The following is a 60,948-nucleotide window of genomic DNA, read 5'->3' on the forward strand; positions in this document are numbered from 1 at the left end:
AACAATGGCGGAATTTGCTCATCTTCGTCCCAGGTCACATCATCATCCCAAGCACTTCCGGTGGCCAAGTGATTTCATTGGCCGTTATATAGACTCTACTAGAGTTGCCAATCTCTTGTATTATATGTCTCTGATCATACTTATGTTAGTTTTGGCATCGTGTTTTTACAAGTTTTAACTTTTCGTAGACATCTTTATACTAAAATCAGTTGAATGTGTTCTGAATGATATATTTAAGTGTTGAAAACAACAGTATTTGTTTAGTGGTTGTCATTGACTTTAGACTAGCATAGCACTTAGATAATACTTTGTATCTTTTGTCTTTTTGTCCTTTTGTTATAGTTGTCACGTGTGTGTGCTTTGTGTCGATCCGAAGAGTCATGCCTTTCCTGCCTTCATTTATACGCCTCTGTTCAATGTGTGCACGATGGATTAATGCTCTTACAAACATGTTAACCACTACCACATTCGTTATCTAAATGACCGGCATGGATTTGTATTCAGTATTGAAGGCCGCGTATGCATGGTAACCTTTAGTTGCTTCCATCAACGTCCTATGTTTTCTGATAAATATAGTTGACCCAATGGCAATATCTAATCATGCTCTTATTTTTATAACAAGTTCAGGATAGCTATATTATAAAATGCAATTCTAAACAAATCAACTATATACATGATTAAACGTTTGCATTTTTATAGTATAAAAAATGCAAACGTTTAATCATGATTACCACACCAAATCAAGCAAAAAGATTAATATTTTGTATTTACAACCCTCCCCCCCCCCAAAAAAAAAAAATCCCAACAACATTGGCAATCATACCACATCTTCTTTTTTATATAAACTAAACTGAAACTAAAATCAAAATTACAACAAAAAAATAGCCAACAAAAAAAAACAAAAAAAAAACAAAACTAAAGAACCAAACAAAACAAAACAAGCGAATGGAAATACTAAAAGAGAACCTGCAAAGTGTGTGACTGATATCAACCAGAAATTATGGATTTGTATAACTTAAAGATCAGACTGAGTAAATTAACTAGTAGGATGTGAACATTCCTAATTTAGCCTTCCACGGCCGTGGAAATACACATCGGATCACGTTTGCCGAATACACATGCAAAACATATGTAGCATAAAAGCATACGAAATTTCTTGTCCATAATAAAGCGATGATGAAAGGGTTAACAATATTATTCTATGTATATATGTTCTTTGCCACTCGCCAATATTGTAGAATAGAATATGATTCAAGACTTACATTCCTTATTATTAATTTTGTTTTGTTCATCATTTTTATGTTAACACTTTCTCTATATTTACTATTATAGTTTTTTTGCCAAAAAAAAATATAAAAAAGAAAATGGGTAAAGCCCCAGTCCCACTAGACTACGATCGCACCACGCTCACCGCGATCTAAAATAAATTTAGATCGTGGTGAGGTCGCGGTATGAGCGGCATGAAAATATTAATTTTCGTTGTTTCACGATGTTACTACGTCCTAATTACGCTTCTACAACGATCCCGCTACGATTAAACCACGTTCTCACCGCGCTTATTCTGCGACCTCACTACGCTTATAAAGATTTTTCTACGCTCTTCACGTTCTCACTACGACCATACCACGAGTTATCCGATTGCAACACGATCTTACTGCGATTATAGCATGTTCTTACCACGATTATATATATACTACGTTCATACCGCGATCTTACTACGTTCTCAGCAATACCGTCAATATCGTGTTTCATATCAATATAGTTCCATTCCTTCTATTTCTGATTAAAACGGAGATTTCTCGGAAACAAAACAGTCATGCCACCAAAATCTACTAGAACACGTGGGCGTGGTGGTAGGGGTTGATGTAGAGGCAGAGGGAGCAAAGTATGAACGCCATACTAAACACCAAATAGTACACAAGAAACCAAAATTAAAAATAGTACAAGACTAACGAAGGTTAGAGGCTCCTGACTTGGGACAGGCGCAAAAATAGTGGGGTTAAACATGTTTGTGAGATCTCAACCCTCCCCCTATACCTCTAGCCAATGAAGAAAAGTAAACGCAGAACAATACGCACATTAAAATTCAGTTCAAGAAAAGTCCGAGTCTGATGTCAGGAGATGTGACCAAAGAAAATAAACAAAAGGACAATAATACATAAATAACAACAGACTATTATCAGTTAACTGACATGCCAGCTCCAGACTTCAATTAAACTGATACTATACACATAAGTAGTATAATACTTGTCATCAAGAGATATCGGAACGACAAATCAAACCTAAATTACAACCCATTGCTGGTCCGTAAAGCTCAAATGACGATATTTTAGTGAACGATAGCAGAGATGACACAGATGTGTCAATATATAAAGGAAGATGTGGTATGAGTGCCAATGAGACAACTCTCCATCAACGTAAAAATCTATAAAAGTTAACCGTTATAGGCCAAGGTACGGCCTTCAATACGGAGCATTGGCTCACACCGAACAGCACGCTATAAAGGGCCCAAAAAATACTAATGTTAGACCATTTAAACGGGGAAAAAACAACGGTCTATTCTATATAAAAACGAGAAGCATGGTTGAGCCGTTAGAGCAAATGGATAAATACATTCAGACAAACAAAATCTAGGGAGTTTTTTTATATATTTTATGTGAAAATGACAATAAAAATGATGGTCGTAGTGTGAACGTAGTAAGGTCGTGAGAAGAGCGTGCTAGAATCGTACTATGGTCGTGAACAGCGTGGTAAAGTCGTAGTGGAAGCGTAGTTGGGTCGCGGTGAGAACGTGATGGTCGTAGTAAGGTCGTGATAACGTCGCTGTGAGATCGTAGCGCAATCTCTCCGAATAGAACGACACTTTTGCTACGCTCTCGCTACGATTGTACAGCGACCTTTGCGATCTTACTACGATCTTAGTGCGCTCTCACTACGCTTCTACTACGACCTTATTTCGCCACGACCGCACCACGATTGTTTTGAACATGTTCAAAGTTGGCCACGCTCTTCACGATCTTGAAGACCTCACCACGACCGTGGTACGACCTTGCTGCGACCTACACGATCGTACCACGATCATCAAAATTTGCATTTTTTTCACAGATCGTAGTGCGATCGTGGCCTAGTGGGACTAGGGTATAAAACATTATCATTCAAGGGGAAACACTAGTATTAGAAGATAACTGACAATTTTGGTCATTTGACTTATTAAAAGATCTTTTCTTACCGACCACCCTTTTTCTGTTTAAATCTTTTCTTTATCTATAATATTTTAAGATAATAGGCAAAGATGAGAAAAGTGTAAAAAAAATTGTCATTTAAAGCCAACAACTCTTAGAAGGGGTATTTGACATTTTTTGTCAAAGTTGACAAAACATGTACCTTTAGAGGTGTCACTAAGGCAACGTTAGGTGTGGGACTTGTAAAATATCTTTGCATTACCATATATATTACAGATTTTTTAAGAGCGTTGGGCGTCCACCCACTAAATCCACCTTAGCAGTCCAAACGCTACAATAGCCAGAGAAATAAAATGAGAAACACCACAAAGTGAATTCGTTTAAATTTAACATTATAGACTTTTTAATACATTTTTTTTACTATACATCTTTTAATTAACACTAACACATCTGGCTATATGATCTCATTTCATTAATAGTGAATAATGTCACAACTTTCTTTGTTAATTTAATAAAGCTTAAGGCGCCTGTCTGGTAAACATAAACGAGAGTCCTTTTTGTCTATAAAATAAACAATAAGATGGAAAATAAATAACAGGAGTATTTCTTTTTAGGGAAATTCCAGGGAAAAATGGCGGGGGAGGGTTACAACTATTTTATCTACTACCACCAGACATATTACTTATCTTTTTTTACTACAGAAGTGTATATGATTTCCTTTCTACAGCTCAAATGAAAAATATAAATCATGTGGTGACCAACAATCCAATGCATTTTCCTGGAAAATCCCTGGTTAAAACTGAATGACTTCTTATTATAAATAGATGATTATTTCCTGAAAAATGTGTATATATTTACAAACCGAATTTTACATTTATTTTAATAAATCCACTTTTAATAAGGAAATATTTTTATTAAAGATACATTTATTTATGAATAGGAACACCTTTCTGTTTATTTTTGAAGACTGCATGTGAATACATTTTGTGCTAACACTTAAGGACTTAATATGAACATTACCGATACCACACATAACATCACAGTGTCAGAATGGAACGATGAAATAGTAACAAGCTTAATACCAAACATTATCGTAACTTTTGTTTATCTGGTTCTTGGAATATGTGGAAACATCCTTGTTTTGTTGGTTTATACGTTTCAGATTAAGAAGCGATCAGATGAAAGATATTTCATTCCTATTCTAGCTGTATTTGACCTAATAGCAACATTCTATATCGGATCATATGATGTATTTCAGTGTTTACACCAAGTTAACTTTTCAAACGATATAATATGTAAGGCAGCACAATACTTTGTAGGACTAAATACTTTCATGCCAATCACAATTTTGATTATTATTGCATTTCAACGGTATGTCAAAATATGTATGCCTCTGAAACAAACAATGACACCTTCGATGAAAAAAGCTTTATTGTCATTTGCAATATTGCTTTCTATATTGTTTGCGTTACCATTGCCTTTTGTATACGGCGTGATTCCTTTCAAGAGTACAGACAAGGCAATCACAGGAACGCGATGTGGAAGGATTAAAAAGGGGCGTGTTCTAATAAGAATTGTATATGCCGCTGTACTTGGCATTTTTGCGATCGTTATAGTAACAACACTTATCGTGTTGTATTCTAGAATTGGATATGTTGTGTTCCGAATTTTCAAAACTAATAAACAAACTAGTACTAGAAGTCAGAACGAGGACACAGAACAAGAAAAACAAGATGGTAGCAGTAATCAAGAGGAAAACACAATGGAAACCACCGCTGACGAACAAATTCTAGAAGTTAAGCAGAATAGTGAGGAGCAATGCTATGTTAAAAGTCCTGCTATGCCGATTTCTGGATCTCAAAAAAGAACAATAAATAATCGTCGGATTTCATATAAACTGACATTCATGTTTTTCGTTATTACTGTAGTATTTATACTCAGTTATATACCGAAAATAATACTAATGATTATCGAAGGGATATACAAAGACTTTTGGGAAACGTTACCAACCAGCACAAGATCTGGTGCCATGTTTGTTAATCATATATTCATTGTAAATAACATTGCAAACCCTTACATCTATGCTTTTATGGACAAGAAGTTTCGCGATGAAACAAAAACGTTTTTAAAACGTGCATTTAGCAAGATACAATGTATGTAATTTATAACTTTCAAGAACTAAATTGATACAGAATTTTAAAAAGAAGTTTGGTTAAGTATGTGATATGAATATAAGAAGACATGTATGTAAATTCACATGTCAACAATGACCTAAAGTATGAATACAAACGATTTCCCTGTTAGGGTATGTTATATACAATTAAACTATGGATTTAGCTTCATTAGGAACATGTAAAGCCATTTTTTTTAAAAGCTAATGATGTACATGCATTAGAACAGAAACATTTACAGCGCTATATAAAACTAAAGAACTAGCCAGTAGACATATCCATTATCCATTTTGCATGAGAGAGTTGAAACCTTAGTTTCTAATTATTTCTATATACCATGATAAACGAACACTTTTCGAAGTTAAGTCAGAGACAGTTTATTCACAAAACAATTGTTTTATTGTCATCTAACATTTACTATTTTCCCAGTGATTTAGTCACTATATGGTTAACCCGTTATCACTAATTCCATTTTTACCTAAACTAGTACATCATGTCATGTACATGGTAGACAATTTTAAATTTAAATCAAATACGTTTTAGTTATCTTAAAAGCTTTTAAGTGCGTCGCTGTATCATACTCACGACTAAGATGTGGTTATTTAAGTGACGTGTGTTATTTATTTCATTTTTACAGAGACATATAAGCGCGGTATAATAAGCCTGTCTTTAAATAGTCTTTTCGACTCAATAAAAGAAGGGCGAAAGATACCCGGGGGATATTCAAACTCATAGATCGAAAATTAGCTAGCAACACCATGACTAAAAAAGAATAAGACAAGCAAATAATTGTACACAAGAAACAACATAGAAAACTAAAGACTAATGAAACATGAACCCCAACAAAAACTAGAGGTGATCTGAGGTGGTCCGGAAGGGTAAGTAGATCCTGTGCTTATGTTATTACAAACCCGTGAAATAGTCTAGTTCGGTAGGTTACATTCGTGAAAAGGAACGGGATTATAGTTACAACATTAGGAACATATCCGATATCATCTGTGAAACGGATATTCCATAACGGTTAACCAACTTGATTATTAAGGCATCTCGGTGTTGACATTATTGTCATAAATATCAATTAATATATGGTCATTTTTTATAAATTTTCTGTTACAAAGCTTTGAATTTTTTTTAAAGACTAAGGATTTTTTATCCCAGGAAAAGATTACCTTAGCCGTATTTGGCACAATTTTTAGTAATTTGGGTATGCTTTTCCAGTTTGTACTTGTTTGATCTGAGCGTCACTGATGAGTCTTACGCGCGTCTGGTGTATTACATTATAATCCTGGTACCTTTGATAACTATCAATTTACAAAGGGAGGATTGCAACTTCACCATTTGGAACTCTTGGTATAACAGCTTCCTTGTGAGCAGCAACTCTCTATTAAGAAAATCATGATAGGAAATAGGAGCCCGGGAATATCGTATCAATTGGGATATACTCCTGCATTTATTCCTTCACAATTGTTGTCCTTACTTTTTTATCAGATGCCTCCTTAATTTTAGATCGTTGTCACAAAAATTCAAATGAGAAATTCGGGAGTACCATCTGGTGTAGGCGTACAAAATGTTTCCGGTTTTATTTTTAATCCACTATTCATTTGGTTTCATAAGATATAGATGTATGCTGACAAAATTCATGAAGATCATTTGCATTTATAATCATTCTAGTGTTGGTGTATATGCACACATAGCCAGATGAACACTTACGAACTTTATCATTTTAGTCCCTCCTTTTATTCACTTATTTGATGCAACATTGTAAACCAAGGTAAAGCATTACAGACCAGATTGCTTATTGACCGATGGTCGGATCTGATCTTGAATACCCAAACTGTATTTGTTGTCTGCTTTTAATATTTTCTCCATTTCCCGGACATTTACCTAGTTCTGTATCGCATTCTGGCAAAGGTAATTTTGGCCATGGTGAATCTTTTAAATATGGAAGTTTTTGTACAATAGAATTGATTTTTGGATAGCTGAAGAAAAATATAGCCCTCCAAGTGCAAGAAGTGGGTTTATATGAACATCAAGATTTTTTTAGCATGTTTTATTGGCCATTTTCTGTTCTACAGTCCGTATTGTCACATCCGTACCACTCATAAACTATAGCAGGTGATCTGAGGTGGTCCGGAAGGGTAAGCAGATCCTGTTCCATATGTGATACCTGTCGTGATGCTTATGTTATTACAAAACCGTTAAATAGTCTAGTTCGGTAGGTTACATTCGTGAAAAGGGAACGGGATTATAGTTACAACATTAGGAACATATCCGATATCATCTGTGAAACGAATATTCCATAACGGTTAACCAACTTGATTATTAAGACAACTCGGTGTTGACATGAATATCAATTATATGGTCATTTTTATAAATTTCCTGTTACAAAGCTTTGAATTTTTTGAAAGACTAAGGACTTTTTTTTTTATCCCAGGAAAAGATTACCGTAGCTGTATTTGGCACAGTTTTTAGGAATTTGGGTCATTAATGCTCTTCCGGTTTGTACTTGTTTGGCTTTATAACTTTTTTGATCTGAGCGTCACTGATGAGTCTTACGCGCGTCTGGTGTATTACATTATAATCCTGGTACCTTTGATAACTATCAACCAACTCGTGATGGCGTCCGTAAAATTTACAAAGGGAGGATTTCAACTTCACCCATTGGAACTCTTGGTATAACAGCTTCCTTGTGAGCAGCAACTCTCTATTAAAGAAATCATGATAGGAAATACGAGCCCGGGAATATCGTATCAATTGGGAGATACTCCTGCATTTATTCCTTCACAATCGTTTTACTTACTTTTTATCAGATGCCTCCTTAATTTTAGATCATTGTCACAAAAATTCAAAGGACAAATTCGGGAGTACCATCTGGTGTAGGCGTACAAAATGTTTCCGGTTTTATTTTTAATCCACTATTCATTTGGTTTCATAAGATATAGATGTATGCTGACAAAATTCATGAAGATCATTTGCATTTATAATCATTCTAGTGTTGGTGTATATGCACACATAGCCAGATGAACACTTACGAACTTTATCATTTTAGTCCCTCCTTTTATTCACTTATTTGATGCAACATTGTAAACCAAGGTAAAGCATTACAGACCAGATTGCTTATTGACCGATGGTCGGATCTGATCTTGAATACCCAAACTGTATTTGTTGTCTGCTTTTAATATTTTCTCCATTTCCCGGACATTTACCTAGTTCTGTATCGCATTCTGGCAAAGGTAATTTTGGCCATGGTGAATCTTTTAAATATGGAAGTTTTTGTACAATAGAATTGATTTTTGGATAGCTGAAGAAAAATATAGCCCTCCAAGTGCAAGAAGTGGGTTTATATGAACATCAAGATTTTTTTAGCATGTTTTATTGGCCATTTTCTGTTCTACAGTCCGTATTGTCACATCCGTACCACTCATAAACTATAGCAGGTGATCTGAGGTGGTCCGGAAGGGTAAGCAGATCCTGTTCCATATGTGATACCTGTCGTGATGCTTATGTTATTACAAAACCGTTAAATAGTCTAGTTCGGTAGGTTACATTCGTGAAAAGGGAACGGGATTATAGTTACAACATTAGGAACATATCCGATATCATCTGTGAAACGAATATTCCATAACGGTTAACCAACTTGATTATTAAGACAACTCGGTGTTGACATGAATATCAATTATATGGTCATTTTTATAAATTTCCTGTTACAAAGCTTTGAATTTTTTGAAAGACTAAGGACTTTTTTTTTTATCCCAGGAAAAGATTACCTTAGCTGTATTTGGCACAGTTTTTAGGAATTTGGGTCATTAATGCTCTTCCGGTTTGTACTTGTTTGGCTTTATAACTTTTTTGATCTGAGCGTCACTGATGAGTCTTACGCGCGTCTGGTGTATTACATTATAATCCTGGTACCTTTGATAACTATCAACCAACTCGTGATGGCGTCCGTAAAATTTACAAAGGGAGGATTTCAACTTCACCCATTGGAACTCTTGGTATAACAGCTTCCTTGTGAGCAGCAACTCTCTATTAAAGAAATCATGATAGGAAATACGAGCCCGGGAATATCGTATCAATTGGGATATACTCCTGCATTTATTCCTTCACAATCGTTTTACTTACTTTTTATCAGATGCCTCCTTAATTTTAGATCATTGTCACAAAAATTCAAAGGACAAATTCGGGAGTACCATCTGGTGTAGGCGTACAAAATGTTTCCGGTTTTATTTTTAATCCACTATTCATTTGGTTTCATAAGATATAGATGTATGCTGACAAAATTCATGAAGATCATTTGCATTTATAATCATTCTAGTGTTGGTGTATATGCACACATAGCCAGATGAACACTTACGAACTTTATCATTTTAGTCCCTCCTTTTATTCACTTATTTGATGCAACATTGTAAACCAAGGTAAAGCATTACAGACCAGATTGCTTATTGACCGATGGTCGGATCTGATCTTGAATACCCAAACTGTATTTGTTGTCTGTTTTTAATATTTTCTCCATTTCCCGGACATTTACCTAGTTCTGTATCGCATTCTGGCAAAGGTAATTTTGGCCATGGTGAATCTTTTAAATATGGAAGTTTTTGTACAATAGAATTGATTTTTGGATAGCTGAAGAAAATATAGCCCTCCAAGTGCAAGAAGTGGGTTTATATGAACATCAAGATTTTTTTAGCATGTTTTATTGGCCATTTTCTGTTCTACAGTCCGTATTGTCACATCCGTACCACTCATAAACTATAGCAGGTGATCTGAGGTGGTCCGGAAGGGTAAGCAGATCCTGTTCCATATGTGATACCTGTCGTGATGCTTATGTTATTACAAAACCGTTAAATAGTCTAGTTCGGTAGGTTACATTCGTGAAAAGGGAACGGGATTATAGTTACAACATTAGGAACATATCCGATATCATCTGTGAAACGAATATTCCATAACGGTTAACCAACTTGATTATTAAGACATCTCGGTGTTGACATGAATATCAATTATATGGTCATTTTTATAAATTTCCTGTTACAAAGCTTTGAATTTTTTGAAAGACTAAGGACTTTTTTTTATCCCAGGAAAAGATTACCTTAGCTGTATTTGGCACAGTTTTTAGGAATTTGGGTCATTAATGCTCTTCCGGTTTGTACTTGTTTGGCTTTATAACTTTTTTGATCTGAGCGTCACTGATGAGTCTTACGCGCGTCTGGTGTATTACATTATAATCCTGGTACCTTTGATAACTATCAACCAACTCGTGATGGCGTCCGTAAAATTTACAAAGGGAGGATTTCAACTTCACCCATTGGAACTCTTGGTATAACAGCTTCCTTGTGAGCAGCAACTCTCTATTAAAGAAATCATGATAGGAAATACGAGCCCGGGAATATCGTATCAATTGGGAGATACTCCTGCATTTATTCCTTCACAATCGTTTTACTTACTTTTTATCAGATGCCTCCTTAATTTTAGATCATTGTCACAAAAATTCAAAGGACAAATTCGGGAGTACCATCTGGTATAGGCGTACAAAATGTTTCCGGTTTTATTTTTAATCCACTATTCATTTGGTTTCATAAGATATAGATGTATGCTGACAAAATTCATGAAGATCATTTGCATTTATAATCATTCTAGTGTTGGTGTATATGCACACATAGCCAGATGAACACTTACGAACTTTATCATTTTAGTCCCTCCTTTTATTCACTTATTTGATGCAACATTGTAAACCAAGGTAAAGCATTACAGACCAGATTGCTTATTGACCGATGGTCGGATCTGATCTTGAATACCCAAACTGTATTTGTTGTCTGTTTTTAATATTTTCTCCATTTCCCGGACATTTACCTAGTTCTGTATCGCATTCTGGCAAAGGTAATTTTGGCCATGGTGAATCTTTTAAATATGGAAGTTTTTGTACAATAGAATTGATTTTTGGATAGCTGAAGAAAAATATAGCCCTCCAAGTGCAAGAAGTGGGTTTATATGAACATCAAGATTTTTTTAGCATGTTTTATTGGCCATTTTCTGTTCTACAGTCCGTATTGTCACATCCGTACCACTCATAAACTATAGCAGGTGATCTGAGGTGGTCCGGAAGGGTAAGCAGATCCTGTTCCATATGTGATACCTGTCGTGATGCTTATGTTATTACAAAACCGTTAAATAGTCTAGTTCGGTAGGTTACATTCGTGAAAAGGGAACGGGATTATAGTTACAACATTAGGAACATATCCGATATCATCTGTGAAACGAATATTCCATAACGGTTAACCAACTTGATTATTAAGACATCTCGGTGTTGACATGAATATCAATTATATGGTCATTTTTATAAATTTCCTGTTACAAAGCTTTGAATTTTTTGAAAGACTAAGGACTTTTTTTTTATCCCAGGAAAAGATTACCTTAGCTGTATTTGGCACAGTTTTTAGGAATTTGGGTCATTAATGCTCTTCCGGTTTGTACTTGTTTGGCTTTATAACTTTTTTGATCTGAGCGTCACTGATGAGTCTTACGCGCGTCTGGTGTATTACATTATAATCCTGGTACCTTTGATAACTATCAACCAGCTCGTGATGGCGTCCGTAAAATTTACAAAGGGAGGATTTCAACTTCACCCATTGGAACTCTTGGTATAACAGCTTCCTTGTGAGCAGCAACTCTCTATTAAAGAAATCATGATAGGAAATACGAGCCCGGGAATATCGTATCAATTGGGAGATACTCCTGCAATTATTCCTTCACAATCGTTTTACTTACTTTTTATCAGATGCCTCCTTAATTTTAGATCATTGTCACAAAAATCCAAAGGACAAATTCGGGAGTACCATCTGGTGTAGGCGTACAAAATGTTTCCGGTTTTATTTTTAATCCACTATTCATTTGGTTTCATAAGATATAGATGTATGCTGACAAAATTCATGAAGATCATTTGCATTTATAATCATTCTAGTGTTGGTGTTTATGCACACATAGTCAGATGAACACTTACGAACTTTATCATTTTAGTCCCTCCTTTTATTCACTTATTTGATGCAACATTGTAAACTAAGGTAAAGCATTACAGACCAGATTGCTTATTGACCGATGGTCGGATCTGATCTTGAATACCCAAACTGTATTTGTTGTCTGTTTTTAATATTTTCTCCATTTCCCGGACATTTACCTAGTTCTGTATCGCATTCTGGCAAAGGTAATTTTGGCCATGGTGAATCTTTTAAATATGGAAGTTTTTGTACAATAGAATTGATTTTTGAATAGCTGAAGAAAAATATAGCCCTCCAAGTGCAAGAAGTGGGTTTATATGAACATCAAGATTTTTTTAGCATGTTTTATTGGCCATTTTCTGTTCTACAGTCCGTATTGTCACATCCGTACCACTCATAAACTATAGCAGGTGATCTGAGGTGGTCAGGAAGGGTAAGCAGATCCTGTTCCATATGTGATACCTGTCGTGATGCTTATGTTATTACAAAACCGTTAAATAGTCTAGTTCGGTAGGTTACATTCGTGAAAAGGGAACGGGATTATAGTTACAACATTAGGAACATATCCGATATCATCTGTGAAACGAATATTCCATAACGGTTAACCAACTTGATTATTAAGACATCTCGGTGTTGACATGAATATCAATTATATGGTCATTTTTATAAATTTCCTGTTACAAAGCTTTGAATTTTTTGAAAGACTAAGGACTTTTTTTTTTATCCCAGGAAAAGATTACCTTAGCTGTATTTGGCACAGTTTTTAGGAATTTGGGTCATTAATGCTCTTCCGGTTTGTACTTGTTTGGCTTTATAACTTTTTTGATCTGAGCGTCACTGATGAGTCTTACGCGCGTCTGGTGTATTACATTATAATCCTGGTACCTTTGATAACTATCAACCAACTCGTGATGGCGTCCGTAAAATTTACAAAGGGAGGATTTTAACTTCACCCATTGGAACTCTTGGTATAACAGCTTCCTTGTGAGCAGCAACTCTCTATTAAAGAAATCATGATAGGAAATACGAGCCCGGGAATATCGTATCAATTGGGAGATACTCCTGCATTTATTCCTTCACAATCGTTTTACTTACTTTTTATCAGATGCCTCCTTAATTTTAGATCATTGTCACAAAAATTCAAAGGACAAATTCGGGAGTACCATCTGGTGTAGGCGTACAAAATGTTTCCGGTTTTATTTTTAATCCACTATTCATTTGGTTTCATTAGATATAGATGTATGCTGACAAAATTCATGAAGATCATTTGCATTTATAATCATTCTAGTGTTGGTGTATATGCACACATAGCCAGATGAACACTTACGAACTTTATCATTTTAGTCCCTCCTTTTATTCACTTATTTGATGCAACATTGTAAACCAAGGTAAAGCATTACAGACCAGATTGCTTATTGACCGATGGTCGGATCTGATCTTGAATACCCAAACTGTATTTGTTGTCTGTTTTTAATATTTTCTCCATTTCCCGGACATTTACCTAGTTCTGTATCGCATTCTGGCAAAGGTAATTTTGGCAATGGTGAATCGTTTAAATATGGAAGTTTTTGTACAATAGAATTGATTTTTGGATAGCTGAAGAAAAATATAGCCCTCCAAGTGCAAGAAGTGGGTTTATATGAACATCAAGATTTTTTTAGCATGTTTTATTGGCCATTTTCTGTTCTACAGTCCGTATTGTCACATCCGTACCACTCATAAACTATAGCAGGTGATCTGAGGTGGTCCGGAAGGGTAAGCAGATCCTGTTCCATATGTGATTCCTGTCGTGATGCTTATGTTATTACAAAACCGTTAAATAGTCTAGTTCGGTAGGTTACATTCGTGAAAAGGGAACGGGATTATAGTTACAACATTAGGAACATATCCGATATCATCTGTGAAACGAATATTCCATAACGGTTAACCAACTTGATTATTAAGACATCTCGGTGTTGACATGAATATCAATTATATGGTCATTTTTATAAATTTCCTGTTACAAAGCTTTGAATTTTTTGAAAGACTAAGGACTTTTTTTTTTATCCCAGGAAAAGATTACCTTAGCTGTATTTGGCACAGTTTTTAGGAATTTGGGTCATTAATGCTCTTCCGCTTTGTACTTGTTTGGCTTTATAACTTTTTTGATCTGAGCGTCACTGATGAGTCTTACGCGCGTCTTGTGTATTACATTTTAATCCTGGTACCTTTGATAACTATCAACCAACTCGTGATGGCGTCCGTAAAATTTACAAAGGGAGGATTTCAACTTCACCCATTGGAACTCTTGGTATAACAGCTTCCTTGTGAGCAGCAACTCTCTATTAAAGAAATCATGATAGGAAATACGAGCCCGGGAATATCGTATTAATTGGGAGATACTCCTGCATTTATTCCTTCACAATCGTTTTACTTACTTTTTATCAGATGCCTCCTTAATTTTAGATCATTGTCACAAAAATGCAAAGGACAAATTCGGGAGTACCATCTGGTGTAGGCGTACGAAATGTTTCCGGTTTTATTTTTAATGCACTATTCATTTGGTTTCATAAGATATAGATGTATGCTGACAAAATTCATGAAGATCATTTGCATTTATAATCATTCTAGTGTTGGTGTATATGCACACATAGCCAGATGAACACTTACGAACTTTATCATTTTAGTCCCTCCTTTTATTCACTTATTTGATGCAACATTGTAAACCAAGGTAAAGCATTACAGACCAGATTGCTTATTGACCGATGGTCGGATCTGATCTTGAATACCCAAACTGTATTTGTTGTCTGTTTTTAATATTTTCTCCATTTCCCGGACATTTACCTAGTTCTGTATCGCATTCTGGCAAAGGTAATTTTGGCCATGGTGAATCTTTTAAATATGGAAGTTTTTGTACAATAGAATTGATTTTTGGATAGCTGAAGAAAAATATAGCCCTCCAAGTGCAAGAAGTGGGTTTATATGAACATCAAGATTTTTTTATCATGTTTTATTGGCCATTTTCTGTTCTACAGTCCGTATTTTCACATCCGTACCACTCATAAACTATAGCAGTGTTTTTCAACAGAGATTTGACCATCGAACCCTTCAATTCAATGCAATGGAAAAATGGTCTGAAATTCAGATGATTTTTATGGACCTCTTGACAAATAAATGTCTATGGTTTAAAGTAAGGTATTTTTCTCTTTTGGATTATAATTGTACTTTGGACCAACCTATTTAAACATTTGTGACATATTCATCCCCCCTTTTTATAATATTTTCTATCAAATAAATGCAGATTGTTGCCATGGTTACACTAAAAAAAGAGATTATTTTTACTATTATAACTATTGGAAATTAAATCTATTGAAGATGCTGTTTCCTTGTATATGCACATGTATGACACAAACACAAAGCCTCAATATGTGAGAAAGCAAGAGAAAGAGGGAAGTTAAAAATTATAGGTGTGTTTTCCCTTACTGCGTATTGCAACCTTAATTATAGAATCTTTCAAACAAATGATTAAATATTTTAAATAAATATGAATAGAAGTGATCTGTTCTTTAAATATATTTTACAAAAATAATTAACAAATCCACAGAACATGTTAATATGGTATTCATAACAATTTAAGGTAGATAGAGGACAAGAAACAAAGCTATCTCATTTGACTGCAATATATTCATAGCATATGTATGCAATTTGCAGATTTTTGTCGGAAAAGGAGAGACACAAAATCGATTATAAATACACAAGACTGATACATAGTGTTGAAGAATAATAAAACAATCTTTTGCACGATTCACGATATATAAACAATGAGAAAACATAATATGTACTTAAAACGGATTTTGATGTATATAACGACCTAGTTTTAAAGAGTTTTCAGGAATTCAAATCTATTTTTATTTGTTGGCAAGTATATATTTTATCAGGAAATAAATCTTCGATAAAACAAACAGTCACCGAAATAAAACCAAATCCTTTCTCTTACATTTTTTAGGTCAGTCGATCGAAAATAAACAGCTGCGCCATGAGCGCATGATACGCCCTTTGACTTGTGTGAGAAGTTTAATGCAATAATCATAAATAGTTTCTACGATACGGCGCGACATGAGAAAAAAAAACCTTTTTTTTTTACAAAAAACTCAATAACTCTAAAATAAAATTATAAATCGTCACCAAAAACTATACAGATCTTTCGATTGATGTAATTAAGAAGTATGTAAAGTTTTAAGCAATTATAGTAATTACTGGTTTTTAAGATACGATGCAACATATGAAAACCCCCCTTTTTTTTTTAACAAAAAATGCAATAACTCTAAAATAAGATTTTGAATCATAACCAAAAAGTATACAGATCTTTACATGAATATAATTAAGAAGTGGGTCAAGTTTTAAGCAATAGTCATAAATTGTTTATGAGATATCATGTGAAAACCCCCCCCCCTTTTTTTTTTTACAAAAAACTCAATAACTCTAAAATAAGATTTTGAATCATCACCAAAAAGTATACAGATCTTTGGATTAATATAATTAAGAAGTGTGTGAAGTTTAAAGCAAAAATCAGAAATTGTTTTTGAGATACAGCGAGACATGTGAAAAATACAAACCCCTTGTTTAAGTTGTAAAGTCCCGTAACTCAAAAAGTTTAAATCCTATTATCACCAAAAAGTATACAGACCGTTTTGACCATCATACGAACCAACTATGTTAAGTTTCGTGAAATTTGGATAAGCGGTTCTCAAGTTACGGTGCGACATGTGAACGCCGGACAGACAAAATTATCATATTTTGGTTCGTATGATGGTCAAAACGATCTGTATACTTTTTGGTGATAATAGGATTTAAACTTTTTGAGTTACGGGACTTTACAACTTAAACAAGGGGTTTGTATTTTGAATCATCACCAAAAAGGGGTTTGTATTTTGAATCATCACCAAAAAGTATACGATGGTCAAATTTTTGACGGGCGTATAAAAATTATGATCTTACGATAAGCTATCGTATATCTATAGATAACAGACAATATCTGAAAACATTGTCAAACCAAAAGCAACACTCAGTCGAAAGAAACGTATAACATTTGGGGATCCATAATTTCTTTAAAAAAGTCAGATGATCAAATGTGTAACATTAACAATACTCTCTCCCTCATAATGGAAGGGAGCACTGTCCCTTCTAAATCCCCCAGCAAAAATGTGTGTAACTGATTTTATTCTGATCTGTTGTTTGTCTTTTGTCTTTTTCGTATTTTGCCCTGGCGTAATTTATGACATATGAAAGTGAATTTTCCTTTAGTGTCTTTCGCCTCTCTTTAATTATAATAATATATATATATTTTTTTTAAATAAAGAGACAACAATTAAAAAATGTTTTAATAATCACAACACTTGAATAAAACTACAAATGTTAATATCTGGAAAATTATATAAATACATATAAAATATCAACAAGAAATTATCACATGGACGGAATAAAACAAATGTAACCAAATTAAATGGACGGACGAAATTTATCGTTTTAAAATGCCACTTTAAAAGTAATGTTCGAAAGTGTGAAAAATGTTATGTAACAGATTTGAATTATACATTTCTAACTTATGTTAACTCAAACAATAGTTTGATGAACATTTGTAAAATATAAATAATAACACATGTTTCTCATGAAAAAGTCCATGATGTACAAATGGCGTCACTAAATTGTGTGCCATGGTATAGCCATTAGGAACAATACACTCTACATTGCTCTATAAAGTTCCGATAGTGAAAATAAAAAGGCATAAACTAAAACAACAGAATTGCGATCGATGTTGCAATCGTTCCCTTATTATCCATCATTAGAAAATCTTTGTAGACCAAAATCCGAAATGAAATATATATAGTGTAATGTGTCAGGTTTTCACTATTTTCAAGTAAGGAGAAAATAGTTTAATGAAAATTGACAAAATTTAAAATATTCTTAAACCAACGAAAAGGTCTAACTTACACGCCTTGGATACGATTTTCTGATTTGTAAAGTGTTAACACGTGAGAGAATGGGACAAACTCAAGCATACTTTAGAAAAATTGAAATTTACCACACCGTAAGAAAGGGTTGTCAAATATCTGAAATCTTACCCCGGCGTGTTAAATACAAATACATTAACATCAGTTAATATAAATAACTATAAACAAATCTGAAATATGGACAAATATTTTGATGGAATTCCATTGTTTTTTTTAAGATCCATCAAAAGATATCGGTTTCATTATTTGATGTCTCTTATAGAGATTGTCATAGCACATAAGGAAGTTATGAAAATACTTTCAATACTAATAGCTCCGTTTTATGTCACAATTTAAGTTTAAATACAGTAGCTAATATTCAAGACTCCGATCTACATTTTCAAAATTCATCATGTGAATCGTCCATAGCATCGAACGATTCTTTCTTTGGTTTCCTTTTCTTCCTTCTCCGTCTTTTCTTCTTCACCTCAGCATATTCTGTATACCCTATAGGAGGTAATGCCTGTCTGCCGGGTGTACCACTTCCAGATGGCTTAGAAATCAAAGGCACACTTTTGAATGTTGAAGCATACATATTCAGTTCTTCCTCATGAAAAGGCGTTTTACCGGCCTCCTTTTCATCTGGTTCAATCCTGTATTGAATATTATAGAATGCTAAATTGTTAAATACAATAACATGAATAATGGATGCATTGATATCTTGTTATAACGTTAATGCTGACGATGATGAATTATTGGATATTTGTGTTTAAAGGTTATATGTTAATGTGAGCCAAAATTTGTTCCTGTGATAAAAGTTCCAGTGCAACTAATATCACATGAAATATGTTCTGGGAGAACTTTTTTCACAGATGATTTTTATATAATTTGTTCCATCGCCATAAAATAAGTTCACCCCTTACCTGGTGAAATAACTTATTTCAAATAAGTACCGAGTTGGTGAAATTTGTTCCGTACCTAATGAAATAAGTTCCAGGTGTAGACGAAACGCGCGTCTGGCGTACTAAATTATAATCCTGGTACTTTTGATAACTAATTATAATATTTGTTCCTTACCTGGTGAAATAAGTTCTGGGTTTGTGAGATTTAAGAGATAACTGTATTGTATTTGGAGTTGTAAGGACGTCCATCGGTAGTTTTACTGTCGCAAATTTAGTTTACCTGGGGACGCGTAAAAACAAAAAAGTTATGGCTTTCTTTCAAAAGAGAAAATACGTCCACAAATCCGAATATTGAGCAAATATACAAAATTTCGACCTCGTTTAACTCAAAAAGTAGCACATGAAGGTACATTTTTTATTACATATTTGATTTAATCAGGTAAAAAATAGTCTATGCAAATTTTCATCAACTTAAATACAGGATCAAAACCGTATCGTATGCCCTTAAATCAATCCTCTTATAAGATGTCATGAACTTACACTGGCTGATCAGAGGTCTCGTAAGGACGCCATGATTTAACTCTAAAATGTTCTTCTGGAACTGGACTAGTACTACAAAATATCAAACAATAAACTAAACTATAAGAATGTTAACAGTTATGAAGGACTAACCCCAAATGGTAAGTCATAAGGCAGTGGCGGATCCAGGGGGGGGGGGGGGGGGGTTCCGGGGGTGCGCACCCCCCTTTATTTTTGCCGATCAATGCATTTGTATCGGGACATATGTTTTGCACCCCCCCCTTTGCCCTCCAGGGCCTGGGTTAGCACCCCCCTTTCGAAAATTCCTGCATCCGCCCCTGCAAGGTTTTCATTTTCATATTTCAAAACAAATGATTCAATTTGAAAAAAAACTAGTATTATGACAAGACACCAATTGCAGGACCGACCACTAGTCTTTCTGAGATAACCAAAATCACATATGATCACAGAAAGTTTAGGGCGCCAAATACGTTAAAAATGATAAAGTACAGAACAACAAATAGATCTGGATGGAATTGCATATTGTAGTCAGATTAACAGTCAAAACTTAAATTGTGTTCTACAATTACAAATTAAAAAAAAAATGATTGATAAATAAATAAAGAATGTAAGACCTTCTTCTAATATAAACGAAAACCAATATATCATAGAATACTTCCGGACGCCTCTAATTTTTGGTTATCAGTATTCTTTGATTCACGACAATTCTTTTAATAAACATATATCTTTATGAGCTGCATGTTACAAATATCAAATTGTTAGTCAATAAAGTTATAACAACTATAATAACAAAATAACACGTTTTAGTTTAAATTAAATAATAAAAATGTTTCACCTCGCAATCAAGCCACCAGCATTACTTTTGTTGCCAATTTTATTGATTCTTTTTGTTTGTATATAACAACAAAACGCTAGATATAAGGCAGACAATACTATTCCAGGAATAAGCGCCACTCCTGTTAAGCCTATTGTAGCTCCTGAAATATAGCAAAATGAAAAAAAAATAATAAATACTAGAACACACCCATGATATCGCGGGTCCGTGACTGAATTAAAGTATATAACTATGCGCAAGCCTTATTTTAGTATTAGTATTGTCATCTGATAAAGTCACGCCGATTATAAGATACACAGTTTTCTCTGCTTTCAAATCTTTCTGTTTGAACCCGTCGAACTGGAACTTATCAATTATTGGTAATATTAATTATTTGGAAAACAAAAGGTCCTGGAATGGAGTATTTTTTAATCAACAGCATTGTCCTATATTAGTTATAAAGTTGAATTCTTTCATTCGCTGTTTTACGTCATGCCCGCTAACAAATTGAAAACTGTACCTACGCCTTATTTTTAGTCACAGATGTTTAGTATTCGTATTGTTATATTAGAAAATCTTACTGATTAAGATACTACCGTTGAATAGGTAACATTTTGACAATTTAGTAGTGTCAACCCTGTGATTATGACCCTTGTATATAGCATATTAATACTGAGTACACCGTTTGGTGGTGCGCCTTTCAGATGCGGGACGTACAGATAAGGTAATAGGTAACAGGTGAATATACTATTGGTATCGGTATCGGACTCTACCCGGAACTTCTTAATTATTGGCAATATTAATTACGTGAAAAACAAAAGGGCCTGGAGTGGTGTAATTTTTAGGCTGACAAATTGGACCTCGTTATTTTAGTATTATAGATTAACTGTGGCTAACTTGTCTATAAAACTGTTTTACACAACTACTGATGAGGTAACTGGTTGCTAATTTTGATTTGTATGAATAATCTATATTCATATTTTGTTGTGATTGACCATTTTCTGAAAGCGAAGATGTTTTTCTGAAGAATAGTGGTTATCTGTGTTTACATCATCATAGTACAGTATATTTCATTAACTAAAAATTTTCTTTTCCTCTTTTGAAAATCTGATGAGTAAGAAGCAGATATGAAACAATATGAAAGCAGTATCCACACGATAGGAATAAAAAATAAATATTGCAATATTTTACCCTAAATCATCCAATTTAGAGACAAAAATTATCGAAATGTGCATCTGGTGCAATATAGTTGGTACCGTTAATATTAAAATTACAAGTTACCGTCTCGAAGTAATTGTCCAATAACTCTACGATTTAAGACAATGGGTTGAATGTGCATGTATGCTTTCTCACAATTATATTGAATATTTCTTGTCACCAAATACATAGTTCCCATTTCAAATTTCCTTTCTATTATGGAGCTGGACAATTTTTTATGAATGAAAAGTACATTCGAAATTACGTTAAAAGATGTTTAATTACACTCTCCCATTGCAATTGATTGGTCCTTATTTAACAAATCCTGCTTTTGACGTGCATTAATCACGTAGATGTGAAAAGGTAAAGTCCCGATGAACTCCATTTACAACAAAAACACAACAAGGCTACTGTTTTATCAGTTTATGATCTATTAAAATACGTTTTTGACAGCACCCTTATTTCATCCTAATATAACATCAAGAAGGATGAAATAAAATATGATAATTGATTCTCAAAAAGAAAAATACTAATCAAGTTAAAAACAATCCTTCTTATTTAAATTATTATTACATGAAAATCATACTAAGAACCGAACAACTGTGTTTTGTGGTAATAAGTAATGTGTATAAGTTTCAGTCTTGCATCAAATTTAACCTTTGAGATGAATCATGTGATACCGCAATGCATTATAAAATTCATACTGCTGACCCTTGCAAGACACAGACGTATACTCCCTCTGTTTTCATTGGGCGGTTTGCTCAATTTTTTTTTTCTGTGTTTTATGGTCTGACCTCTTCTTGGACAGTTCGTGTGTTTAGTCATTGTAATGTCTTTTGTCATGAAATAAAACGCTCATCAACCCGAAGATTGTCATCACTCATTTACAAAGTGAAAAAAGACATGATAAATATTTTGCCAAACATGTCGCTTAAGTCTGGTTATACATTTAAAACACAAATGTATGGTATGAGCAAAATTGCAGAATTTATTGGCGACCTGCAACCAAACATATACAAAAATTCTCATTAAGATCATCATAATTCAATTTTAGACTTAAAGTACCTGTTACGTCATCTGCACAATTTGTAACAGTCACTATTCCAGCAAGGGCACATGATGTTACAACTGACATGAAGATCTCTATTGCTATGATGAAAATTTTCTCTGAGATTTTCCACTGTCTGACGTTACCTTAGTTTTTAAAATAAAATAATTTGTTAGAATAAAGATTTGATACAGACTATTTTTTTCACAAGGTAGAACAAGTAAACACATTGTTTATAAATAATTCTTACCTTAACATTCTGAAATACTGCTACAAAGTTGATTAAAAAATTAGCGCACATTTTATTATCATTTATAAGTTTTACGGGGCGCTAGGTTCGAGATAGATACCACATCTAAAATATGATTTTTTTGTTCAATCATTAAGGAAATAATTATTCGTTTTAGCAGCCAGTAGGGGTCATTTTTGTCAAAATAAACTAAGAAACATTAAATATGAATTATTCACTTGCAAGTGAATAATTCGACCTCATTGCATCCGTATTCATGTGAACTTTAATTTAACCCATCAGATAGAGACTGATAACGCATGAGTTTCGCGTGTTGAACTATTTAAAGGGAACAAAATATACAATATACCAGCACGTGCGGTCAGGAGATCGTGTGCGTTTAATTGAATGACATGTTACTCAAGGGTAAAGACTTGGCAGTCAGGGTTCCGTGGTACTTTTTGATAAAAATATCTTTCCAGTGACAGAAAAGTTTTACAATAACAATTATTACCATGTAACCTTATTAATTTTCTATGATAAAAACATACGCACACGTAGTAATTGATCAATACTATAAAGTTATATGAATCGTTTTCATTGAAGAGATAGTATAAAAATCAATATGCTCTTAATTATGAGTTTGTTTATTATGTTCACAATAATTTCATAATGATTGAATTTTCACTCATAAAATTATGTGAGTTATAAATATCATAACTTTGACCGTTATAAATGAGAAATATACTAAAAACATGCATCCAAGACCGGTCAATACTTACCAACAAAAGAACTCATTCTGTCTGGTACAAAGGTGCATATAAGGATGGAACAGGCGGTTAACAGCCCTATACCGATGCATGCAAACATCATCAAAAAGCTAAATGTTTTTACACAAGACAGAATATTAGTTTCACTTGTTGACTGGCCTGTTCCCGGCTCACCAGGAAAACCTGTTGAAAAATAATCAAAATATCAAAGCATGATAAGCCCTCAACAGAAAAGTAAGATAAAAGTAATCCAAATTGTATAAGGAAAGATGTAATTATGTACATGTTATTCTGTTACAAGTATGTCAAACCGAAAACATGGTATGATGAATGGTTTAATAAACAGTTTTAAATTAACCGTAACTTTGAAAAATTATAACTCATTACAATATTTGGTTCCGTTTAATTCATCTTGTATTTTTATATCTTTTATTTCGTAATTGTTTTTTCCAACGATGTTTATGTACTCTGTTATCTGTTTGATTACGTATTGGATGTTCTAATATGAGTATCATTCTAATATATTAGTCTACTAGGGAATTGATGCCACTGCTGACCTGTACAAACGCTTTTAATACATTTCGACTAATAGCAGAATGATACTATATTAATCTAAATGATATTGTTCCCGATAGTTTAAGTTTAAAAACAATGTAAGTTAAACTATATCCGCTTCGAGAGAGAAGAAATAGTATGTTTCAATTCTCTCTCCCTGAAAGCTTTTTCATCCGACCATTCCATAAAATATACTTATGTATGTAGATGTTGCTGCCATTCTTGCAAATGCAGCTAATTAGAGCGCCCGGAAATTTGATATCAAGCTTAATGTGAATATACTGTGCCTTGCGATGCGTTTTTGCATCCATCTTTACACAAAGTACAGCTTCAATTTTACAAAATACTTCTAAAGAGTGTATCATTAGAGAACAAAATTTTTGTTGTCTTATTTCAAATAGATAAATGAAGTTGTCACTTTGTGTATAATTGTCTGGTACTAAATGACTTTTTAAACATATATAAACAGTAAAAATCTAACCGGGTCGACCTGAAATAAACCTTTACCTAATTCTTTAACAACAAGTTCTATTGAGCGGCCTCTTCCAACACCAAGAATATTCACAGCAAAGCAGGTATAACTGCCACTGTCACCTACTGCTGCCTCGCGGATTGTCAAAGATGGCGAGTCTGCTGTGCTTCCACTATACCGGTCTGTGAAGCTAAAGGGTTGCAAGATCTTTAACTGCCCAGTCTTAATAAACTGCCAATAAACAATTGTTGCATAGCTTTTCTCAGTAACAGGACATTCTAGATTTACAATATCACCTGCTGTGTGTTGCAGAGTAGAACTGGTACTAAATATCAAAGGTAAATCTGGAATAAGAATCTTAATATGAATCATTATAAACTACATTAAAATAAAACATTACAATTATGAATTACTATAATAATTAAAACAATATAAATGGAATAATTCATGTGAATATACTATGCAATGAGATGCGTTGACTGGGTGTATTATGCCCATGTTTTGTCATGAAACTCTTACTTCATTGTAAAATCAAACAGTTTTCGTCTATTTCTTTATTTCTGCATTTAATGTTTGATATTGAGTGTATATGGATGTACATCTAATTATCTGTCTGTTTGAACCACATATTTTTTGAATACTTTTGGCGAAAAAACGATCCTTTCACATATTTAGGAAACCACTATCAAAAAACAATAATTTACCAAGAACAAATGAAATCATGTTCTGTACAATCTCAATTATACGCCACTTGTTTTCCATTCGTTCGATGTATTTGAGATGTTTGATTTTACCATTTGATAAAGGACTTTCATTTAATAAATTAAAAAGTTTTATGTTTTATAGCATAGATAGCTGAGTGGCTCATGCAACTTTCATGCAATAATTTCACAGGAGCAGGGATTCGTGTAAATTTGCAGATCAAACATTGTTGAACTGAATGTAAGACATATTATATATAGTTAACCCAAACAAATCCAATTATCTGATTGTAAATTTTGTCATGATTGTCTTTTTGTTTGTTGTTATCTCATATCCTTTAAAATCTTCAAACACAGACGTAATACAAATAAAATACATCTTCACCATCAGTAAAATAGACAATTTTACCTCTAATTTTTGCAACAATATCTACAAAGACTGCAGCACTTGAACCAGAACCTATATCATTGACAGCTACGCATGTATATTGCCCCTCATCTGAAAATTCTGCATAGGTAATAGTCAAAGATGGGACTAAAAGTGAACTTCCGCTATACCTGTCATCAGTACTATTTCCATGTAAAGTTTTTATCACCCCTGATGAATTGTGTATCCAGTAAACATTATTTATTTTAATAGTTGATTCAACGATACATTCTATGGTAAAAGAGTCTTCATTTTCGACGATGTAAGATGGTTTTAGAATAACAACGCTTGGAACATCAGACACTGCAAAAATATATAATGTTTGATATATAATCCGTGAGCTTAATAAAGTAACAGAACAATAACATGTTTTATCATGGTTCCCACTGTCTATATCACTTTACTCAGCCCTTCATCAAATTGCATATCAGAGCTTTGTGGCGTTAAATAAGTTTTTTCTACCTAACGTTGACCCTAAACTTATTAGTCATCTTCCAGTTTGTTGGTTAAACAAAGAAAAAAAAACCACTTGTTTTCTATCATGCAAAATACATATAATACAATAAGATAAAATGGATAAATCAGTTATAAAATAATCATTTTGTAAAACATGAAGCCTTTGGAACTCGTTTGCTGAGCACAATGTTTAATATTCATCAGTATAATTACATATTAATAGTTCAATACATGTAACTATAACGTACACACGAGAATAATATGCAACTCAATATTTTTGAACATATTTCATATACCATCGAAGGTTGACAAAAAGCCCAATAATTATTTGATGATTCGACATGCTTTCAACATTTAAGGGCATCGCAAACTCGATATGTTCCAAAGTTACGTATTAGATACGAAAATTGACATGAACTCAATTTTGTGCATATAAGATCGTGCAGTACATAAACTTACTTAGGTAAATTACACCATAATTGTTATCTTTTTGGATTTTTCAAATATTAAAATCTTTAACCAGCAGAGAATGAAAAATCATATTTACTAAAGATGTGAGTTTATTGATAATTATAATTAGTTAGCTTATGTAATTTTCAGGGTTGACCAAGGATATTATGTGTTTATTATGTATAAGCGGGCACCTACCGCAGTATATTTCCTGCTGTGTGGAAACAGTGGTCGTTCCATTAGAACATATATCCATAGATGACAGCAGGGAACCAGATCTTTGACCTACAGTACTGGTTTCAGAGCCGCAGTTTAGTGTACTGGTATATGTAAATAATGACCGTGCTGTAATTCTGTTTTCAAGCAGAATTCTGCATAAATCTCTGTCAGTTTTACCAACGGTATTGAACTGTGTTCGAACTGTGAAAACAGTGTCTATCTGTAGGTTAAAGAAACCCAAAAATTTCGAGTAAGATGTCATCAGAGAATATGGTTACATTTATAAGTGTGTATGTGTGAATGTGGATGTTCCACTTAGTGAATAAAATAACTGGTAACTCAACCAAATCTTATCAAGCAATGATTTCAATAATTCAAAGTACTTAATAAAGTAAAAATCATTATTTTCCTTTGTCAAGTTAAATTTATTTAAAACCTGTGGATTGGTAAACTAATTCCACACTATGAAATGTAAAATGTTATAAATTAACTACACTTCAGCGAGAGATAACTGAAGGTAAACATATTATTTCAACCATAGACAGGTGTCACATGTGTCAATCAAAGATATTCTAAATCGTAATTTGTATGTCTGTAGAGTAGAAATCAAATTAATCTGAAACTATCAACGATCTACAATTCATATAAAATGGAAATTGGCATGACAAAACTATGAGGCTCTTTTTCCTTAAGATTATTTTATAAAAGAATACACTTGACTGTTTTAAACGGTAAATGACTTATATCTATACTTAAAGTGCTCTATGCATTGTTTTGTGTACTCTTGTTTGTCTGTTGGTATTGTTCTTTTTCACAATGGCGTTGTCGTTTTGTTTTTTGACTTATGTGTTTTAATTTACCGTTGGTATCTTTTGCCTCCTTTTATCCTAAGAGCACCTCCTAAAACAAAATATTCCTATACCTTATATCAAGTAACTTTAATCTGTTTGAATGTGTAAACATTTGACGTTTGTATCAATAAAACAATGTATTGAAGGACAACATCCCCTTTCGCATTACTTACTGTAAATCCAGATGTTTGTGATTGCATGTCAGCTATCTCCAATACAATACCAGTTTTAAAGATACTATTGTGACATACATTCGTAGCCTCTTGTCCAAAAGCAGATTTTAAGTTTTCCAATATTTGCTCGTGACTTGTAAGGCAATATTTCGCAATAGCACTCAAATTGTATCTCACTTGAAGTCTATATTCTGTTATGGGTAAAAAATATGCTACAAAAAGAATAGAATATAATAAATTAGGCTTTGAAGAATGACACCAACAGTAATGCAAATTAAAAAAAAAATAATCTGATAGTATAACAATATGATAGTTCTCAGATTATTGTTATTTTGTATTTTTACGTCTTCCAATTTTTTCTATTCTAGTTAAATTATGTATAGATTTAAGCAACAATGTCTTGACATCCTCAAAATTAAACCGATTAGATGATGATTAATTTATATCTGTAGAACACATAGTAAGCAAACAATGTCGGATTTCATTCATACATTTCAATATATACTTCAAATATCCTATTGTGACACAAATATTTGTTTGTTTACAAGTGTATGGCACATTCTGGAACTCAATTATTATAGAATTGTTTAAGAAAAAAAATATGGCAATTTAAAAACTTGAAAGAACATCAAATTGTCGATCATTGATAATCAGTGTCCAGTTTACAATAATACATGCTTACATATACCTTTATTAATGCTAATAACTATGTATTTCTTTTAGCGAACGATCCCTTTGATACAGACAGATATGTATTCTAAAAGCGATTGTCATGAATGCATATTGACCCTATTGACAATCTCGTTTTCGAAAGTGGTAGTAAGTCTGTCTGTGTTTAGAGATGGTCGATCGACATATAAATAATAATTTGATGTCATATGTTACAAAATACCTTATTCCGATCTAATTGTTTTTTTATGTTACCTAAACAGCCTTTTGGTGGAAGGGGTGGACTCCATACATTATTTTCACACCGGAAGTTCACTGTTAAATTTCCATCTCTTGTCACATATCCACCATCACACAAAACAGTGCACAAAAGAAATGAGTTATCGCTACATGTCACATCACCGTTACTGATCATGGGAAACACATTAGATGCGCAGATTTCTTCTGTGAAAAGTAGAACAATGTAATTAGATAATGTTTTCTTTGCGTGTTTCAGATATAGATATCATGGATCACCAGGAACTGCCTGAATACAATGAATTGCTATTTGTTAAATTGTCTAAACCATCTAGAATATCAAATTAAAATTCCGTTATAAAAATGCGTGTGTATGTTATAAGTTGTTGAGTTTTTAAGGGCAATGTTTTTTTTTTAATATTTTCGTTAAGATTTCAAAGGGATTCGACTATTTACATTACTGCAATAGTAAAATGTTCAGTTTTTACTATTCATGCATTCAATTGCTAAGGAAATAGATCTATGGTCTGTGTATAGAATAATACATGTATCTGTATGACCACATGACAAATATTAAAAAGGTTGGAAGAGACTTATGTCGAAATGTCATAAACACAAATTATGTTATCATTACCTGTTATGCATTTTACCCTGTAGTTAAATTACACTTTTAACTTTGATATGCATTGTACATTTCTTTTTATTTTGAGAGACTGGACACTTTAAATATCTAAATGACATCAAGTTATGTGTCTCTCAGAACTTCGATCATTGTCTATAATTTTGATAACCAACAATCGTTTTGCAAATTCGAATTTGCTAAATATATATAGAACAAGGCACACAAACAACAAAGTGTATCAAAATGAACAACCGAATTAAATTAAACACAATTCATGCTAAAATTATATTTTAGGAACGGAAAACCTTAAAAAACACAGAAAATCGAAGTATATAAATATTTGGTTGACATCTAGGGAATACAGATTCTAGTAGTAGAATATAATAAAAACAATGTTGCAATAATTTTATATATTCTTTAATATTTCAGTTGGAAATACAACTAATTTAGTTTACATTTCTTGTTAGCTAGATCATGTACTATTTCTAGACCAAACGCAGATAATTCGATGATAATATTGAAACAGCGAGCTAATATATGGTTATGTTTTTTTTTATTACTATCAATAACAATATATTGTGTTAAGACGACATTGATGCAGAATAGTTGGTTTGCCACTATCATTTGATAGCTTTAAAATAAAACACAAACCTCCTGTGACATTCAGATGAATGGGGTAACTTTTCCCTGTACCAACCAAGTTTGTCGCCGTACAAACATACCAACCACCATCTATTGCTTCAAGATTGTACAGTGTCAATGAGTGTTGAGACAATGTTCCTCCGCTGTACAATTTATTTGACAATCCTGTTGTGTTTCGTTCCCATGCTACGGAGATAACATCTGGGGAACCGGATGTATTACAGTTCAATGTTATGTTATCGGCGATTGATACATGATATACAGTTGATGATACATAAACGCTAGGAACACCTATAAAGGAAAACAAGAGAAATATTTGTAACTTTCAACATTATCAACTGGATTGAGCATAGGTTCAATTCATAGAAACAGACGCAGGCATGATGCACGTCAATGTAAAACTTGGTAAAATCGTTTCCTGTGCATTGGAATCGATAATATGAATGTATATTACTACTAATGGTTTATCAAATTTGCTGGTAAAATGCAAAGCTCAGAGGACACTATTCATTCTGTTGCCATGACTGTTTATATGTTTTATGACATTTTGGAGGACACTACTAGTGGCTTTTGACACCAAGAACATTAAAGATACCAATTTTGTTGCATCAGACGCGCATTTTGAAAAAAATGTCTCTTCATATATAGTTAGTGATACATCAAAATTTATTCAACACATGTTCAGTATAATAACTTAGAATAGGTAAATACAAAAACATACCTCCAGTGACCGTTAGGGTAGTGACATTACTTCCAGTCCCAAGAAAATTTGTTCCTATACACACATATTTGCCATTATCTTCAAAGTTAATATTCAATAACGTCAGTGATGGTTTAACAATTGTTCCTCCATTGTACTTCGTATGTAAGGAATCGATGTCTTGTAAAGATCCAGAGGCATCAGTTTTCCATGCAACAGCAGTAAGGTTTGGAACTGAAGTTATTTCACATTCCAAGGTAACGTTTTCACCGTAAAGGACGGACAGGGTTGGGTGAATCCGAATTGTTGGGGTTCCTAAATCAAAAAGATTGACGTTTAGTTTGAAAAAAAATATATATATTTGCAATCCATTTTTGACATATAGCTCCTACCGTTTCTACGTTTTTATAAATATTTGACTTTTAAATGATTTTTTGTAGCGTTTATAAGTCTTAAAATGCACTTTTGACAATCGAGGTTTATCAAATGATTTATGTTAGGTTTACGACATCACTTTTGTCCGGTTTTGTTTTGTTGGAATGAAGAAATACTGTGGAAAGTAAGACCTCAATTAGTGATGAATCAATTTGTAATATTGCTTAGTTTTAATTAATTATTGATAAAAATCATATACTAATTATTGGACTTTTTCTCTGTTGCACGGTCTCATTGACACATTCCCCATTTCCATTCTCAATTTTATCAATCTAATTGATGAAAATATAACTACGTAAAAGATTCAGATGAAAAAGAGGAATCAATCCTTGAAAAGCATGCTCTTTTACATGTTTTTATTATTTTGTATCCAAACTAGGTTATATTTGACACTAAGAGAATGACATTCAAAAAGCAACAATTATAGACCCTTTATTAATAATAAATGCTTCTCCGTACTTATACTTCGTTTCAAATTCTTGAGGATTATTTGATATAAAAAATTTAAAAACTACATGTAAGCAAAATAATAAAGGAGCTTTTACCTCCGATGACATGTAGTAATATAGATGCTCCAATTGTAGTACCAGCATCATTTGTTGATCTACACAAATAAACTCCCTTATCACTTAGATCCACTTTATTTATTTGCAAGGAGAACGTGGAATTACCACTAATTTGAAATTTGTTTTCATCAGTGAAAACGTTTTGGAATGTACCAGTTGAATTTCTTGTCCAGGTTGATGTTATAACAGGAGGATAGGCAAATACTGAACACTGAAGTTTAACAGTATCACCTGCTATGACATCGTATTTATCTTGTAAATTGGTAATAACAGGTTTATCTGTAAACAAAGAAAAACAAATAGTCACGACGTCCTTTGAATCTTCTAATTTGACGACGAGATACAAAGAGTTTAAAACCATTCGTTCAACATTTTAATCACACAAATAGATGTCAAACTCATCTTTTTTTATGGAAATTGGTTCCTTTTAAGAGCTTTAAACTTCATGTATATAATCCCTTTTTGAAAAATAAAAATATTATGCTATACATTTTTAGAAATACTAAAGATTTTCTAATCAAAGAATATCTTATCGTAGCTGTTTTAACAAAACCTTTCGGAATTTCGAGTCCTTAATGCTCTTCAACTTTAACTTTATTTAATTTTAAAATATTTTGATTACAGCCTTACTGACGAGTATATTGTAGACGTAACGTTGGTCCGGTGTTCGATTTCGTAATCCTGGTATTTGTTTAGTTTACTTACATAGGAATACTAAAATGCAACCGAAAATCTAAAATTTTCTATCTGTTTTTCTTTATTGAACTTTTAGTCTCATAGGTTTACTAACTTACTTGCTGTTACATTTAAATACACAGGAGCACTAGACGCTTTGCCAGCCAGATTAGTACCAGTGCATATGTACCATCCTTCATCTGCAGTTTTTGCCACCATTATAGTAAGCGAGGGCATATTAGGTAACGAACCACTGAAATCTGGAGTCGTTGCATCAATCGTTTTTAGATTTCCACTATCATTACGGTACCATGTTACTTCTGTGACTGTTGGAACACCAGATATCATACATTGTAACATTATGCTACTACCAAACTGTACTGTATAATATTTTAAACTGACATTCACAACTGGTAAATCTGCAAAATCAAGACAGAGCCGAAATAACACAGGAAAACAAAAAAAAATTACAAATGCTAATTATATCAAAATTTGCAAATCAGATCGTTAACTCATCTTGTTTTACAAGTAATGTCAGCAAAAGAACTGTTAAGATAATAAAAAAATACAAGTTGTGTCACGTAGAACATGCCTTGGGAGAGATTGCATATCAAAATAGTTGTTTCATCAAGTCAAATCTCCCTTATACATGATTCTACATATTTTTACATATATGACCCATACAGAGTATTTCAAAATACTATATCTGTTATTTTGGTAATATTCATAATGTACTTGGAAGCCAATTATTGTATTGGCGATTCTTGGTAAAAGACAGGCCAGTTGTTCATGTATTTAGCTTATCGTTTATCATGTTTTTAACAGAACTCCGTAAATTTAACATGAGGAATATTTATTTGGATTATCAAACAATATGTGCATAACACATTGTGAAGGTACGCTATATGTAACAATATGTCGTCTTGGTCTAAGTTTGAATATATACTTCGTCAAAAGCCTTCGAGTAAAAACCCAAAATGACTAGTATCAATAACATTGGTGATTCTTAGATTGTTGTTGTTGACATATTAAAATTTATTCTCATACTCATACAGTTAATTTTGCATGCTGTCTCCAATTTGATTAAGAAATAACAGAATGTTACCTCCTAGCACAGATAGTGTTGAAATATTACTATTCCCTCTTCCAGCGAAGCTTGTTGCTGTGCATATATATTCACCGCTATCACTAAACCGGGCACCAGTTAAAACTAAATTCGGATTAGATACTGTACTACCATGGTAAATTTCATTATCAATGATTATATCTACAAACGGGTTTCCAATTTTTTTCTGCCATTTAACATTCGATACTAAAAGGTCTGACGTAATGCTACACTCTAATGTTACATTATTACCAAGTATAACAGCGTATGAGCTTTTCGATATTTCTACAATAGGTAAATCTAAAACAAAGAAAAATACTGATAAGTGAACATAAAAGGAATTGTCAGGAATAATATTAAAACGGGTATAGTTTATCGCTCTTCAACCTCTTCATTGTATTCAGTGCTATGAACGTTTTGATTATATAGACGTTTTTATTGATTAATCATTATCATGACAAAGATAACGTTTCAAAATGAACCTTCTGTGCATTAAATCAGCTACAACATATCACAATTGATTGTTCGAAAAAAAAGCACAACATTAAACAAATGCTTAACGTGTAAGCCTAGCAACTAGCATTTTACAAAATGAGTAACAGTGTACTCTTTCTCTCTAGTTCCTTTAGGATTAGGAACTTTCCGAGTTGATTTTCCCCTGAGTTCAGTATTTTTGTGAGTTTACTTTTAACTAATAGTACTTTGCTGCAAAGAACTTTCTAAATACACGGAAAACCTCTTGGAACATATCGATAACGATCGGATCATAAACTGCCAACAAGCATACAGAAATTACGAACGGTACAGAAGTCGTTGAGATGGGGTTTCAAATATTATTCATTATGGCTAATTGCAAACGCTTAATACGGCATGATTTCGAAAAAAATATTTCAATGAACGTGTTAAAGTAAAATCTTCATTATATAAGAATGTAAAAAATCTCAACTAAAACATGATTTTACTCATAATGTTTAGTATATTAGGCGTATCAATAACATTTTAACTATCGAATCGAAATGTAAGTATAACACAAATGTTCAACAATAATTACTATCTGGTTTCTCTTCCGGAATATATTTTCAAAATAATATGTATGGTATATTTACTTCACGTTATTAAAGTTCTGTACGTACCTTGAACTGTTGTAACGACGGATAACATCATGTTTGGTCCACTACCAACTCCGATTTCATTCATGGCAGAACATTTGTACATTCCGATGTCATCAAAATTAACATCATTGATGGTCAATGACGCTTCCTGCGTTGTACCTCCTGTATACCGACTGTCATTAGTCTGAATGGCTACTTGTTCGGTTTTGCCATATGGAGTAAACAGCCAGTAGATGGAACGAACAGGAAGATTAGATTTTATATCACAATACAATGTCACGTTGCTCCCAACTTCAATTGTGTATTGTGTGTCAGTGCTACCTACTTGTGGAATTTCGGATACTTGAAATAGATATATGCAAATATATATTTTTATATTTAATTCTTGTTAATGCACTTGATCAAACAATGATAATTCAGTATGTAATAGTATATTCAATCCACCATTTTCTACATAAGAACATGCCTGTACCAAGTCAGGAATATGACTGTTGTTAATCATTCGTTTAATGTGTTAAGTTACTTTGAGCTTTTGATTTTTCTCATTTGATTAGGAACTTTCTGTTGTGAATTTTCTCCGGAGTTCCGTATTTATGTGATTTCACTTTTTTTCTTTCAAACCAAGGAACAGTAAAATTTATATATGATTAATAAACAACATTCGTCTAATTTAAATAGATTATTGCATTTCTTGTCGTAAATCATTCTTTTAAATGTTCAAGATGTAATATCTATTCTAGTGTACAATATTTGTATTTCCCGGGTATTATTTCAGGATGATTGATTTATCTCTTTTTTGTTTAAGTACTGCTGTTTGTAAAAGATGATTCATACTTTATTCGAAACGTCCTGAACTGTATATTTACTGTTGATAAATGATTAAACCCCTTCCACACCTTTCTTATACGAGGAAAACACATATTCACAACTACTATCCCCCAAATAAAGAAAATGTTTCAATAGTCGAAAGCACTAATGATAATAATTTGAACCCACATTTGTACTCCTTATACTAGTATATTAGCTGATCTCAAATCATCTAAAAAATCATTCATTTATGTGTTTCTATGCATTACTCATGTTGTTTGTTTGGTACATAGATGAATACATTTTTGATGCATGAACTGTTAATTCTTATATAAGATAAATAAAGTGTTAATTCTGGCACCAATCAAAGCAGTAAATATTTTTCAAACTATACGCAATGTTATAAGTAAAGCTACACGTCATATTATTTTTAGAATTGCTGTTTGTAGTAATAGTTCTTTTAAATTTTATTTTACCATAACGTACAAATGTCCATTGTGAATATATGCAGACAAATATGAAGACCGTAGTTTGACATATAATGGTTTACCTTTGCAAATTTTAATTTTGTTGCCAATTTGTCTTGTGTTTACAAAAATTCGTTTTATTAATAAAGGTGTCAACATAAAAATTTGATGAATATGTTCTGCACAGGCGGTCAGCTATATTTTACTGCAACCGGAAGAAAAGTGAAATGAATGGACCGAACATCACTAGTAAATAAATTTTGAAATAATACGGTCATTTTGAACCAAACACTTTTAAAAGGCTGGTCAATAGATTATTAAATTATTCTCGGTCTTTTATTCAGCTAATTTTCAGACCTATCTGCTACAGTTATTCAAAAATTGTTCAAACAATTCGCTTGTGGTCAATTACGTTGACATAAGTCTATGTTCAGACTCTTCAATATATGATATTTGTATTCAACATCAAACTGATAACTATTGAACAGTCATTAATTAACCAATAACAAAATATTTGAACAGCAATAAATTTACTGCAGTGGATAAGTCTTAAAATGGACTTCACTTGATGATTTTAAGATCAAAATGACCGTTTTAGACTATAAGTCATTTTTCAAATGTATCCATAAAAAAAAAAACAGTGAACAAGAAAAGAATTCTCTAGATAGACAAGATAGAAAATGATTGGCTCAAACGTCATACCAAAATTAAAATTCAAAAACTTACTGCATATATTTGTTCCATCAATGAGTGAAAAGCCAACAGGACATATTGACTCTTTGCTAACTACAATTCCGTCTGTTTTTGTGATGGTAGATTCTTCATTGTCACATTGTAAGCTACTACCGTAGACGAAGAAGTCACTTTTCTTAATATTGTTATCTATCAACAGTCCACATGCATCAGTTGTTGTCTTTGGTGTTGACGAGTCGCCGACAACAATGAAATATGTTGTTGTGATCTAGAACATAAAAATATTATGGCATTTGGTAAACTATATAACATAAGAGTTTGGCCGTTATGATTTAAGTATAAGTACTGTGTAAAATAAAGATCAAATCAAAGATAGCATAAGTTTTGTGACGAGAAATTATGAGGTGGCTAAATATACATGTTGTCAATTTAGACGTCTCAATTTAATTTTAATTTACTAAGTTAGTACAAATTACCGATTGAGGATAACATCTAAATCACGAAGGTAACATTTATTCTGTCATATCTATATAGTTCATAACACTTAATTGGTTTAGCTAACGTCTAGAATAAAACGTATTGCAGGATAAGAATATATTTAGGCATGTACCAATGTGATAGTATACACAGCTACTTTAGTAAAAGTAATTTTGATGTACAGTTCTAAAGATGCATATCAAATGTACATCTGTAAAGCTGTATCTAAACTGTACACCTGTAAAGCTGTATATCAACTGTACATCTCTAAAACTGTATATAAACTGTAGAGCTGTAAAGCTGTATATAAACTACATCTATAAAGCTGTATATGAACTGTGCATCTGTAAAGCTGTATATAAACTGTACATATGTAGAACTGTATATTAACTGTGGATATATATCGTATCACACAAGATGCAGTGGTAGAATTTATATGTTTATCTTATATAGTATTAAAAATATGCAGTTAATGTACATTTTTACAGAGTTGCAGTTTATATACAGCTTTACAATTGTACAGTTTATATACAGTTTTACAGAAGTACAGTTTATGTCGTAATTACAATCCCCTTCCCTTTCATGAATGTGACCTACCGAATTAAACTATTTACCGGATTTGTTATCACATTAGCAACTCGACGGGTGCCACATGTGGAGCAGGATCTGCTTACCCTTCCGGAGCACCTGAATCACCCCTAGTTTTTGGTGGGGTTCGTGTTGTTTATTCTTTAGTTTTCTATGTTGTGTCATGTGTACTATTTTTTGTCTGTTTGTCTTTTCATTTTAAGCCATGGCGTTGTCACTTTATTTTCGATTTATGAGTTTGACTGTGCCTTTGGTATCTTTCGTCCCTCTTTTATATACAGCTTAACAGATGTACAGTTTATATGCATCTTTACAGATCTACAGTTTATATACAGCTTTACAGCTGTACAGTTAATTTACAGCAATACATATGCACATTTGATACGCATCTTTAGAACTGTACATCAAGATTACTTGTACTAAAGTAGCTGTGTCAGAGTTTTTGGACCACAAACAGAACAAGACAATACAATGAATATTTTGAACTGTTCAATAACAATAACTAAACAGTACTTTACTGCATCCGAAGAGCATCCAATCATCTGTCTTAACAAATGGTATCCCCTTATCTCTATCGATATATAAACCTTACATCAAAACTAGACGTCGTTGAATTGGTGCTGTTAATTGCTATTGGTCCAACTGTTACAAACTCGTTATTACAATATACTGAAATCTGCTGAATGATTGTATCATAGTTATTAATAATGGCTTGATTGTGTGCCGTCTTGCAGAATAATGCAATACCAGTTGATCTGTATTTAATGTTTACTACAAGAGTGTAAGTAGATGGAGCTGTTTCTACAAAATCACAATAAATTATGTTAGAACATAGACATATACTTTTTCTTATTTAAAAGACATGTAGAAAGTTTCTTTTCCATAATTACAACGTTACAAAATATTATGGTAAATTCTTGATAAGGTATCATTTTAAGTACAATAAATAAATTACGTGTACCATACATGTCCTATTATTTATCTCGATGAAATTCAATATTACCCTTTTAAAACTAACAAAATAGATAAAATAAGCAAAAATAGTCCAACTGTTATCGTCATTTAAATAACTTTTTTCACAGAACAGTCTCTTGTGACATTGTTCACAACGTACCTAGACATGTTGGCATAGGCAGAGGTGGTACCCATTGGTTTCGTCCTGTGCATTTATATATTTTGCTGTCACTACCATCTCTGAACATAAAGCCACTGTTACACTTGATTTCACAAGTACCGGTATTATTGGTAAACGTGCAATCTATAACAGAATGGCTTACATCTGGAACATACTTCGTACATTCTGAAACGAGACAAAATAGATCATTGATTACATTCAAGATATTTTCAAGTTTATTTGAAGATAAAGTATTTGAGTCTGTCAGTGTCCACCATCAACTAATATACAACAGTATGATTTATTTCGTGTGTTAAGCGGCAATAAACCGAATTCAATGTCACTTCTGTCTATAAACTTTTATCGAAATATGATTGTATATGAGGATAAAGTATATTTAGCGACACGACGCTTCTATTTCCACTGCATAACTATGCATTATATACATTTGTATCAACGACAATACTGAATGAATATATAATTAAAAATCTACTCTACACTTAGAGATTGTCAGCCCGACCGCCCCCCGTTAATCCCCAAATCAATAACCGACATTTTTGTCACAAAAATCCGGTTAAAAAGCATTTCTTTGTCAACTTGAATACGTATCATACCATTTGCTATATTCTTACTTACTTTCATCAACATTTAATTGTATTGGTACACCGCGAGTTGTCCCAGCTAGGTTTGTTGCAGTACATGTATACAAGCCTGCATCATTCAATGCTGCGCTTACAATTGCTAAAGACGATTCTAATGCAGTTTGGTATCTTATCATGTTCTGAATATTATTATTAGCTGTAAGGTTTAAATGCCAAGATACGGATTGGACATCCGGGATACCAGAAGTATTACATTGCAAGGTAACATTGTCGTCTTCTACTACGTCATATAATGTTGAACTCACAGATACAGCAGGCGGATCTGTAAAATAGACCAAATTAAAACAATATTCTAGTATCATTTCAAACATTACCTACAAACTCTAAGGCACCTCCATTAATTACCAAGTAGAGTCAGATTCTAACAAAGATAAACGTATACAGAAAATGCCTGTACCCAGTCAGGAATACGACAGTAGTTATCCATTCGTTTAATGTGTTTGAGCTTTCGATTTTACTTGTTAAGTTTTTGTCAATTCTACAAGTTAACAAAATGACTACTGTATATAAATTACACAAAATGTAAAATTCTGAATTAAGCAAATATGTAATTTATCAAGTGGCTTACCTCCAATAACATGTAGGATCGTCAAATTGCTTTTACCTTCCCCAACAAAGTTATCAACAACACAGATGTATTCTCCGTCATCTTCAAATTTTACAAAGCTTATTGTTAAAGATGGGTTGGCTAAACTACTACCACTGTACCTAACACCTTCTATTGTTATTGGTGTAAATTCTCCAGTAACTATACGTTGCCAAGAAACCTTCGTTGGTGGTGGATGTGAGCTTATCTCGCAGGCAATTGTTACATTTTCTCCAAGAATAACGTCGTATGAACTCTCTAGTATAGTTATCATCGGTATGTCTGAACAGAATAAATTGAAATAATGATATAAACAATAAACAAATAATGAAACAATATTCTGAAGACATAACTTACTGTTTCTACAAAAAGAAAATGCCTGTACCAAGTCAGGAATATGACATTTGTTACCTATTCCTTTGATGTGCATGTTTGAGCTTTTGATTTTGCCATTTCATTAGGGACTTTCTGTTTTGAATTTTCCTCGGAGTTAAGATTTTACTTTATTTTACTTTTTACCACCAACACATATTTTGATATATAATTTTGCTACTGCGTGTTACTTGAAATATAGTATGTCTCTGTTAATTAACAGTAAATACTCATGTTCCTTAAGTATTTAGAAATACCTATTATATAGAAGCTAAGCTTTTAATCTAATGATCATATCATTATACAAATATACCAATCAGTTGTGGATAATTACTTTCAATTTACCTTTTTCTTCCTTTTATAGACGTTTTAACCGAGTCCGTTCCGTTGAGCGTGATAATGTTACACCTCTGTCCCATGTTAGGAGAGGGTTTGGTGCTCGCAAACATATCTACCCCGCCACATTCTGCATGTGCCAGTACCCAGCGAGGAGCCTGTTGTTCAGTGGTTGTCGTTGGTTCCAGTCTGTTATATTTGTTTTTATCATATTTTATTATAATTTAGGCCGTTAGTTTTCTCAATAAGTTGTTTCATGTCGCCCAACTACACTTTTTTATATTCTTTTATAGCCAAATATGTGGTATTGGGTTTACTTATTGTTGAATACCGTACGTTTGACTATTATTGCGAATGTTTACATCCACTTCATTTAAACTTTGGTGGATAGTTGTCTCATTGGCAATCATACCACATGTTTTTATTTTCATATTATCAGTAACTTTGAAAAACTTTCAAGAAGGAATTGAAATGTGCAACATACAACTTACCTCCGGTAATATTAACATAAATATGATCACTAGTTCCAATACCAACTAAATTTTCTGCAGTACAAGTGAACCAGCCTGCGTCGTCATTTTCTAAATGCAAAATGGTCAGTGATGGATCATCAACAGTTCCACCACTATATTTCACTTGATCAATTCCAATATCTGTTGTTTCATTGGTTGAACCTTTTTGCCACACAACACTTGTAACATTTGGTGTCGCACTTATATTACATGCAATTGTGATATTACTTGTGACTATTACGTCGTATGAAGACTTTAGCACATGGATGGTTGGAATATCTGAAGAAAAAAAACCAAGCAGCCATTCTTTAAATTACTGAATGGTGTTTTGAAGAAATTTGATGTGTTTAATGTTTAGGCAGGGTAAGTTTTAAATAGTGTGTCAATATTCATACTACCTTAAATATATATTATTTTCATCACATCTTTTCAGTGCAGTAATATTTAAAAAGAAATGTTAAAAACGACTGGGACTTCATATCAACCAAATCTCAATTCAACTCAAAACTATACCATAGAAAAAAAAATAGATAGAGAAAAAAATATCAATTCAGTAGAGACAAGGAATTATGGTATCATCAATTGATAAAGAAACCTTTGTTAAATATACCTCCTATGACTATCAAACTTGTAAAGTTGCTGTAGCCAGTTCCGACTTGATTCGTTGCACTACACCGATATAACCCTTGATGTGTAAAGTTAACACGTGTCAAAAATAAAGACGGCTGCAATACGGTTCCACCCTTTACACTTATTTCATCAGTATCAACATCGGCCAGGGATCCAGTCGTATTATGTTGCCAAAGGACTGATATATAGATTGGGTGAGATGAGATGAAACACTCCATAGTAACATTGCTACCATAAATCACAGTATATTCGTATGATCCTATTCTGACATGTGGCTCATCTGAAATGTAAACAGTAATGAATTATTTGACAAAAGGTATGAAAATGGCCTGTAGTGGACAATGCATGGTAACATCTGTATAGTATCCTGTATATAGATCGTCAACAACCAGAGGGCCGATATTTCATGTTATTATTACCTTAAGTATTTAAATATGATATTTCTGGTATTTGTCTTGGCATCCGATGTAAGTTTCGATATGACATCTGTACGTAGGAATATGATAGTTGTTATCCATCTGTCCAATGTGTTTGAGCTTTTGATAGGGACTTTCTGTTTTGAATTTTCTTCGGAGTTCAGTATTTTGATTATTTTACTTTTTTCTATCACAGATTAACAAATCTATGATAAAGTAAACAAAAAACTTTCAATGTTTTTTATCATCATAAGTAATGTTTCTTTTTTCATCGCCACCGTTGAAATGCATTTGCAAAAAAAACCATGTTTATTTAATTGGTTACAACCATATGTTCCATATAATCTCACTGTTAATGTAAGTTGGTTCTGAATGAAATAAAAGTAATAATTCTTGACTTTAATAGAATATAAATTAGTCAAAATATGACTTGTATTAATTGCTGAATTTTATTTGCAGCTCCATATTCACCGTGTAGAACGCCACATGCGGGGTGTCGGCTATGTTTGACACGGGGTGGCAATTTCGAAGCGAAAAAAAACTGTCAAAGTAAGTTCAAGTATCAAAATTTCTTTATTTAGAATTCTTAGTACCATATAATGTACTGCACGGAAGGAACTGAAACACAATCTATTTCCTGCAAGTACAATCAGTCGTTTTCAGTGCTCTGTTTTCTCAAACAACTCTCCCTAGTTTTCCGTGTTGCAGATTTTGAGGCTTCATATGCAAATTTCTGGATAAAAAACTACTTTAGACGACTTCCCTCTGCATCATTTATATAGAATTGAATTCCTTTTATTGAATTTAACCAAATACCAGCTTAATGCTTAAAATTAATGGTTTTTAAAACTAGTTTTTCATCAAAATATAAAGTGTCGCTCGGGGTGTCAGATTTTGCATCTCAAGGGGTAGAGGCAGGCTTCCAATAAAAAACGAATAGATTTGCATATGAATCATGTAAATCAGTCTTTATCTGATACATTTTTTTAATTCAAACACATCTTCTATATTATGAAAACATATTAAAAACTAAAAGTACTTCATTTTGCCTGGGTTTTTTTAGTCATATAAGACATGTACTTTTGATTTCATAAAGAGTAAAAATATTTGTTTACTGCTGGAAAATGATTTTTTTTCCCTTTGCAGTTACTATCATGGTCAGAAAAAAATAACGACTGCATGTGGCTCAATGCACCGAAACATGGTGGAAAATCACAGAGCAGACCTCCATATAAAATTTAGCCGAAGCCACCAACACTTTCCAACAGTCAAACTCCATCAAAGTTCATCATCAGGCTCTTCTCGAAAGCGCACGTGCACACCGCAAAAAGCTTTCACTCCAAAACGAATTCGGTTCCTCTCTTCATTAAAACACTCACCGGCATCTTTATCATCCAATGGCAATACAATTCAAGGAGACATGAAAAGGATGACACTACTTTTCTTAACTATTTCAAAACAGCGATTCAAAATCTTGAAAAATATCAATTTAGCTGCTGATTTCCTAACTTTTGTCCAAATGGTAAATGTAATAGGTGGACCAAAAAGTATTGAACACATAACAGAAAGCTTAGGTGAGCGGAGAATGGCCGACCCCCAAGAGGAAGAAATAAGTTTTGCAGTTCCAAGTCAAAAGATACTATCAGACTTCATCGCCATGGACCTTGGTACTTAGTATCCTAACGGCTGACCTCTGTTTAATATATCTTGGTTCTAACATTGAAACATTTCATCATGTTCCATGAGGCTGTCTACTGTGCTTTCATTAACATAATGTGATTGTGTTCCAAATATGTCACTGGCACTAGCAAAACCGAGTTGACACAAGAAAGGCAATTTCCACCAAGTTCCGTTAGCTGAAACAATGAAACACTGATCAAAAACACAAATCTCGATTGATGCCAATTGTCACCCGCCATTCCTTCACATTTTAAAGATCATTTTTTTTGGCGGATGGTGAGCTCTTTGTGGTCTTTTAATCGTAGACCTAAATCTTTAAGTGCTGCGTGTGCTCTTTCACAAAGAAAAGTTCCAAAAACTTGTCTATACCCAATAATTGTTTGCTTTGTATTTATTTGGTCTTCTAATATTGTTTTTCTTTCCTTGAATATATTCCATCTTCAAAACCGTCAGCACATAACATAAACTCATAATTTTGTTGGTTACGTAACATATTCAATACAGGATAAAGAATGCTGGAGAACGTTAGAACCAAGATATCTAAAGCACTTTGGGATATCAAAGTCCTTGGCGATGAGGTCACACTTTGGGATATGAATGTCTATGGCGATGAGGTCTAGGTCTGATAGTATCTTTTGGCTTGGAACTGCAAAATTAATTCCTGCATCTTGGGGACCGCCCATTCCGCGCTAACACAAGTTTCCGGTAATGTATCCAATACTTTTTGGTCCACCCATAAAATATAAAAATTTACCGTAAAAAAGTCTGTAGCCAGTTTTCCAAAACCTCTTAGTTGTTTCCCGATACCATAGTTCCGATGTTATTCTTTTTGACATACATCTGACCGTCCTAAAGAAAAGTCGAAGAGAAATATTCTCGAAAGGATATTTATTTGCTTTCACCATTCGGATAAAAGATAGAAAATCAACAGCCATATAAAGTTTTTTAAGATTTTGAATCGCTTTTTAAAATTGTTGAGAGTAGAGTGTCATCGGCTTCAGGTCTCCTTGAAGCAGTATTGTCATTTGATGATAAAGATGCCGGTGAGTGTTTCATTTGAGAGAGTAATCGATTTAGTTTCGGAGTGAGTGGTTTTGCAGCATGCACAAGCGCTTTTGAGAGGAACCTGATGAAGACCTTTGATGCCAATGATAGAGTTTGACTGTTGTTGGCTTCGGCAAAATCTTATATGGAGGTCTGCTCTATGATTTTCACCCATGTTTCGGTGCTTTGAGCCACAACTGTGACATTTCATCTGATCATGATAGTGACTGGAAAGGAAAAGGGATAATTGTTTAGCTTCAAAACAAAATATTTTGAGTCATTTTCTACTATTTATGAAATCAAAAGCACAGGTCTTATATGACTAAAAAACAGGAACAAGAGTGCACACGCTGAAATGTCTCGCCTTCTTTACTAATCATTATTATTATGTTGATAGACCTAAATATAAAGCTTTATTTCAACTGTCACATAAACTCAACATCAACCAAGAAAACGAAACATTGATCAATGAACCATGAAAATGAGGTCAAGGTCAGATGAACCATGCCAGGCAGACATGTACAGCTAACAATTCTTCAATACAACAAATATAGTTGACTTATTGCTTATAAATTAAGAAAAACAGACCAAAACACAAACACTTAACACTTAGCAATGGACCGTGAAAATGAGGTCAAGGTCAAATAAAACCTGCGTAACAGACTTATAGATCATAAAATATTTCCATACACCTAATATAGTTGACCAAATGCATAAAGTATTAGAAAAATAGACCAAAACTCAAAAACTTAACTTTGACCACTGAACCATGAAAATGAGGTCAAGGTCAGATGACACCTGTCAGCTAGACATGTACACCTTACAATCATTCCATACACCAAATATAGTAGACCTATTGCATATAGTATAAGAAAAACAGACCAAACACAAAAACTTAACTATAACCACTGAATCATGAAAATGAGGTCAAGGTCAGATGACACCTGCCAGTTGGACATGTACACCTTACAGTCCTTCCATACACCGAATATACAAGACCTATTGCTTATAGTATCTGAGATATGGACTTGACCACCAAAACTTAACCTTGTTCACTGATCCATGAAATGAGGTTAGGTCAAGTGAAAACTGTCTGACGGGCATGAGGACCTTGCAAGGTACGCACATACCAAATATAGTTGTCCAACTACTTATAATAAGAGAGAATTTAACATTACAAAAAATCTTAACTTTTTTTTCAAGTAGTCACTGAACCATGAAAATGAGGTCAAGGACATTGGACATGTGACTGACGAAAAGTTCGTAACATGAGGCATCTATATACAAAGTATGAAGCGTCCAGGTCTTCTACCTTCTAAAATATAAAGCTTTTAAAAAGTTAGCTAACGCCGTCGCCGTAGCCGCCGCCGCCGCCGCCGCCAGATCACTATCCCTATGCCGAGCTTTCTGCAACAAAAGTTGCAGGCTCGACAAAAATGAAGTATTTTCAGTTTTTTATTTGTTATCATAATATAGCAGATGTGTTTGAATTAAAAAGTATAAGATAAAGACCGATTTACATGATTTATCTGCAAATCTATTCGTTTTTTATTGGAAGCCCCTACCCCTTGAGATGCAAAATCTGACACCCCGAGCGACACTTTATATTTTGATGAATAACTAGTTTTAAAACCAATTATTTCAAGTATGAAGCTGTGTTTGGTTAAATTCAATAAAAGGAATTCAATTCTATATAAATGATGCAGAGGGAAGTCGTCTAAAGTAGTTTTTATCCAGAAATTTGCATATAAAGCCTCAAAATCTGCAACACGGAAAACTAGGGAGAGGTGTTTGAGAAAACAGAGCACTGAAAACGACTGATTGTGCTTGCAGGAAATAGATTGCGTTTCAGTTCCTTCCGTGCAGTACATTATATGGTACTAAGAATTCTAAATAAAGAAATTTTGATACTTGAACTTACTTTGACAGTTTTTTTTCGCTTCGAAATTGCCACCCCGTGTCAAACATAGCCGACACCCCGCATGTGGCGTTCTACACGGTGATATTGTGCAAATCAATAACATATAGTTATAGAGATGTTAACTTTCGCGATCCTATCGATCTGTTTAAGTTCATCACAATATACTATTACCTCCTGAAATATTGAGGTATACAGGTTCGCTGTAGTTACTACCCGCCAAGTTTGTACTAAAACATGTATACCAGCCTTCATCCGTGTCCTCAACATTATAAATTGTGAGCGATGGTGATGTTAGGATTCCCCCGTCATACTTTACGCCATTAGACTGAATATACGCCATTCCCGAAGTTTCATTGCGCAGCCAAGAAACATAATGCGGCGCAGGTACTCCACTAACGTTACAGTTCATTGTTAGATTAGTTCCAAGTATAATTGAATACAAGTGTGGTGAAGCATTAACAGTCGGTGGATCTGTAAAGAACAAGCCGATATTAAAGATAATAGACTTAAAGTTACAATGTAACATAAAAAAACCCATTTAAAAACAAACAATTCAAGATCAGCATGTCAATAAAGCAAAGTTACAGAAAAGAAAAATATCAACCTGAAAATATAGATATAACATTAACATGTACCATTGCTGGCCAAATGTTTTCCTAAAAATCGAAAAAAGAGAAGGATTACTTTTGAAACCTTTTTATGAAGATTAACCTGCGATTCCGATGCACGAAATGTGTAAGGAATTAGTTTTATTTTCAGTCTTAACTATAAAAAGTCGAGTTATCGGTCCAACTTGATGTTCCACTTTTTCAACCCTTTAGAACCACTTTAATTTTAAAATTACCAAATGAATTTACCTCATGTTAATATCTTTTCGCTGTTTTATTTCCGAACCCGAACCCTCAGTTTTATGTTGTGTCAACTTTTGTATTACTATTATGTAACGGACTACAAAGAGTGAATTCATAATTTTTAGATTGGAAATGGAAATGGGGAATGTGTCAAAGTCAAAACAAACCGACCAAAACGCCAGACAACAGCCGAAAGACACCAATGGGCCTTCAACACAGCGAGAAAATCCCGCACCAATCTGTTAGATTCTGGTCTATTGTGTGATACTTATATGATCATACCTCCAACAACTTGTACGGTAACAGGAGAGCTGGATCCTGTACCAAGATAATTAACAACAGCGCATATGTATTCTCCAGTTTCGCCAAAACTTATATTGAAGATCGATAGTGATGGTTCTAGTGTTGTACTCCCAGAATATTTATCCTTGTCTAAGTTGATATCAGTGAAACTTCCTGAATCATTGTATTTCCATTGTACACTTGTCGCTGGTGGATCGGAACTGTAGTTACATTTGATGGTAACATTATTACCTAGTACTGGTGTATATGATTCCTTGGTGATCTGTACAGTTGGTTTATCTAAACAATAAAGTCTATACAATCATAACAATTCACGTAAACGAAAACCCAAACCGTATAGTCGGCTATAAAAGGTGCCCGAAATGAAAAATGTGAAAAACAAGTCAAGCAATTGCAAGAACGTACGTATAAGAATGTATGTATATAATACATATATAGCTAACATTCACAAATTCACATCTTGGTAGGTTGTATATGATTAAACAAAGATAAATTCATATGTAACAATGCATTATACTCATATGTTAAGGCATCTTAACCTTTTAATTAAAAAAAAATACAGTCATTTTTTATTCATTGATTTTTGATTTTTTCTGCATTTTTCTGAAGACGGCAATGCAATGCCTATCGAGTTCTCCCGCCGCGTGAAACAACAATCAATAAAGCTACCATTCGATCAATCAATCGTCTGGTGTATATATGAGGGGGTTATGTATACATTTAAAAAAAAAATCATTTTAAAAGTCCATATTAAACTTCCCAAAATACTAAAACTTATCTATTTGATGTTAAATTGGTAGCAAATATAAATTATTTGATTGTATTTGATCAAACATAATCAGTGGATGCTAACTACAGAGAGTTTAGAACTTATAATTGATTCAAAAATATTTGTATTCTAATGATCCCAATTTCAATGCAAACTTTATCGTCTACAAGTTTATATTGCATAATGCTAATTCAATCTTACCTCCCAATACATGCAGTGATGTAGGCGAACTCCTTCCAGTACCTGCAGCGTTAGTAGCCGTACAAGTGTATACTCCATCATCGGCCAAATCAGCAAACAGAATAGTCAATGAAGGTGATGATGTAGAACTTCCCTGGAATTCTTGATCATCGGGTGAAATAAGTTCAATCATTCCGGAAATATTTCGTGTCCATTCAACCACATGTACAAATGGGAAAGCAGAAACAGAGCAGTTGATTGTGACATTATTGCCAGCAGTGACATAGTAATTAGGTTCCGGAATTTGGACATCAGGAATATCTGAAAACAATTACAGTGTAATGATATTCATTTTTAGATAGCAGTAACGAAATGGCATACCTACTTTGATATGCAGTAAAACAAATCGTTTGGTGAACACTGTTCTTACTTCGAATAGAGAGGCGAAAAATACCAAAGGGACATTCGAACTCGTCGTTAAAAAAATGACAACAGCATGGCAAAAAAATAATCGAAAAAAAACAAAAAAAACAAACAACAATATACAAAGCACAACATATAGAAAACTAAAGACAGAACAACAAAAACCCTGACAAGAAACCGGAGGTCATATCAGGTGTTCTGGAAGGATAAGATTAATAAGAAGATGCCAAATTATTCCAAACCTAAAATTGAATGGAGAAGGTATTGCATTTTGGTGTTATGGAATTTCTTCGTACGACAGTATGCTCTTTATTCGAAGACTGTGTCAGGGCCGTAACTACCTATGAGGCAGGGGAGGCAGTTCTGCCCTGAATTTTCTACACCAAAATATTTTTTTGAAGTAATAAAATAAAATATTGACAATATGTACACGAAGAACTTTAGTCATATTATAAACAACACAAGTTTACAGTTTTAACAGTGTTATCATGATACGTGATATGTCTGTCATCAGTTTTCGGATTTTTGATCGAAAGTGAACTGTTTTAGTATTTGTTTTTTTGGATTTTTTTTCTTGTGGCCGTCTGTCTGTTGTTCAGTATTGAGGGGGTCAGTATTCGTACGAGAACACATATGAAACGTTGCTTTCGATAATTTTGAATAAAAACTGTTCACATTTATTTGGGGGCTCAATTAAGCAGAGGGAGTTTCTTTTGTATTGGGAATCTTTTAAGATATCGGAAATTCGTTACCTGCTGAATTAGCTGTTGGATCGTTTTTTAAGTCTGCCGATCGTACGAGAACATTATGGTCAATGCCTTAGTAGGTAAACACTCCCATTCGTTGTAGCAGGAACTTTCTATACTAAGTTTATACTAATATAGAAAGTCCCTGGTTGTAGTGTCTGTTCAGCTTTCAACAATATTGAAATTCAAGATCCTCGATAAAAAAAATTATCTTGCGTTCTATAATCTTGCTTTATATGTTTTTTGAACTTACCAGGTTCTACAAAATATCTTTAAATACAGATAATAATTGTTTGCATGAAAATTGCTCCAAGGATCCAGCAAAACTGATCTTTCTTAAAGTAAAGAAATCGAAGGAAAACGGGTAATTTTTAGCCATATCAGTTGAGAAAAAAATCCGCGGTCACAATGTATTTAATGTTAACAATTATAGGTCCAAGTACGGCCTTCAAGACGGAGCCTTGGCTCACCCCGAACAGCAATCTCAGCTTGTTTTTGCATAAAAGTTGCTTCCAGGTTCAAGCAATACTGATGCCGGTTTCTTAAAGTAAGGAAATCGAAAGGAAACAGGTCATTTTTAGCCAATGACTGAGAGAAAAAAATCGGCGGGGGGCTGCGCCCCAACCCCCTCTCTTGGGGGCCTCAATCGGTGGCCCCCAAACCCCTGCCACCCCTGAATTCGCACCCTAGTTGCGGCCCTGTGTGTGGCTTTTTGGTATGTTTTATTTCATTATCACAGTCGAAATAGAGAAGATTGAATCAACGAACCATAATTCACGAATATTAATCATGCTCTTTGTTAGCAAACTAAACATAAAAAACAGAAGGTTTGTTGTTTACCTGTTTTAAGGTAAATATGTCACTTGGAAGAAACATTTAAATGATTGAATTTCTGAAACAGTTTTATATGTTTGCTTGGCATATTAAATTTTTAAAATTTTCATGACCAGAACATAAATAGTTTTAAAAGTTCTTAATCTACTTATTGCATATTATTGAATATTTGTATTGTGTCATTTGTGTTCGCTTACGTTTCTATGAATTATAATAGCACTTTTTGTGATTTTTGATTTTGATAGTATCTCATAGTTTAGAACATGCATAATTGTTACTTGGATGGAGACTTGTCTCATTGGCATTCATACAACATCTTCATATATATCTATTATATATATAAATATTTGGATAACAATATAACGGAATACAATGCAAGCTCATAAGGAAAATGTCCATTCTAAGATAAATAAGTAGATCACCTTCTACTCTTGCTATCACATTTAACTGTGTATCTGGACTTCTACCAGTTCCAACATAGTTGACAGCATGACAAGAATATGTCCCAGCATCAGCATAGGTAACATTCCGAATGGTTAAACTAGGCATTTCTTTCGTAGCACTACTGTATTTATCACTGAACGATGCAGCTGTCAAATTTTTGTTGTCTTGTTGCCAATATAGACCGGTAACTTTTGTTCCGAACAGCAGTTCACAATATAAAGTAACATCCTGGCTGATATTTGCAGTATATGTAAAGGATTCCACCCCAAGTACAGGTGTGTCAATAACTGAAATGAATTGTATGATAGTTAGTATTCTAATTAACATACATGTACATATGTACGTACGCGCCTAGCTACCATCCATCGTATATAGAATTATTTATAATTTTAAATTTATATGATTTTAGCCTGTCAAAATACATGTAAAAATGAGTAAGGGAATAGAAGGAGACGAATAACTGAGTAATTAAATCTAAAATAACAAACTTTTATGTATTACAAATTTCCATTTCTATTATTATACCTGTTTAATAGTAATTAATTAATTGATACATTGCTATCTAATTTACATACACAGAAAATATAAATAAATTAAAATCGACCGCCATAAAATGACCAGTTTCTATTGATGTAGATGAGATTAAAAAAAAACCAAAAAAACAACAAAAATGTGTATTTTCTATCAGGATAAAAAGAAAGGATTTAAGATGGAGTCGACAAGATTCTCAACATCAATATTTTCGAACTCATTCAAGTATATAAATACATGAGTTACCTCCCGTTCCACACATCGTGTATTGTTCCTACTACAAGCATGTATCAACAAAATGAATAGAATATCAATATTTTTCAACGAACAAAAACATCCAAATGTCAGCTGTCCCTAGTTAAAAAATACACAATAAGCTTAATGATTTGTGAGCGGATCAGTTGACATACCATTGTGCAACCATTACTAATTTATCCGGCAAAAACACAAAATCCTAAATTGTTTTACATCTATTCGTGAAAACAAGTCTGACATTGTCCTCTTACACAAGCTGTTCCAGTGAACCCAATAGACAAATGAACAGACCATCAGATTACATCATACCCAAACCGTACTTACTCTACATTTATTTCAGCGTACTATTTGTTATATTTGTTTATTTCTACAATTTAAAAAAAGACAATCATATTAATTTAAAAAAATGATCATCTGGTTTTGTTGCAAATTCATGCACTTTCAAAAATTTGAAGGCTCAAATTCTATTGGCTGATGGAATAATTACAAGTCTTAGACCAGAAAACAGACTGGACTATTGTCGGATCCTTGTTGGCAAAGCCTTTGAACAGGATATGAATTTAATCAAATTGATTTATTCACTAGACATACCACAGTAATCGTCTCCATTGCTGTCCACTACAAGTACATGTAGTTCTGGACAGCTGCTGATATCGGAGTTCACACTGGCTGAAGTCTTGTTTATACTGGATGTACCAGTGCTGCACACCAGAGTGTCACTATAAACCAACAGATTCCGAGAATTAATGTTCAACTGTAAAAGCAGGGAACATGCATCTTTGTTTGATTCTGTTGTAAATGTATCTCCTATCTCTATGTAAAATACAGTTGTTATCTGAAAAGAAAATTATATTAAAATTTACTAAATTAAATGCTGTTGCTGATTATGATGATGCTGATGATGATAATAATTTTGTGAATTCCTATGCAAACAAAACGGTCACACACATTTAGAAATTTAGTGGACAATTTCTTTTTTTCATATGATAAAATACAGAAAAGAGGGAAACCGTGGTAATGCATATATAATAAGTTCTTTTGGTGTACATGTTTACAAATACTTAAGAATTTCATAGATAACGCACAATAAATTATGTTAGTCGGTAAATAAAACATTTACTAAACTACACAGCTACTTTTGCATACTCATTTTTATTAGGTACTATTTCTGTACTAAAAATATGTAGTACTGGAAATTTACTTTTAATATTTAGTACTTTTTCTTTACTTTAAAATTATTGTTATATTTAAGTACTTGTATTTTACAGTACTTGATTTGTACTAAATATTTTGGTACAGAAATAATTCAATATTCCATGTTTGAAAATCATAATTTTAAGAGATTTCAAATAGAAAAACTTTCAAAATGCTGAAAATGTAACCAAAAATCTGTAGTACCTAAATTTCAAGTACAAATTAAGTACTGTAAAATACAGGTACCTAAATATTACAATAATTTTAAAGTAACAAAATAGTACTGAATATTAAAAGTAAATTTCCAGTACTACATATTTTTAGTACAGAAATAGTACCTATGCAAAAGCAGCAGTGTAGTATACGTTTTTTTTAGGCTAGCTGAAGCCCCCGCCCGCATGTGGAACTTTCTCGCTGCCATTGTTCCGAGCTCTTTTCCTCTTCAATTTCTGTCGGGTTAATTGTTGTCTCTTTGCCACATTTCTCATTACCATATGCATTCTCTATTATATCTCATATACTAGATGTTTTCACTTGTTTTGATTATAATATATCACATTTGGTTTTAATAGTAAAAAAATACTTACAACGAAACTGCTTGTTCGTGACTCGGTCCTGTTGATAGAGATATCCCCTACACTGACTAATACATTGTTGCAATAAAATGAAACTTGTTGCTCTAATATATTACGGTTGTCCTCCAAGGCTTTCCGATGAGCATCCAGGCAGTACAAGGCTATTTCAGTAGTTTTGTACTCTACATCAAACCTCATCCAGAATGTGGCAGGTGTTCGATCTATTAAAAATCAATACATACTCTTAATCGCAAAAAGAAATTTCCATGTCAATTTTCAGCAGTTGAAGACTAGTATCAACTTTACAGTAAACAAGTTTTCAAGTTTCAGTTAGGTGTCTAGTTTTAATGGTGGCAGTATCAACATCATCGCTCAATTCGATTTTTTTTTCGTTTTACTTCAGAACTCGTATTCGAAACTTGTTGGTCCTTTATCGACCTTCAGATGTGTCTAACTCCGGAATTAACGATCCCTCTCCCCAAACGTTCAAAACATTGATAACCGTATAAATGGTAGTGGATATCATCGAATCAATATAGTTTATTGAAATAAATAAATGAAATACATCAAAATAATAATAACTGGTAACTTCACTACGGAGTCTAAGTGCTACTGTGTGTACAAAGAATCTTGTCAACCATAGAATACCATCGTCCAAAGTCAGAAGTACATAGAATATCATCGTCCAAAGTCAGAAGTACATAGAATATCATCGTCCCAAGTCAGAAGCCTGTTATTCAGCAGTTGTCATATGTTTCTGTGCATCTTATTTTATTTATTCGTTCATTATTTTGTACATCAATTAGGACGCTTGAATTGTTTTGCATTTGTCATTTCGGGGCCTTTCAGAGCTGACTATGCTGTATGGGTTTTGCTCATTGTTGAAGGCTGTACGGAGATCTTAGTTGTTACTTTTTGTGTCATTCTGTTGTGAAGAGTTGTTTAATTAGCAATCATATATTTGTAACATATCTTCTTTTTTTATATATCGTAAAAACTATTATAGTCTCAATGCTATGTTTGTACAGTGCGAGAAAGAACTTCGTCCTTCTAATCGATGCACGATAAGTTGAAATGGTACAATAAATAAACATTTTCACTCAGACAATAGGTAATAGTATTACCTAGACAACCGTTTCCTGGAACTGGGGGAGACCAAATATCATCATCAATACATTCGTATGTCTTTGTAGAATTTCCATCGTAGTACAGCTGATTGTGTAAACATGACTCAGTACACGCCCTTGTTTGATTTGTACAAACTGCATTGGTCTTAATTTGGTCTGGAAACGTCTCCACACAACAAAGAACTAAAATATGAAAATGATTACATTAGTAAATGCTCTTTCCATGTAGAGATGCCACTTTTATGGCATATATTACATTGTGTGTAAGTGTATTATATAGTGTACATATGTACATGTATCTTATATTTTAAAAGACGTTTGTATTTTTTTCCGAACATATAAAACAATACGAGATATACCTATGATTTGATTTTCATTTTGTGTGATTCGGCAATGAAATGATTTATACAATACATTTAGATGTGCCGGTATTTTAACGTGCCTGTTCACAAGGTAACAGTTATGTCTTCCAAATACAACGTGTTTAACGGAGCGGCAGCAAGTTCCAATATTAAAGTGTTTCGTTTTATCCGACTGGGGTCAAACACCACCACATTTTGCACTCGTGGTGAGTAAGATACAACGAGATGCCCTTAGTGGTTTCTTTTCAGAAAAAATACCTCATCTACTCTGTGTTATTTAGATTGCATTCACGTAAAGACATTTATTTTGAAATAAAATTGTTTGAAACGATTATTTGTTAATATGTAGATGGATTATATCTATTTGTATTAGACGATTATTTGTTAATATGTAGATGGATTATATCTATTTGTATTAGAATGGTGTCCCCTGGATCTATAAACCTGTAAACTACATCTGTTGTTTCACATTTTTGTACATGTATCGTTTTAAATTGTGTGAACTATCTAGAATTGCATATCTATTGTACATACCTTGATATCCCAATAGCTGTATTGCTACTAATACAAATGAGATCACCATTTCATTTCATATTTTCAAATTTGGTTACTTGGTCATTTGCTGGTAGAACTACTCCATTTAAGAAAACAATTATTTGATGCAGTAATCAATCCAAACCTTGTAGACGCTGTAATAAGCAAAATCAAATTATCTGGATCTGATCTTTAAACGAATTTTGAATATTAAGAATGATATACTTGATTTGTGTTTGCATGATTTCCAGTGGCAAGTATTTCAGTCACATTCATAATAACATTTACACGAACATAAAATACTGTAGGTACATTTGTGCACTGCGATGTTGCTATGTCCAGGTTATCTATTTTCGTAACCCTAGCAAACACTTCTGGTATGAGCAATTTGGGAGTTGGAATAGTCAACAGTGCTTTAAGATATGAAGATTTGCATGCAATCAAGGAGTTAATTCCTGTTAAAAAAGTACGCCTGTCCCTTTAAATGAGGACCTTTAACATTACTGTTGTAGTTTAAAAATATTTTGGTGCTGTATATATGGATATAAAAAAAATAAGATGTGGTATGATTGCCAATGAGACAACTCCCCACTAGAGACCAAAATGACACAGAAATTAACAACTATTGGTCACCGTAAGGCCTTCAACAATGAGCGAATTTCATACCGCATAGTCAGCTATTAAAGGCCCCGAAATGACAATGTAAAACAATTCAAACGAGAAAACTAACGGCCTAATTTATGTGTAGAAAATGAACGCGAAACACACATGTAACACATAAACAAACGACAACCACTGAATTACATGCTCCTGACTTTGGACAGGTACATACATACAGGATGTGGCGGGGTTAATCATGTTAGCAGGATCACAACCCTTCCCCTAACCTGTGACACAGTGGTATAACAGTACAACGTAAGAATGAACTATAAAAATAAGTTGAAAAGGCTTAACTCATCAGATGGATAAAATACAAGTGGACGTAGCTGTTTATATAGTACAACAAAAATGAATAACTTTTGGTAGGGATTTAAGTTTTGAACCCTAAAGAAATCATTATTTGCAAATAATTCAACACAGAAGTACAAAAGTTAAGCTGAATATAAAACTTTATTCATCGAGACTTTCCCCGCGAATTTTGGAAAGTCTGTTTACCATTTAAATTGTGTGGGATACATAAATACGCAGCCACGTCCGGTCCGGACGTCACACCAATGTCATGTGTAGAAAGAATGATTCCCTCCTTAATTGTATGTTGAATACCTCTGTAGCTATAATGTGAACCTTGACTCTAATCACAAACCTCTAATGCCCCCCCCTTTTATGCTCTAGCTGTGTTTCATTTGCGGACCTTGATATAAGTTATCCAATCGGTATTTTATAAGTCTCCAGTCAGTAATTAGGAACACATGATGAATATTCTAATAGCGTTATCAAGACTTCAATGATTTCAATACATACTAAACATGACGTATTGATATCTTATCATTAACATACAAACATGGATATATTTTCTGTTGATACTTATAATATAGCATTGTCGGAATAGGTGCTATTCTCTGACCGCTTATGACGTCTTTGTACTAGTACTTGCTCTGAAGGGGGTATAATGAATGATATCTTAGTTTGAGAAAGCATGTTTTTTTTTATTTGCTATGACTGTGCTTTGAACTGTATTTCAGTAACTTAATGTACTCTGAGATCGGTACTTGCGTCATGTTTATATGTTTTTGTGCTATGCAACTATTTGATAATTCTAGTACTCTCCGACATATAGTTTTGACTTATTTTGTGTTGTTAAAACTCGTGCTACAAACAGATAAACGGATGGATGGTAAGTATGGGGAAAGTGGTCACAAAACCCTTTTAACCCACCATAGTATGTATAAGCGTACAAGTCTTTGGTTAATGTCTATTTTAAATGCTGTAGGATAAATCAGATCGCATTTTTTTTTTCTGTTTCAAACTTACTTAAACGATATAAAGACCGTACGGGGACCTCTATTTGTTTATATGTTGTCCATTTGCCTTTAATATATAGTTTTCACATTGGCAATACTAGCATTATCTGTCCTTATTTTAGACTAACGGTTAGACTGTATCATACACAGGAAAAGAATTTCTGAATAAATCACTGAAGAATATCTGATTTCACGCCTATTTCGGTTGCTGTTTTAAAGTGTTTAGTAGTCTTTTTTCCGAGTTGAAAATAATTGTACGGTTTGCCAATAATTTTAGTAAAACTAGATGTGAGGTATACATACATGTACATTAATGAACCAGCAACCATACAACACTAACTAAATCGAAATATATCTACAGGTCATTATACGGTCTTGAGCATGATACAATAATTGTCTTTTTCGTAAACAACTGAAACAGATTCTAATTAGTACTTGTAGTACTGTAATTTTCCTTAAATGCAACGCTAATGAGACCATAGACACGGGTAATTGAGAAAGTGCATGTTTGGTGATGCTTTTTGTGCCCACCGTCATCGTTCTATGCTGACTTATATTGGATAAATTAACGAATCCTGTCATTAATTTATGGTTTTTATTCTCAGATTTACATTTGACCAATTTTGTAATTAAATAAAAAAAATCATTTAGTTTAATCAAATTTTATTGAAAAGCAAAAACAAAAGCAAAAGGCATTTAACACAAACTATGATTACAACATTTGAGAAGTCCTTTCCTAACAAAATAAAATCACAAAAAATATAAAATTATAACGAAAACATGATATGAAAGTATGTTCTACAAATTTAAAAGGAAACTAAAACAATAATGTGAATTATAAGATAAAAGTAGACTTGAGTGGTGTGAGTTAGTGCAAATTTAAGTGTTCTGAATCTTTTGGTTCCGGTACAGAACAAAAAAAAATATTGGCTGAAATGTAAGATACAGAGAAGTAAATATTTGTGTACTCCACAATACAAAATAACCAAATGGTTTCATTTTCAGATATATAAAAGAGAACAAAGATGAGGTTTAAAGAATAGAAATAGAATGGAGAAAAGTGCAGAATAAATTGCAAAAAAAATAGAATAGAGAATAATGAGAGGATGGAGAGAAGGCTCTGAATCCCACTTTCCTCCCTCTTTTTCCATTTCCTTCTAATCATACTCCTGCTTTCCTCCTCCTTAGACCCAAACAAAAATAATCATTTTTTGTCTCGAGAATATCCAACGGCTATTTTTACACCCCTCGTCCACTGGTTTCCGCCACCGACTCGTGCTTTTCGCCGTCCCATGTTCCCGTAACCCCTCGTGATAGGATGATTAAATAAAACTTATATAGAATAAATGGTGTAAAAAATACGAATAAAGAAAAGAATGTCCCCACATCCAACCCCTTACAAAATTATAAGGTCATTTGTATTTAGTGATTGAAACTGGATGCTGTTTAACAATGAGCTATAAATAGTTATTCATATTTGAAAATATTAAAAACAGTGTTTAAATTGATCAATCATGCAATATGTAATTTGCATATTCTATGTTTATTTGTTAACTAAAAATTCGTGAATAATGAACTAAAACTGAAACCACTTCATGTTTATAGATCGGAAAGTGATATATTTTTTCACAGTTTTGATTTTATCTCTCTATTTTCCCCAGTAAGTTATATTTCCTTTGAGCAGTTGCTTACCATATTGATGAGAGCAAGCTTTTACAAATAGAAACCGATCTATATCTAGTGGTGTTCCGCGAATGCGTGGTAGTGTCATTTCAAGTTGAAAGGGAAATAAAGATGACAAAACACTTAACAAACGGAAAGTTGACAACTTATAGTATCAAGCACTTACGTACCTACTAATCTCTCATCTTCAGCTTATTTCCGGAAATCGATATTTTCTTTCAATAAATTCTACTTCCTTCTTTCGGGTTACAACATGAATTGTATCACAACTAGTAATTATAGAGATCGTTTTACAGATTTTAGACTTTAAATATACTGAACAAAGAAATAAAAGACGACTGTATTTATAAATATGTTCAATGAACACACGCTATTCCAAACTACAATTGTCATTTGTTTCTATATATAGGTAGAAGGGGGTGCAGGTATAAATTAAAATCCATGGATTCTTTTTTAATGATTTGCCAAAATGTATTTTAAATCTTGCTAGTTATTAAAAATAATAAGTAAGGATTTCGGGGCCTTTTTCAACCTACAGATTATGAAAAATTGTCAAAATTTGAATAGATTGTTTATGGAGAAGTTTGAATTTTGAAATAAAATATAAGGAGATAGATATTATAATGAGCTTTCAGAAAATAAAAATAAAATTGGAGTCACGGGACTCGTTTTCTTTTTACAAAATAAAATATGTGTAATTATCACACATTCCTTTATAAAAGATACATTATTCTAGTTCCCTTATATGTCAACGTTAAACGTTAGACGTTGCTACTCTGTATTCGTTAAAAACAGTCATTAAAATATGATAAAACTCATCATTATCATTATTTATGTGAAAAGTCTAACAAATTAATTCCATTCGTACATCAAAATCTGCACATTTCATTAAAAATCTAGGCCGATAGTTTTCTGCTATTTAACAATCCCAGAAGGGGGAAGTGAGTTCAAACCTGATGTACTTTAAGATCGTTTAAAGCAATTTCCCTAAAA

General features: G+C 33.1%; 2 protein-coding genes across 2 annotated transcripts; one reads left to right on the plus strand and one right to left on the minus strand.

Annotated features, from left to right (window-relative positions):
- The first annotated feature begins 4,111 nt into the window (after positions 1-4,111).
- On the plus strand, positions 4,112-5,385 carry LOC139523626 (cholecystokinin receptor-like). The gene has a single exon (XM_071317791.1). It carries the CDS (start codon positions 4,192-4,194, stop codon positions 5,341-5,343), a length of 1,152 nt encoding a protein of 383 aa, XP_071173892.1. The 5' UTR covers positions 4,112-4,191; the 3' UTR covers positions 5,344-5,385.
- Positions 5,386-17,688: 12,303 nt separating this feature from the next.
- On the minus strand, positions 17,689-60,245 carry LOC139523627 (hemicentin-1-like). Its single transcript, XM_071317792.1, has 32 exons — positions 60,126-60,245; positions 56,312-56,466; positions 55,413-55,598; positions 54,301-54,509; positions 53,111-53,354; positions 51,712-52,020; positions 49,308-49,607; positions 48,317-48,616; positions 47,355-47,654; positions 42,103-42,402; positions 41,472-41,771; positions 40,255-40,554; positions 39,661-39,948; positions 39,025-39,210; positions 38,503-38,711; positions 36,879-37,113; positions 34,900-35,220; positions 33,767-34,066; positions 32,781-33,080; positions 31,966-32,265; positions 31,007-31,300; positions 30,295-30,576; positions 29,040-29,228; positions 28,116-28,327; positions 27,071-27,311; positions 25,949-26,269; positions 24,874-25,182; positions 23,824-23,994; positions 22,830-22,958; positions 20,589-20,730; positions 19,754-19,825; positions 17,689-18,964 (listed from the first exon to the last, which is right to left on the minus strand). The coding sequence occupies exons 2-32, from the start codon at positions 56,358-56,360 to the stop codon at positions 18,712-18,714; spliced, it is 7,551 nt and encodes a 2,516-aa protein (XP_071173893.1). The 5' UTR covers positions 56,361-56,466; positions 60,126-60,245; the 3' UTR covers positions 17,689-18,711.
- Positions 60,246-60,948: the final 703 nt, after the last annotated feature.

The sequence above is a fragment of the Mytilus edulis genome, chromosome 5 (assembly GCF_963676685.1).
Source record: "Mytilus edulis chromosome 5, xbMytEdul2.2, whole genome shotgun sequence".
In the NCBI taxonomy this organism is placed as follows: Eukaryota; Metazoa; Mollusca; class Bivalvia; order Mytilida; family Mytilidae; genus Mytilus; species Mytilus edulis.

Coding starts and splice junctions, on each gene's coding strand:
- LOC139523626 (XM_071317791.1), top strand. CDS start 4,192: ATGAACATTACCGATACCACACATAACATCACAGTGTCAGAATGGAAC.
- LOC139523627 (XM_071317792.1), bottom strand. CDS start 56,360: ATGGTGATCTCATTTGTATTAGTAGCAATACAGCTATTGGGATATCAA. Junction 49,608..51,711: donor TGTGATAGCAAGAGTAGAAG/GTGATCTACTTA, acceptor AATTGTTTTCAG/ATATTCCTGATGTCCAAATT. Junction 33,081..33,766: donor AACACTATCTGTGCTAGGAG/GTAACATTCTGT, acceptor TTGATTTTGCAG/ATTTACCAGTTGTGAATGTC.